We start from the raw sequence: 72,089 nt of genomic DNA, 5'->3' as shown, positions 1-72,089 counted from the left end.
CAAAGGGAGGAATGAAATGAGAGTCTCTATACAAATGTTTGGGCAGTCAGATCCATCTGTTTGAAGATATCTATCAAGAACCCAAGTGAATGGAGGCTAGGGAGAGACACCCAAAAGTTCTTGTTGCCCACAGAGTTTACTCTATTCTGTCTTAATATTAAACCTTTATAACTTTAATACATGTCACTGTGAGGGTTCAACCTAACATGGATTTACATTTTCTGTAGGGTCAGATACTGAAGTCAGAGACTCCACTGCCTCTGTCTTGTAGAGTTTTCTCATGGTGTGAAGGGAAACTGGAAGTCATGGCAATTCGGTGATTCAGTGAAATGATTTGATAGTTGCTGACGCTCTATGCAGTACCTATTCTGGAGCAGGGTTGGCACAGAGAGGTCTTGCTCCAGCTTGAACTGCTTGATGAAGGCCTGCTCAGTGGGTCACTGCTCTCAGATCCCAACATACGACAGTAGGACAGTAAAACTGAGACATCATCTATGTTTGGAATTTAATCTCACTTTGTTTTTATTTTAGGGACCCTCTGTCTAACCGTTTTAAGATAGCCTCACTTGGGAGATTGCATAAGGCCTAGGGGATTAGTGCAGCTTGTCACCATTATTAGAAAAAATGTAAAATCTGGTGGGCCAACTGAAGCTGATTATCTGTCTGAAGTTCATTATTAATAATGGTTTTGGACAGAAGATGTATTTCTGTTCCATTTGTGTGAGTGCACTGGATGTTTCCCAGCCTTTCCTTTAATGACATCCTGACTAATGTAAGTGTTATCCACGGCTGTTTGTAACCTGCTTAAGGAACCTGGATGATCAAATCCCTTGCAAGATTTTTCCTGAAACTTCACAGTTTAGATGCTAGGAATGCTGACTTAAGTTTAGGCTCCTAATATCAGTGGCCATGCTGGCTTATTCTAGCAACCAGATTTACTTCTGACAATACTATGGAGAGCTTCAGTTACAGAATGGTTTTCTGGGGATCACAAGAGCACTGCTATGTGCCATGTTGTTGAGTAAAAACTGAATGATGGAGAGCATGGACTCCCAAGTTCATGAGTTTTTGTGCTCTTCTCATTTAATTACATTTAATATCCACAACCTGGAGTGGAATATAATGAAACCCTATCTGACAGGTTTGGCATTCCATAGTGGCAGAGTAGCTGGACCTCCAGTTGCTGAATTATTCAGGAGTGAGAGTAACCCTATATAATAAAAGCCTAATATGCAAATTGTCCCCTTGACTGAGAGTTCAACCAGGAGTTCTATCGGGTGGGGGGGGGGGGTTTGGCCCACCACCTGCCCTCGGCATCTCCCCCTGGCTGGCCCTACCCCGATTGGGCTCTCCCCCCCCTCATTGGGGGGCAGGGTGGGTCAGCCAACCACGGGAAGGAAGGCCACAGCCAGCGGCCACTAGGGACCCTACCCATGCACCAATTTCGTGCACTGAGCCTCTAGTTCTCTAAATAAAAAAGTACTTACTCAATTATTTTATTTCTCCTGTTCTTTATATTCCTTGTTTTCCTGTTATATATTTGTCCATTATCTTACCGTGAATCCTACCAGTGCCCTCTGGCTGCCTACCATGGATACTTCTCTCCTGTCACCTGTGGGTGCTCACCATTTGACTTGCTCTTCATTTACAAAACAGGCCTAGTGGTTCTTTTCTCAAGTGCTTGTGGTCTTGTGTAGGAATGTCCTGACTGTATGGTGTATAAATGTTCATTTTAAAGCTTTTTACACAAATGCATACAACATACCACCATGTTTGAGTGACACATATAGTACCATCTTAGCAGAGGTGCAGACTCAAAACCCATTGGTTTGAGTCCTGCTGGGTTGGTGTACCAGATGTGCACACATGAATAATTTACATGGGAGAGGACCTCGTAAGGCAGGCAAATTGGGTTAGTCCTGTATCTGTGCTATGGACTGAGCTGTGTCCTCAAAAATCCATATGTTGAAGACCTAACCCCAAATGTGATGGTATTAGTATGGTATTAGGAGTAGTTAGGTCAGGAAGATATAGCCCTCATAATGGGATTAGTGCCCTTAGAGAAGAGTTAAGAAAGGATATCTCTCTCTGCAGGTGAGGATCCAGTGAGAAGGCAGGAAGAGGGATCTCACCAGGCACTCGGACATCCCCCAAGGGGATGCTGGCACCCTGATCTTGGGCTTTACAGCCTCCAGATCTAAGAGAAATGAATGTCTGTTGTTTAAGCCACCCAGCCTATGGCATTTTGTTAAAGCAGCCCGAAGTGAATCAGATGGTATGGTTCCAGAAAACATTTGTCTAGTACATAGTGTCATCCTTACCCTGACTCATGTTTCCCAGTACAGAGGAATTAGCTTACATCAGGACAACTTAGGAACAATTTAAGGAGGAGCCAACATTTGTGCCATGCTAATGCAGTGTGCTGCTATGACGAAGGACTGAGCTTTCCTTTGTAAAGATGCAATTTAATGCAGCTTTCAGAATAGAGTGGGCTGTGTTCCCATGGAGTAGTTTGGACGTGGTATATATGGAACTGTGATTAGGATGCAACTGTGGCATATATATGTCTTTTGAATAAATAGTTCTGTTTGTTGTTTGGGGACACTAGAATGATTCAGATAATCTCCTACAGAAAAGATCTATGAGTATTTTTGTTCTCATCAAAATTCTTGTTTTTTAAATTTTTCTAAAAAAAATAATTTATAAAACATTTTAAAACTTTGAAGTCACTCCTCACCCCTACCTCTTTTCTTGAATTGCATTTCTCTGTGTAAATATTTTCAAGGAGTTGTAGTGCTTGAATGTTTTTTTCTCTATTAAGAAAAGTACTTATTCACTCAATTATTTTATTTCTCCTGTTCTTTATACTCCTTGTTTTCCTGTTATATATTTGTCCATTATCTCCCTTTTTTTTCTATCTCATATTTTTTAGTTCTATCATACCTAGAGTTAGTACAAGAACAAATTAGAAACAAACAAACAAAAAAAGAAAGCACCATTTTCACAGTGGGTTTTCCTGCATAGGGAGTTCTATTGTGTCACTGAGCCTGTTAAAGGGAAATGTGCTCTGGAGATATTAAAAATGAGAAATGAGAACATTTCCCCCCACCTTTTCTTTGCCATTTACATTGATCAATTTACCTCTGATTATCTGCTCTGTGTGATAATGTTGGCAGATAAAACCTATTATTTTAGAGTTTGAAAGCACATGTCTTCTAATACCACAGATGGGTATACATGTTCATTAGGTATCTGAGAAAATCTTTCAATTCTCCAAACAAAATGTCTTTATGTATAACTACCATGCCCATTTTAGACCACACAGTTCATAATGTACATGTTGGCCAGGTGTTTTTGTTTTTAAGTCACGTCAAGTCCTTCTTGGAAATAGAGAGGTCAGTAAAATAAATCACCAAATAAACAAAGAGATGTGGACAGTGTTTCAGATTAACACAGTGCTGCCACCGAAGATGGGGAGTCATGGGTCAGGGTGTGGAACACCTCTCGTCTTTCAGGTTAGCAGTCAGAGGACAGCCAGTCCTGGACACCTGGTGCTCCGAATGCCAGCTGATCCTCTGTGTGACCAGGAACAAGGAGAGTGACCAAGGAAAGCAGTGAATACTGAGAGTCAAGCTGATGTTTGTCCCAAACATGCTGCTGATTGGTAGAGCAGCAGTGCAGCCAGCCCTCCACATGATTCGAAACCCTGCAATCTGGTCCCTTTTGCTATGTCACTGGCTTCCATCGGCAGCACACTTCATTTTAAATTGGCAAAGGAGGATTTACCCAGCCTTTGAATGTATAGCCTCTGCATGAAACCATTTCCCCCTAATTTGCAATTCTAATGTGCTGACTATATTTGACTACTTATGATGGATTTCATGGTCTATGTTTATATATAGAAAATACTGAGAGAAAGACAGTGAATTTTGGCTGAGGTGTATGATTCGTGTGCTAGGGTTATTGTAGCAGAACCACAAACTGCGTGGCTTACCCAGAAACTTGCCTCATAGTTCCGGAGGCTAAAAATTCAAGATCAAGGTGGAGGGAAGGATCTGTGCCAGCCTCTCCTGGCATCTGGTAGTTCCTTGACTTGTGGCAGCACAACTGCAGCCTTCACGTGGCATTCTCTCTGTGTGCATGTCCGTGTCCACATTCCCCTTTATAAGGACATTAGTCATGTTGGTTTAGTGGCCCACCCCACTGTGACTCATCTTAACTACTTACATCTGCAACAACCTTATCCTCTCTAATAAAATGGTAATATACAAATTAGCCATCACTCCGTTACATAAGCCACGCCCACCAGCCAAGCCACGCCCACCAGCCAATCAGGGTGAGTATGCAAATTAACCCCAATCCAAGATGGCTACAGCCACAGAGAGCAAGGTTTCCTAGGTAACAGAGGAAGCCAAGCTTTCCATAGCCGTTGCAGGCCTAAGCCTCCACTCAAGCTACAAAGTTTCAATTATAGAAGGTAAACAAATTCAAACAAATGGCGGCAGAATGGAGCTTGAGAGAGCAGGCCAGGGTTGCCGGCAGCAACAGGGGAAGCAAAGCTTTCCGCACACCCTGGCCGGGCTCACCTGCTTAAGGCTACAAAGTTTCAATTGTAGAAGGTGAATTAACTGCCACAGAAATGGCTGCCAGAGCCCCAGGCTTGGCTCGCTCCAGGCTACAAAGTTTCAATTGTAGAAGGAAAATAAATTCCAGATACCAGGGCCTCCCCTTGGGTTGCCAGGGGGCGTGGCCAGCCTGCAAACCACCACAGGCCCCTCGCTCAGGCCGCCCCACGCCCCAAGGGAACCCCCACCCTTATCTGTGACACCCTTCAGGGCAAACCAGCTGGCCCCCACCCGTGCACCAGGCCTCTATCCTATCTAATAAAAGAGTAATATACAGATTGATCATCACTGCAATACACAATATAGCTGCCCCCATGTGGTCAAAGATCCTGTCCCCATGTGGACACAAGATGGCCACCACAAGATGGCCAGCAGGAGAGGGCAGTTGGGAGGCATCCGGCCTGCAAGGGAGGGCAGTTGAGAGGGATCAAGCCTGCAAGGGAGGGCAGTTGAGAGGGACCAGGCTTGCAAGGGAGGGCAGTTGGAGGTGATCAACCCTGCAGGAGAGGGCAGTTAGGGGTGACCAGGCCGACAGAGGAGGGAAGTTGGGGAAAACAGGCTGGCAGCAGAGTGGTTAGGGAGTGATCAGGCTGGCAGGCAGAAGCGGTTAGGGGCAATCAGGAAGGGAGGCAGGCAAGCAGTTGGGAGCCAGCAGTCTTGGATTGTGAGAGGGATGTCCGACTGCCCGTTTAGGCCCGATCCCACCAGGATCAGGCCTAAACGGGCAGTCGGACATCCCTTGAGGGGTCCCAGATTGGAGAGGGTACAGGCTGGGCTGAGGGACAACCCCCCGCCGTGCACGAATTTCGTGCACCGGGCTTCTAGTTTCCAAATAAGGTCACATTCTGAGGTACTTGGAATGAGGATTTCAACATATCAATTTGGGGAGGGGGCACAGTTCAGCCTCTAAAGGTGTGATTGACATGAAGATAATCAACTATGGAAGGTTAGCACCAGTAGGATCCTGGAAGATTATTGGATGCAACCCTCTTATTTTCCACATGAGGTCAGTGGGCAATAAAGGGCATATTACATATTTTAAAAATTAAATTAGGTAAAGGTTCCTCAAAATGTTCCATAATAAAGCTTTTCTTTCTTTTCTTTCTTTTTTTTTTTTTTCATGTTTCTCTCCCAATACAATTGTGGTCCTTCTCCTTTTCTTTCTCTTTCTCTGAATCTCCCACACCATCCCTGCTCCAGCTCCTCTTCCTCACTATGGGCAATCTTCCTTATTAGCTATTCTCACCAGCAGATTGCCCAACTCTGCACTCTGTACCAGCCGCCTTCAGCAACGTGGCCCATTCTGTCTCCTGATTTGTATCAACTGACATTTGAGATGTCCCTAATCACCATATGTTTTTATCAGGCCATGCACTTATAAGATCCTGGCATTGGTAGACTGAACATTTTCTGGTTCTATTATTAAAAGGAACTCTGATAGGCGCAGGAAACTTTTCTGAGATACAAGTTTTAATCACTTGAGTTTTGAAGAGTAGTTGTGTGAATGTATGGGGGTCGGGCTGTGGAGTGAGGTGGTAAGAGTAGCTGAGTTAATGAGTGGCTAGCTGACCATTCCTTACCCCAAAGTCAAACTAGCTGCCATTTTCCACTTTGATGATGTAAGCCTTTTGTTGGGAATGTATGTGTAATCATATCAGAAAGCTCCCAGGGACATCATACTCTATTGGCCTTGTCTCTATAAGAAGGTTATATGCTCCTTCTTGATGGGAGGAACCATCTTTTTTCCTTCTAATGCCCAGCATGCTGCGGGGGCAGGGCATGATTGTTAACTTATTGTGTTGGATAGTGAAGCCAGAGATTGTCTTAATATAGATAAGGTCAGTAGACAAACAATGTGTTATCTCATTGTACTAGACTCAGCACATATTTTGAGAGTAAACATACATTTACAATGATTATCCAATGAGATTTGCCATTTTAACTTTGAACAGTATATGAAGTATACTTTTAAATATTGTACAAATTGAAAGAACATATTAACCTTTAGGAAAAGTTAAAAGTACATTTTAATATTTCTCTAGAATGAATGAAAACATTTTTAATGGATTAAATGAAACAGGAGTATGTAATATAAAATTATACAGATCTCACATCAGAAGACAGAATATATTAAATATCTTAATAGGAAAATCAATATGTAAACATATGACTTTCCCCCTACTATTAATTAGAATGGCTTAGACATTGTACTTTTTATCTAGAGTACAGAAATGTCTTGATGCTTTATATCAATACCCAAATGTATTATCTTGTACTCCTGCAGTTAATTAAATGAACAGCTTTAGTCAACATTACTCATGAAACTTCAGGTAATTATGTTATTAAATAATATTATATCCACAATTTATGTTAAATATAAGATATATTTGGATTTTTGCAATGGTTATCATTCAGAATTAAAAATGTACTGTAATCCTTTCTGCAAGCTTTTAAAGAAATTGTGGGGTAAACCTGCCACCTGCTGGTTAATATTTGTTACTTCATTTTACATTTCAAATAAAGGACATTTTCCACCACAGCATAGGAATGTAATACAGTTTGAAGCAATTGTACATACAGACTTTTGAGATTTCCTAGGTTGTTATGAAGTATTGAAGCTCAATGTTCTAATAATTGTCATAACTACAAGCCTTTCATATTTATCCTTGCCTCTTGATGACCATCAATAACAAATCTATGGCTATATATTTCTGAGTTTCTGCTGTAGCGTATAAGTTTGATTTAGGCTTTTACTCTCGAGTAATTGTGTGCCAAGAACATATCTGTAGGCGAGAGGTGGCTGAGTGCTGCTAAACCTCCTGCAGAATTGTACTCCTCGGCCTCTTCTTTTTCTGAACGAACTGCACAAACACACTGGGAATGCTGCTGTGTCCCCATCTAGGACCCCAGCCTGCACTGTCCCTCACTCCTCTGGCTGGCTCCAAGCACAGCCTTGTGGTCACCCATTACTCAGGCCACCCAAGAACCTCAGCTTCCTCATTTGTAAAATAGGGGTAATAATTCTGCTTCCAGTTGTTTTGAGCATTAAATTAGGAAATGCATGAATAGCACTTAGCTTCATTATTATTATTAGCCTTAGAAGACTTTACTTTTTTTGTCAATCACTGGTAGTTAGAAGATTTACCAAGATATGACTATGACTTTCCATCTCATTTATATTGCCTAATCCATTTAAAAAAACATTTTTATTGATTTCAGAGAGGAATGGAGAGGGAGAGAGAAAAATGGAAATGTTGATGATTGGCTGCCTCCTGCATGCCCCTTACTGTGGATGGAGCCCTCAATCCGGGCATGTGCCCTGACCAGGAATCGAACCCGGGACCTCTTTGTCTATGGGACAATACTCAATCCACAGAGCCACACCAGCCAGGTGCCTAATTCATTTTTTTATCCTTGTTTTCTTCCCTTTTGTACTTTGAAGTCCCCCTTCCTTGCCAAACAGACGTTCCAATCCCAGGGACTAGAAATTTAGCGCATCAACACAACAAGACAGAAATCATCTGGAGGCTGGAGAGAAATGCTCCCCCGGGTCCTCCGAAACTTGTCTAGCTTCACTCATCTGTTAATTACTGTGTGCTCATTAAACCTAACTTTGTGTTTGCTAGAAAGAGGGGATAATCATCATGACTTCAGTAGAGAAGAGCAAGTACGGTAATTAGTTCAATAAATATTAATTAAGTGCCAACCATATGCAGTTGCTGGGAGAGGTGCTGGGAATACAAGATGAGGAAAAGAGCCCCTCTGTAGAAGCAGTTCCCCCAAATCTCCCAACTCTTTTCATCCCCACAAGGGGACGTTCCTGGCTATTACATAATGTCACATTTGGATGTCCCAAGATTTCTTTTTTACCTTTTTAGGTCTTACAACTTTCAAGTGCCTGAAATTTCTCATATTAGCCCTCTTTTCTCAATAGAGTTGACAGCTGGATAGGTCTCTGGCTCTCCTGAATAAATGGTGTTCATGGTGTAAGTTAAGCATTTGGCATGTACATTCCTGTGTGTGTGTGTGTGTGTGTGTGTGTGTGTGTGTGTGTTAGTCTTCACCCAAGGATATTTTTCCATTGGTTTTTACAGAGAGTGGAAGGGAGGGAGAGAGACTGAGAGAGAAACATTGATGTGAGAGAGACACATCGATTGGTTGCCTCCCACAAGAACCCCAATCAAGGCTGGGGATGGAGCCTGTAACTGAGGTATGTGCCCTTGACCGTAATCAAACTCAGGACCCTTCAGTTCGTGGGCCAATGCTCTGTCCACTGAGCCAAACCAGCTAGTGCATTCCTCTTTTTAAATGTAGTATTTAGCAAGTTCTTGCTACATGGAAAGTGGTCCATAAACATTTGTTTACTTATCTTACATAATAAAAAGGTAATATTTAAATTACCATCACTCCGCTACGCCCATGATTGGGCCAGCGGGTGACACAGGGGGCGGGACTCGGGGTGGCTGGGGTGGTGATTGGGCCGGCAGGACGCTGAGCTGGCGACGCGAGCTCAGCGTCTGCGCCATGGCTGTGCTGCGGCACAGACAGGCCTCTGGGGCAGCGAGCCGAGCCGGCGTTTTGGAGGTTTGGAGGCGGCGGGCGGCGCGGCTCCCCGGGGAGGAGTCTGGCGGCAGTTGGGCCGCAGGAGCACGTGGCGGCGGCCCCAGCCTTCCTGGGCGGGAGGCAAAGGCAAGACCCTGGCCTGGGCTCTGGCCGCAGGAGGACCACGCCCCCGCCCCGCCTCGCCCTAGGGGCCCAGGGACTTCGGAGCTGCCGACCAGCTGACAGACAGCTTACACGTGCATGATTAAATCATGCACTGGGCTTCTAGTTAAAAATAATTTTCACGTTGTCATTTAATTTCAAAATGTTCAATAATTGATGCTCAGTAATTGAAGTTGGGGAACAGCAGCCTAGATGTTCATTTGGTTTTCTTAGGAAGGCTGAGCAAGGGAACAGAGACTCATACCCGATAACTTTCTATTTTTATTTCTTAAGACCTGAATCCTTGGAACTCAAGACTCAGCCTCAGGCCAGCACAGGCCAGTGGTTGAAGCATTAAGAGAGGGATGTTGCTAATAATTTTTACTTATTTATTATAGAAGGATTGCATGTTCATTTCAGCTAATCAATAAAAAATAAAAAAATATGGGCGATAAAACCTTACTTGTAACCTCACAACTCAGAGCTATTGCTTGTTCATGTTTTCATGTGTACCACTACGCTTTTGGCAGTGCACACAGCTGAGGGCAATTCTTTTCCTCCCATTCTTCCTCTCTCTCTCTTAATGTTTTTTTCATTGATTTTAAAGAGAGAGGAAGGGAGAGAAAGAGAGGAGGGAAACACCGATGTACCCTCACCGGGAATCAAATCTGCAACCTTTTGGGCACAGAAGGACCCTCAACCAACTGAGCAACACGGGCCAGGGCTATCCCATTGTCTCTTAAACCCACTCCAACCAGCGTTACAAATGCCCTCTATTTCACACAACTTCTTTTGTCTAGGTCACCAATGACCTCCACTTTGCATGACCCAATGGGCCAATTCTTGGCCCTTGGCTAATTCACCAACCAGCAGCACGTGGCATAGTTGGTGATTCTCTCCTGAGTACTGCATTGGCCTGGCTTTCTGCCTCATTGGTTCCTCCTCAGCCGACTTGGTCTCTCCTTTCCTGTACTGGGCTGTCTGTGTTGGTTTGCTCCAGGGTCAGATCTTGAACTTCCCTCTACATTTGGTGATCATTCAGGCTCAAGGTTTAAACATCCATATTTGCTGGCAACTCCCAAATCTCATCTCCAACCCTGGCCTCTTTCCCAAACTCCCAATGGACATTCTCAACTGCTGACTCCACATCTCCATTTGGATACTTTATAAATCAGGAAATCAGAAGACCCACTATGCATCTGAGTATGAATGGTTTGGATAAAGGGGTCTGGAAGTTGAAACAATGGTGAGAAGGCTGGGGGAGGGGCAGGCAAAAGAATTGTCAAAGACTCATAAACACAGACAACAGAATGGGGGCAGGTAGAAGAGGGTAGGGGGGGATAAATAGTGTTGAAAGGAAACTTGACTTGGGGTGGTGAGCACACAATACCATATACAGATGCTGTATTATAGAACTGTACACCTGAAACCTGTATAATTTTTTTAACCAATGTCACCCCAATAAATTCAATAAAAATTAACAACAAAAAAAAGAATTGTCAAAGAATTGTCACTTCTGCTTCAGCCTGCAGTAAGCACCGCAGGATCCCCCCACCAACACTCTCAGGCAGTAGCAAAGCTGTGAAGCCGCTGGAATAACATGCACCCACCACTATGCCTGATGTGGGCAATTTTCAAAGAGCTCACTCAGAAGCCACGTGGAACTCATTCCTGCTTTAACAACTTCCAGAGGACAGGGGCTTCAAATCTCAGGCCTCTCATCCTGCGGACTTTGATGGGGAAGGGGGTTCTGGGAAATGTAGTCCCATCTCTTAGCAGATACCTGTGGGCAGGTAAATGAAAGATTAATAAAAACAAGTTTTCCAACCTGCTATTCCAGTTCAGGGTTTTGTGTGATTGGAACCTCTGAGCAACTTAGGGTGCAAAGCAGGACCCACGCAGAACACCCTTCCATTGCAGGGTGCACTCCCATCCACACTCAGACAGTGACAATGAAGCCATACCAGTCACTGACATGTGCCACTTGGGGATGTGGGAAGAAACCAGAGACCCTGGAGAAGATCCATGCAGACAAGGGGAGACTGTGCAAACTCCACAGACAGTGGCCTCAGGCCAGCAGGAATCGATTTTTTTCATCAATGTAATAACAAAATGTGAGGGAACAAACAGCGTTATTTGAGGACCTGCTGTGCTTTAGAAGAGAGTGCTACTGGTAATGAGTTGAAAACAAACTGTCACAGATGTCTAGACTTCTCAGAAATAACACGTCCAAAGCTAAACTCCAATTCTTCTGCAATCAGCCTCGTCCTCTGCCTTCATCTTTGTTATTGTCAACTCTATTCCCCAGTTGCTTAGCCCAAAGCTTTGTTTTTGATTCCTTTTTCTTTCTTGTCTCACATTCAATCCATTAGGATATCCTGTTGGCTCTATTTTTAAAATTATGGACACTAACCTCTCCTAACCACCTATTCTGCCCTCTCTTTGGTCTGAGCCACCATTCTCTCAGGTGACCTCTCTCTTCGGGTCAAAATCATGATGGCTCCCCACCCCTCATAGAGTGAAAGCCTTACACTGGCAATAAGACACTCTCCAGCTACCCCACTCTCTTCTAACGCACTCTCTCTTGCTTGCTCTGCAGCAGCCACACTAAACAGGTGAGGCTCAAACCTGCTTGGGGTTGCTGCTTACACAAATACCTGCTTGGCTAACTCCCTCTCTTGAGTCTTTGCTTACCTTCTCAAAGGATTAGGCTAACTTCCCTACCTAAAACTGCAACCTGCCATGGTGCCTGCCACAAGACATGTGCAGACCATGTTATAGTGAGGTACTTTTAATACTGTTGATAAATTGACTTCTTGAATGAGGTCCCAAATAGATCTGTTTATATTCCATCTTTTGAGACACAGCTCACCTCGCCTGATGTGTGAAATTTGAAATAAATTAACATTATAAATGTATATAAAAACAACAACAAAATCCCCCTGCAGCATGCCTCACCCTAACACTCCCAAAACCTTCTTCTGCCACCCATGGTCCCTTTTACCTTCTCACATACTGTATAATGTATTTACTTATGTTTATTACCTGTGGTCAATCTCCCATGCTGGGATGTAAGCTCCATGATAACAGGATCTTTATTTTTTAAAAATTTTTATTGATTTCAGAGAGGAAGGGAGAGGGAGAGAGAGATAGAAACATCAATGATGAGAGAGAATCATTGATCGGCTGCCTCCTGCACACTCCCTACTGGGGATCAAGCCTGCAACCTGGGAATGTACCCTGACCAGGAATCAACCAGTGACCTCTTGGTTCCTGGGTCAATGCTCAATCACTGAGCCATACCAGGCCAGGCGATAACAAGGATCTTTATTCATTGATGTATCACAAACACATAGACCTGGGCTGGAAATATGGGCAATCAATAAATATTGGTTAAATACATGGATATATCTTTTTGTTAAGCACAAAAGGATCATATATAAACTGTTTTAGAAAAAATTTTGCATAATACTTCTTGAATATTTTCCCATGCCAATAGACACACAACCCAAATATTTTTTTCTAATTGCATTGTATGCCACTGAATAGTAATTTTTTTTATTAGTTTAATGTTTAATTTATGTTTTAACTAGAGGCCCAGTGCACGACATTCGTGCACTGGGGGGGGGGGGGGTGGGGGGAAGGGTGGTCCCTCAGCCTGGCCTGCGCTCTCTTTGTTTTTAAAAAAATATATTTTATTGATTTTTTACAGAGAGGAAGGGAGAGGGACAGAGAGTTAGAAACATCGATGAGAGAGAAACATCGATCAGCTGCCTCCTGCACACTCCCTACTGGGTGTGTGCCTGCAACCAAGGTACATGCCCTTGACGGGAATTGAACCTGGGACCTTTGAGTCCGCAGGCCGAGACTCTATCCACTGAGCCAAACCAGTTAGGGCCCAGCCTGCACTCTCTTGCAGTCTGGAACCCCTCGAGGGATGTCCACCTGCCGCTCCTGGCTAAGCTGGCAGACGGACATCCCCCAAGGGGTCCTTGGCGCTGCCGCAGAGGCAGGAGAGGCTCCCATCATCGCCAGTGCGCTCGCCAGCAGTGAGCCCAGATTCTGGCTGAGCAGTGCTCCCCCTCTGGGAGCACACTGACCACTAGGGGGCAGCTCCTGTGTTGAGCGTCTGCCCCCTGGTGGTCAGTACACATCATAGTGATCGATCAGTCGTTCCACTGTTTGGTCAATTTGCATATTAGGGTTTTATTATGTAGGATGGTAACATCTTCTTTAATAGCTCTATTGAGATGTTATTAACATACCATAAAATTTACCCATTTACTTATTTTGATTTTTAATGTTTGTATTACTTCCCCCACCCCTTCTAACCATTTAGAGTGAACAATCCAATAGCAACAAACATTTTTGGAGAGCCTAATACCTGCCAAGCACTGTGACAGACTTTTTGAGGGTATAACTGTAAAGAAAATGGAGGCAATTCCGTCTTCACAAAGATTATGGTCTGGGAGGAGAAGGAAACAGGCAGACATTAACTAATAATTGCACAATTAATTACTTGTTATTGTGGTAAATGCTCCAAAAAGATAGGGTGCTATCTGAGCAACTCACAGAAGGCCCTTACCTTGTCTTGGGGCCCAGGGCGGGGTTCCTTCAGAAAGCGGAATTTAAACTGAGCCCTATCGGGTGAGTAGGAATTAGCAGGTGAAGGAAGTAGGGCCAGGTAGGGGCACTAGAAGGAAGGTTGTTGTGGCTGAACATCTAGAAGGTTTCATTCTTTCACTAATATACGCTGTGGTGGAAGTCCTTAAATTATTTCCTTAAGATAACTTCTTGGAACTAAAGTCGCCAGGTCAAGTGTGTGCAGGTCTGCCCGCCCTTCTCCTTTCTTAACTTTCTTACATTGCTGGAAGGGTGGTAGTTAGGTGTCTGGGGAATTACAGGTGCCCTGCTACTTTGTTGCCTTCTTCCTGAGATGGTTCCGGTGGGATTCAAGGAGCCTTGGAAAGAAGACCCTGTGGCAAGTCTTTGGGGGCTGAGGCTGGAGGACGGTTGCCCTGCCACGAGCAGGAGGGCAGCCAGAGGTCTGCACATTCACCTCGGGTTCCAATATCCCTGAAGTGTAGTCAGAAATAGTTTTCTTTTCTCTTCGTTTCTGCCTTACGTGGAAAATTAGTAAGGGCTCTGTTAGGTTCTAATTTCGATTGTTTTTCCAAAGGCTCTAATGAACACACTATTACAGTGTCTGGGCAAAGGCACCATTGAAATACGAAGTGTTGCTGAAATTATGACCCTATTTCAGGTTAGTATTTACATTTTTCAATTTCAATTGTAAATTACAAGTTAAAAAAAGAATAAGACTGTTTACAAAAAGTACATGATATAAAATGGGGATTAAACAATTTGAGAGCAGGAATAGGAAGGAAAAGCAATTTAGCCAGAGAAGGAAGTTCTTGACCTCAGGAAACTTAAAATCTTCATAAATACGTATTACGAGTTAAAATGAGATGTTTAGCCAATATTTGATTTTCATGGAGATTTTTAGATTCTCTAAAATTTTTAATTAAACTCACTTTTGATAAAGTTAATAATGGCTAGCCACTGAAGATTTAGTTAGCATTTAAAAAGGAACTTAAAGATACACTCTGCTGTAAAAGTATTCTAGGGAAGCATTAAAGACTTTCTCTTTTTTTAAAAATAAATCTTTATTGTTCAGATTATTACAATTGTTTCTCCTTTTTCCCCCCCATATCTCCCCATCACCCGGTTCCCTCCCCCCGTTGTCCTTATCCATAGGTGTATGATTTTTGTCCAGTCTCTTCCCATAACCCCCCCCCCCACAGACACCCCTTTCCCCCTGAGAATTATCAATCCACTCCCATTCTAAGCCTCTGATTCTATTATGTTCACCAGTTTATTCTGTTCATCAGATTTTTAATTCATTTGGTTTTTAAATTCCCTTGTTGATAGATATGTATTTGTTGTTCATAATTTTTATCTTTACTTTTTTCTTCTTTTTCCTCTTTTTAAAGAATACCTTTCAGCATTTCATATAATACTGGTTTGGTGGTGATGAACTCCTTTAGCTTTTTCTTATCTGTGAAGCTCTTTATCTGCCCTTCAATTCTGAATGATAACTTTGCTGGGTAGAGTAGTCTTGGTTGTAGGTTCTTGCTATTCATCACTTTGAATATTTCTTGCCATTCCCGTCTGGCCTGCATAGTTTCTGTTGAGAAATCAGCTGGCAGTTGTATGGGTGCTCCCTTGTAGGTAACTAACTGTTTTTCTTTTGCTGCTTGTAACATTCTCTCTTTGTCTTTTGCCCTTGGCATTTTAATTATGATGTGTCTTGGTGTGGTCCTCTTTGGATTCCTCTTGTTTGGGGTTCTGTGCGCTTCCTGAACTTGTAAGTCTATTTCTTTCACCAGGTGGGGGAAGTTTTCTGTCATTATTTCTTCAAATAGGTTTTCAGTATCTTGCTCTCTCTCTTCTGGCACCCCCAAAATTTGGATATTGGTATGCTTAAAGCTATCCTGGAGGCTCCTTATGCTATCCTCACACTTTTGGATTCTTCTTTCTTTCTGCCTCTCTGGTTGGGTGTTTTTTCCTTCCTCATATTCCAGATCTTTGGTTTGACTCTTCGGGTGCGGTGGTCTACTCTGTATATTCTTTATTTCAGACAGTGTATGCATAATTTCTGACTGGTCCTTTTCCATTTTTTTGGAATTCTCATTTAGGTCCTTGAAGGTCTCTTCAAGTTTCTCAGCGGTTTTTAGAAGATTCTCGAGTAACCTTATAAATATTGTTCTGAACACCGTGTCGTCCATTAGTTTGCTTTCATCTATCTCTCCTACTTGTGACATACTTCGATGTCTCCACATTTTGGCTGCCTCCCTGTGTTGATGGAGTGGCTTTGTGTGGTCGGACACCTATAGGGGCCGGTAGCTCAGCTTCCCCAATCACCCTAGGTGGTCGCTCTTGGTACTCCCCTTTGTGGGCTGAGTGGAAAGTCTTGGTGTAGTTAAAAGCCCTGATTGCTGTTGGTACACTGGGAGGAATTTACCTCCAGGCCAATTGGCTGTGAGGGCCTGCTGTGTCTATAACGGAAGAATTGCTGTGCTGGAGACACAGTAGGGCTTTGGTGCTCACTGAGTCTGCCTCTTGAATGTGTCCCTTATGAGAGTGGTTGAAATCTGGTATCGTCCACATCGACAGAAAAGTCACTCTCACTCTCCGAACGATGGCCGAGAGTCCCGTAGGCGTCTGGGTCCCCCGCGTGTCCCCAGAAACTGGAGTTCAGAGTGGTTGGGATTGTTGGTATCACTGGTGGAAATTGATCTCCAAGACAGTTGGCTGTGAGGATCAGCAGTGTCTCCGCTGGGAGAGCTTCTGTGCTCAGCTTGGATGGGGCGGAGTCTCAGGGTGGCGCAGACAAGCTTTGGTTTCCCATCTGCTCCGCCCTAAGAGGGGCGGTTTTTCCGTGCCCGAATTAATGGCTGCGCGCCTCTGAAAGAAGGCAGCTTTTGAGCCTCTCCCGCTGCCTAACAGACCCGTTTCTCCCCAGCTGGGGCTGGATTTCAGTGCAGACCAGAGGTTTTGTTTTTCTCCCGAACGAGAAATCCAGTCACTGGGAGGGCTGTGCTCAGCTTGGATGGGGTGGAGTCTCAGAGTGGCACAGACAAACTTGGTTCCCGCCGCCCTAAGAGGGCCGGTTTCTCCGTGCCCTAATCAATGGCTGCGTGCCTCTGAGAAAAGGCAGCTTTCGAGCCTTGCCCGCTGCCAAACAGACCAGTTTCTCCCCGACCGCAGCTGGATTTCAGTGCAGTCGGGAGGTTTTGTTTTTCTCCCAAACGAGAAAGCTAGCCACGTCTGCTGCCCTCCCTCTCCGCGTGCTGCGAGCAAGCCTGCCGCGTATTCAGCCGCCCGCCCTTTCTGCGCTCACGGATCTCCGCACCTCCACAGCTCCTGAGGCTCAGCGTCCCCCTCTCTTTTTTTCTCTAGTTGTAGGTTTTCCACTCTGCCAGCTTTCCGGTGGTTCTGGACAGTGTGCGCTCTGTTTTCCAGTTGTAGTTTCAAAATTGTTGTGGTAGGCAACAATTAGGTGTTTACCTTATGCTGCCATCTTGGTTTTTCTCTAAAGACTTTCTTACTTGGAGGGGAGGAAATTCCCAATGTCCACAAATAAATATTCAAAGTTAAATTAAAAGAGAGCCATGCCAAGTGATAACTGTTCCGTTTTAGGCCAACTGGAAATAGCCATCTGCTTCCAGCTGCTTCAGTTAACTGGGGACCATGAATGGTGACCCATGCCTGCCATAAAGAAGCACATAGACTAACCATAGGAAATTAAACCTATGCAATTTTTGACCAGATTCAAATTGGTGATGGTTGTTGTATGGTTATGACTTCCAATTTGATTTTCCATTATGTGGCAGTTACTCCCTAGTCCTGACAGATATATTTTTTATTATTGCCTTTAAGAATCTCTGTTTATCCAAATGAAACAAGTGTGACTAGTTTGCTTAAGGCAGTGGTCGTCAAACTCATTAGTCAACAGAGCCGCAGTTTGCCGACCACTGGCTTAAGGCATTAAAAATTATTTTTAGCCTGGCCACAGTGGCTCAGTGGTTGAGCATTGATTGACCTATGAACCAGAAGGTCACGGTTCGATTCCTGGTCAGGGACATATGTCCGGGATGTGGGCTCAATCCCCAATAGTGCAAGGAGGCAGCCGATCAATGATTCTCTCTCGTCATTGATGTTTCTTTCTCTCTTTCCTTCTCCCTTACTCTCTGAAATCAATAAAGGTATATTAAAAACATTAATTTTAAATTATAAAAGTAAAGGGCCATGTTAGAGAATTTTAACATAATTACTATCTTTGTGATTTTTAGTTTCTTCCATATTTTTGGGTCATTCTTTATTATAAATGTCTAGACATGGGATTTCTGGTGGGTGGAAAAGGGTTAACTCAGCAGCTCTGGGTTATCCAAACAGTACACATTCCCTAGAAAGGCTGTTTCATGACTGGCCCTTGACTGGTTCCTGGGAATTAAGTTCTTGGAATATTCTGACTGATAAGAGTGTTTTGCATGCATGGGGTCATGAGCCATGCTATAATAGCTTTTCCAGGTGGTTATACTAACCAAGTGGTTTATGTTGAACACCTGCGTGCCCTCTGTGGGCTTGGAGCTTCAGTAACTGAGGTTAGTCATATAGGCATTATGTATATGCAACTGACCCCCAATGCTCTGGACAACCAGGCTCAAGTGAGCTTCCCTTGTTGACAAGACTTTGCACATGTTGTCAAACATCATTGCTGAAGGACACACGCACATCCTGTGACTCCACCGGGAGGCGTCTCCTAGAAGCTTGTGCCTGGTTTCCTGCAGACTTGTCTGCATGCACCTTTCCCCTTTGAGATCTTACCATATCCTTTTGCTGTAATAAACTGTGCCTGCGAAAACAACAGCTTCTGCATCCTCTGGGTCCTTTTAGGGAACCATCAAGCTTGAGGATAGTCTTGGAGACTCCTGACACACTGGCCTGCTTGGCCTTCAGTTGCCAATAAGGAGAACAGGTCTAGCCGGTTTAGGCAAAAAGTGCTTATTATCATGTATTCTGTGGTTCCCAAAATTGTTGGAATGGCTGAAAAAGTAGATGGAGATTCCAGGAACCATTTCTAGCCCCAGAATTTCATTCTTGCAGAAGCTGAAACCACCAAGAAGCTGCTTGCTATGAGCTCATGCTGCCTCAACTATGCCAGCAAGTGGATGCTTGCATCCTGCCTGGACCCCCTTTTAACTCAGTTCTGAATCCAGACACCTGAATGGAGGAATTTCAGTCATACCCAGAACTTCAAGGGAGTCTGCAAATGTAGTATTTCACTTTCACAGTGCTCAAAGGCACAAGAAGGAAATTAGAATTTATGCCTAGTCAAACCACAGTGTATCATACATTGTGTTAAAGAACATAAACATTTTAATGTTCCTTGCTACTGCCCAATTGCTTTTTTTAAAGTTTGGAAACATTTGCAATGGCAATGACAAGTGAGGCTCCAGTCTTCTAGTGCTTAGTATCAGGGGAAGGTAAGCTCGATGGACAAACATAAATATTAAGGGACAGCCTAGTTGTCACCTGTGTTCTCTGCCTTTCTCTCACTCTGTTTTTCTTAGAAGAAACGGATGCCTATAGATTGTGGTTAATACTGGGGATTACAAATCAACTTATAAATCAATTATTCCATGTTGGTGACTAACAAGGCACTCATTTATATAATACAGGCTAAGCAATTTTGGTTATTGTTGAAAACTACTGAATAAAGTAAGTGGAAGGCTAATTTTACTTTTATTAACTCTCTAACTTACACTTTCTTCTTAGGTTCTTCATCTCAATCCTCCTCCAGGCTCTGCGTCTTCACAATATCTCCTAAATAACTACTATTGGTTGTCTTAGAAAAAGGGATTTGAGCCAGCTGATTTGAGCTCCGAGGTGAGATTTTTGCTCAAGAGCTTTAACTGTAGGAAGATGTAACATCTCAATTGGATGCCAGGAAAAAAACTGTAATACTGAAGTTTATACACACAAAGGATGACATAAATTTCCCAATTCCTTAAAGGAACTTATAACTTTACAATTACTGGATCTTGGAACAATGTGATAATTTGTTACACAGCATTAAAAAAATACAGGGTATTTATGATACACTACCATAACGAGATCCTATTCTTTTGTATGTTACATGAATATGTATAAAAAATATTCAAAAGGTCCAATGATAAATGCTGACAACAATTATCTTTGCGGGGGGGGGGGGGGTTGTGAGAAAATAAGTGGCTGCTTTTACTTTATTCCTTATATTTCCTGGCTTGTTTTGAAATTTTAAAATAAGCATATATTACTTTAGTAATATGATGGGAAAAATAAACCTTTTAAAAGGTGAGAAAGAAAATAATCAAATTAATATATTGTAAATGCCTCAAGGGGTTATAATAGATTCAAATTACATAACTAATGTTTTTATAAATTGTGCAGTATTATGAAAAAGCAATGTAGTAAATTTTTCTAAGTCCTGATTTTATCCTTCTTACTTGGAATTAATAAGTCTGATGTCTTTAGGTATGTTTAGTTTCAGAATTTTATTTTAAAGAGATTTTTGTGGCATAACATAATATCTGTGGTATTCTCACTGAAGTCATTTATAATGGTCAAATTCTAACAATTTTTGCAACAAGATTTTATTACATTTTCCTAAGAGATAGAAAAAGTTTACATTACATACCATTTTGGATTTGTATTTTTACATTTTCATAATAGTTTACTGCAAATGTTAATTTCAAAGAAAATTTAAGGGATATTATAAAGCAGTTACAAAGTTCTTTACAATAAAATTCACGATAAAAATAATTTTTTTCAAGTTGAAAATTTATCAAAAGGTATACATAGATTATAAATATATTTTGGCAATATGGTGGATTTAAGGGCACTTTAAAAGTTGTCTAGTTAATGACTACAGATATGACATGTCTGATGAAAGTCAATCTGTAAGTCTTAATCAATGATCATTTCTTGCTGCTATAACATTGAAGTAATTTATTAAAAAAATCCATGAGTACTATGAAGAGTTTGATGTCCTCACAAAGATTCTTTTATAAGTTCGGCTAACCTCTGGAAGGCCTAAAATAGAAAATAGATAAGAATTAATGAAAGTAGGGTGCTATTTAGGAAAAGTTTGTCAGAATGTTAAAAATTCAAACAAAGAATATCCATCTAAGGGTGAGATAAGGCAATGAAAACCAAGTTTAACATCAATTTTATCATGGTCGGATGCCATCAATGTCATAATATATGTACATATAAGCATATCAGATTCCCAGGATTTTTATTTTGTTGTTCTTGTGGCCCTCAAGGTCACCACTTTCGATTTTCTCTACACCACATATTATTTTTTCATGCAATCTCTCACCTGCATATACTGGTACATTATATGTAGTTGAAATTGTCTAGATCTATTATATAAAAAAAATAAGCCCTTGCCGAGTGGCTCAATTAGTTGGAGCATCACCCTGTATATGTGGGTTCGATTCGGTCAGGGCACATACCTAGGTTGTGCGTTCGATCCCTGGTTGGGGCACCTACAGAGGCAGCCAATTGATGTTTTTCTCACATCAATGTTTCTCTTTCTCTCTCTATCTTTCCCTTCTTCTCTCTCTAAAAATCAATAAAAACATATCCTTGGGTGAAAATGAAACAAAAAAAATAAAACATATGAAAAGCATATTTAAGGACACGAGGAAGCAAATAAAAAGAACACACAAAGAACCAATCCATCTGCAAAGACAGGTACCAACTCATTTTGAGGTTAATGGCACCATTCAATTTATGGGTCTTCTGCTTGGATTCCCAGACATATAGTTCTGAGGAACTTGTTTCTTTGCTTCTTATTATTTTGGTTAAAGCTAGACTTTGTGATTAATTTGAGAGTATTATTCTCTTTGACTTGCTGATATTTTTTCCCTCAATGAGAGAGACTGGCCTCAATTTGCACTTTGGGCTCATGTTAATTCTATGAAGGAAGGAAAGAGATTTTTTTCATTATATATTGGTGATCAATGAACACTGTTTAGTAGGTCTGAAAACTATTCTTGAAAACAAAAAAATTAAACTCCAACTCAGTCTCTTCATTTGTCTATAGAAGTCTAGCAACAAAATAAATGTGTCTTTTTATGGTAGTTCATGACTTTTCAACTAATACTTTTTTTCCGCCCCAGAAAACCAAGACATTAAAGCATATTGTAACTCACAAAATGAACACATGCACCAAAAAACAGAATTGAGCCCTGGCCAGTGTCGCTCAATGGTTAGAGTGTTGGCCCATGCACTGAAGGGTCACAGGTTCAATTCCTGGCCAAGGGTATGTAACTGGGTTGCAGGTTCGATCCCTGGCCCCATTGGGGCACATGTGGGAGACAACAAATAGATGTATCAATGTTGCCTTCTCTCTCTCCCCCATCCTCTCTCCCTCCCTTTCTTCTCTCTCTAAAAAATCAATGGAAAAAATACCCTCAAGTGAGGATTAACAACAATAAAATAGAATTGATATCTAGTGTTACGCTGAAGAGAATACTGTACTTACTACATCCATTTGTTCTGGAGAAGCCAAAGAGAAGGATGCTCTAAAGTAAGGGCTAGGAGCTGAGCTGTCAATGTAGAAAGCATTTCCAGGAACCATTAATATCTAAGAGAGTTTATGGAAAATAAGCGACATACCATTAAAGAAAAACTGAAAGAAAATATAGGTAAATCAAATCTCAGAATGGGGAAGGACTTTTTAAAATTAAAGACAATTAAATCACAAGGAAAAAATAATTTTATGTAAAAATCCTGTATATCATACAATAAACAAAAATAAACACAGAGAAACTGGAAAAATGTTTACAATAAATATGGCAAATGCGACATCTTCTCCACATATAAAGAATGCACAGAGCCCTGGCTAGTTTGGATCAGTATTTAGAGCATCGGCCTGTGGACCAAAGGGTCATGGGTTCGATTCCCAGTCAAGGGCACATCGTACCTCAGTTGCAGGCTGGATCCCTGGCCCTGGTCAGGGTGCATGAGGAGGCAACCAATTAATGTGTCTCTCTCATGTCGATGTTTCTCTCTCTCTCTCCCTCACTTCCTCCCTCCCCTCCACTCTGCCTGAAAATCAATGGAAAAAATATCCTTTGGTGAAGATTAAAAAAAAAAAAAAAAGAAAAGAAAGAAAGCACAGAAACAGAAGAAAAACACTAGAATTCTAATTTTTATGGGCAAAGGGCAACTTACAAAAGAAATAGAAACAGTAACAACCATGAATAAATGTTTAACCTAACTAGAAAACTAAGTTCCAACAACGAGATACCATTTTTAAGTTATCAAATTTGGAAGTGACTTTTAAGCTGGAATCTGAAAGATAGGTAGGTGTTGGCCAAACAAAAAGTAGGGGAAGAATATTTTAGGGAGATGATACAAAGTGTAAAGGCCCCGAGAGGGGAAGAAAAGAACTGAAAGAAGGTAAAAAAATTAATATATAAAGCAAAGGAATAAAAATGTTGAGTAAGTGTGTCAAGATGCAGTGGCGAGAACCACTGTGGTTCTTGATGACCACTGTGGCAGACAGCTCCCTGTGGCAAAGTACATTTCCTCTGCCTCCTGGGCAACAATGTATTCTACTGGTATTCCCCAGGCTCTTTCTAATTATATGTGGACACATGATTGAATCCTAGTCAATGGGTGTGAAGTTATGTGTGCTACGTCTAGGCCTGATCCATAAAATTCTTCCCCTGTGTGATCCACCATGCTCTTTCCATTTTGTAGCCATGTGGACTCTATGTGTTGGAGACTGAAGAGCAAGGAGATGGAAGGAACCAGGGTCTCTGATACACTGCTTGGAGTACAGTTGCCTAAAGATCAGTTACTTGAAAATTTTATGTGAGTCAGAAATAAACATCAATTATGTTAAATCTTTAAGATTGTTATGTAGTACAATCATGATATTCGAAAGTATTAGTAACTGCTTGTTGTTACATGGTACAAGTCTGGGCACTGTCTGCTAAGGTAAGAGGAGTAGAGAATGGAATGATTAGGGCAGTGATGGCGAACCTATGACACGCGTGTCAGCACTGACACGTGTAGCCATTTCTGATGACACGCGGTGCTGAGGCGGCCACATGCCGAGGATGAAACATTTGCTGCTCCTGAGGATGAAACATTTGCGAAACAATGTTTTTTCCTCAAAGTGACACACTACCCGAGTTATACTCAGTTTTTTGGCGAAGTTTGACACACCAAGCTCAAAAAGGTTGCCCATCACTGGATTAGGGGCACTCTGGGGAAGAGATTTCAAGGCAGAAGATAGGTTTTTGTGTCCTTATTAACAATAAAATGAAAATAATTTTTCCCAATTTAGCCGAAAAGTTTTGGGATGTGCTAGAAGCAAATTGCTGTAAGAGAAGGAGGGAGTGGTAAAAGTCTCTCTGCAAGATGACCAAAGTCTGAGCTAAGGCAGTGGTGATAAAGTTGGAGATTATTTAGAAAAATAAAGGTACAGGCAACAGGATATATGGAATAAATGAAGAGGCCTGAAAAAAAGTGCAATAAAATATGAAGTCAATATTCTTAGCATGTAGGATACATACAAATAGCCACTTATCAAATGTTCTTAAAGATAATGGCATTGATAGAAAACCAAAGAGAATATAAAATTGATTTGTTATACTAAAATGTATTTTTTAAAAATAAACCAGTTAAATATTTATTAAGTACCTACTGTGTGCTGTTACTAGGATTAGAACAATGCATAAAACATGAGTCTTTCCCTCCAGTAAGACAGTTAGAATGAATGAGTGGGGCTAGCCCAGAAATCCAGCCAGTTGCCAGGTCTAACCTTTAGACTGCTTCATCTCTTATGCACCAGCAGGGCACTTTGCCACCATCAACACAATCTGTTCTTTTGTATCATTTATCCTATTGCTTCACGACAAAAAATGATACTAGAAATAGGTCTTAGTGTTTACAAAAGACTGATAAACATGGTCAGGGAATTAATTAATGGAGAAAGGATAATTTATTTGGTAAATTGGAAAGTTACACAGAAAAATACTTGGATTTCTGAGATTACTCATTGCCCCTGAATGAAATCTAAATAGCCTTATGATTTAAGTACAAAGGGAGAATTAAAAAACATAGAAGAAATCATCATGGGCTAATTTGAAGTAAAATCAGAGGACAGAAACTTTTCTGTGTAATTTAACCATGTAAAATAATTGTACTAGTGTAGCCAAAATATCAGCTATATACAGGCTCTTCAAGGAAATATACCACAAATGGTCATAAAATCTGGGTGGTGAAATTAAGCTATTTAAAATTTTTTCATTATATTTTTCTAAGTTTGCTACCGTGTATATAGTTTACTTTCATAATTGGGGGGGGGCCCTCTATTTTAAATACTAATGGCTAATACCTATTGAGCATTTACTAGTCTAAGTGCTTTATATATATTTACTAAATTATCATAACAACCTTATGAGGGAGAAAGTCTCATTATTACTAAAACTCAGGGAGGGTAACTTACCCAAAGCCACACATCCAGTCAAGGGTGGAACTGGGATTCAAACCCAAGGAGTTTGGCTCCAGGGCCTGTGCTCTTAGCCATTAAACCAACCAGTAGCTGAGCTCAATGACTATATTTCCATTAATTTTGACCAGAATAATAATTATGTAACCCCAGAATCTATTATGATTTTAATAATGAGATATCTGATATTAAAATATTATGAGTTGGGGTGGTAGGCAATGATAAACATCTCCATTTTTATTTAAGTAAGAAATTACATTAAAGAAACAGTATAACTATTTCTGCCTTTTTACCTCTTTCTTAATGGCTTTTTCTTCAACCAGTTTTTTTACATCAGAAATGCCCTTAATTTTAAACCATACAAACATCCCAGCAGTAGGAGCATGCCATTCTGCCAAACCTATAAATAGAAGAAGGTAATAAATATCTGCTGAAGCTATATTTGATATCACATATCATTTAATGACATAATTGCAATGACTATAAACTAGTATTTCCATAAAAGTTCCTTCAGTGGTAGCATTTAAAAAATATAATTTTATGAGTCCTGAAGATTGATGGTCTGAGTTTTATTTCAAAAAGTGAGTAAGCCCTGGTCAGGTAGCTCAGTTGGTTAGAGCGTCATCCAGATGCTCCGGGGTTGCAGGTTTGAGCCCCTGACTGGGCACAACCAATACTCAGCCAGTGAGTGCATAAATAAGAGGACCAAAAAATTGATGTTTCTCGCTCTCTCTCTCTCTCAAAAAAAAAAAAAAAAAAGTGAGTGAGAAAGGGGGTGAAGGCAGGGAGGGAGAATCGTGTGTACCTATTTACAATTTTAGTCAGACTTAGGGTGGCACAAGAAGTCTAGTGTCTATGTCTACTTCCTTTAGTTAGAACCATACCTGAGCCAAATATGACTCTTTCAATTTTAGAAGAGGATTCTTCAGCTCTTTCTAGATTCTTCCAGTGTTTCAATAAATGCTATTATTTATGTAATAGTTTATAAGTCCCATGGATTAAAGTTTTTATCAGAACGTAATTAATTATGAAAAGAAGTACTTAAAATCAGGAATTCCAGTTGCATTTGTAGGCTTTATGCTTCATTGAGTATTAGGATAGAGAAACCAAGAAGGAAGGATAATTATTTTGACTTTAATTATTATCTTTTTGTTGTTGTTAATTAAAACCTTTTCTTCAGCTCTACTGTACAAAATGGTAGAATAGTACTCTTTATCAAAAAATAATTATATTTTTATCAATACTTCATAGGAAATAAAGTATGACAGTATTAAGGAATTGATATATTTTGCTTACTATTATTCATACCAGAGGTATTTTTCACGATATAATTAAAGCCATGAAATTCATTTTACTTTCTTATTTTTAATAGAAAATTAAACCCACCCTGCAATCAAATTAGCAATAGAGAGTATTAGATAAATGAGGTTAGTGATTAAAAGGCAAATCATTTGTAATGAGAAATCCTCTGTAGACTGTATTAGTATTTTGTCTTTAGATAATCTAGTTAGAAAAAGAGTATGTTGTTTGTTTCACAATTCCTCTTATATTTAGAGGAAAATTTTGAAATAACTCTAAACATTTTTGAGTATAGATGTTATTTAGCTTGAACTAACTTATTGCTGGTTGATTATTAGACTAATTGGTCTTTTTTTTAAAGGACAAATTCTTTGCAGCAGATAGGTAGAAATGGGTCAGGGTTTGCAAACTGTTCCTTCTGAGATTGTTTATAGGGTAATATTTTCTCTAACAAGAATACTCCTGGACTCTTGTTTCTTTCCCCGGGATTATTAACAATACCATGCAGTGTTTATCACCCACTTATATAGGTACTGCTGTTTATCGAAGGACGGGGGTATATGTTCTACTCACCACTTAACCACTTGTCTGCAGCTGTCAGTAATGCATCCTTTTGCTTCCTGTAGTAATCAATAACCCTAGATGAAGAAAACAGTGAAAAACATGTGTTTAGTACATTGACTGCAGAAACTAAGAGGCTCTATAAGAATCCACTTTCTATCTTGATGAAAATGAATGCCACATAAGGAAATAGAGCATATTTATTTGACTTGTCTGGTGGTAAACTTTTTACCACTATGTTTTTCCCTTTATTGTGGAATAATTAAAAATTATAAGGAAGAGTCCATTTCTATGTGAAAAATGGGACCTGAAATACCGTACCTCTCTATGTGAGCCAGGAAGCCCTCTTCTCCCCACTGGTGCAGAAGCTGTGATACCATGAGCTGAAAGAGGTAGGACAATAACAGGTGTCATGCTTCATCCTCTACAATGTGTTTTCTGCCAGTCACTCTTGAGTATAGGTAAACCACCATAAGAAAACAGAACAAGCTGGCCCAAGCTTTAGTCAGTCAGTGATTTAGAATAAATGTTAATAACAAAGACGAGGATAATAAAATGACAAATATTTATATAGAACTTGCTGTGCCAGAAACTATTGTAATGCATTAAAATATTTTAGCGAACTTAATCTTGTAATAACCTCATTAGGCAGGTTATTATTTCTATTTTACTGATGGGAAAATGAGGCACAAGGGTTGTTAACTTTCCTGAGGTCACAACAGCTCATCACAGAGCCTGGATTCGAGTCAGAGGACCCAGCTCCAGATCCATGCCATTAATTACCACACTGCACTTCCTCTCTAAATATAAAAAACACATGGTAATTGTAATATATAAAATTACATAATATATTTGGAGATTTTCTATCTAAAATGGAAGTTCTAAATATCATGAATGGATAATGAAGTTTTGTTAGTAACAAATACCAAATACCAAAGAGAGAGAGAGAGAGAGAGAGAGAGAGAGAGAGAGAGAGAGAGATTCCCAAACATGATAAAGTACTTTATGGAATGTAAAATATCAAACAAACATCCTATTCTACATAAATTCTTCTATGCAATTAGGTAGCAATTCTATCCTTAACATCTAATTCTATGGTTGCATTAGGAATGGAGCCAATAATTAATCAAAGCTTGTGAGGAAATTTACACATTCTCTAAAATTAACTTTTTAAAAACTAAAGTACATACCAACCAGTGTCTTTAGGACAGGTTAGCACATGTACAGTGAAGGCAATGAGTCATTAGACAGGTTTGCAATTCTTGTTCTCATTATAAATTTTAATACAAAGAAGCCCAAATTATATTATTGCATCAAGCCCAGTTCCATTAAAATCTGTGAAGTTCAACAGATTTTATGGAGTTCCTAGGCTGGATGTGAGGGACAGCAGAGGAATAAGATAGCCCAACTCTCATGGAGTTTAGTCTATGCCACAAAATAACACCAGATTAATTTGATTCTCATCCTATATAATAATAGACAAATATGCAAATTGACCATACCTCCAACACACCCAAAAGCCACACCCACAAACCATGCCCACCATCCAATCAGAGCGAGTATGCAAATTAACCCAAACCAAGATGGCTACAGCCACAGAGAGCAAGGTTTCCTAGGTAACAGAGGAAGCCAAGCTTTCCTCTGGCCCTTGCCAGGCCTAAGCCTCCACTCAAGCTACAAAGTTTCAATTATAGAAGGTAAACAAATTCAAACAAATGGCGGCAGAATGGAGCTTGAGAGAGCAGGCCAGGGTTGCCGCCAGCAACAGGGGAAGCAAAGCTTTCTGCACACCCTGGCTGGGCCCACCCGCTTAAGGCAACAAAGTTTCAATTATAACCCCAACTCAAATGGCTGCCGGCCTCCGAGGGAGCCCCAGGCTTGGCTCCGCTCCAGGCTACAAAGTTTCAATTGTAGAAGGAAAATAAATTCCAGATACCAGGGCCTCTGCTTGGGTTGCCAGGGGGTGTGGCCGGCCTGCAAACCACCACAGGCCCCTCGCTCAGGCCGCCCCACACCCCAAGAGAACCCCCACCTGATCCGGGATGCCCTTCAGGGCAAACCAGCTGGCCCCCACCCCTGTACCAGGCCTCTATCCTATCTAATAAAAGAGTAATATGCAGATTGATCATCACTGCAACACACAATATAGCTGCCCCCATGTGGTCAAAGATCCTGCCCCCATGTGGACACAATATGGCCACCACAAGATGGCCAGCAGGAGAGGGCAGTTGGGAGGCACCCGGCCTGCAAGGGATGGCAGTTGAGAGGGACCAAGCCTGCAAGGGAGGGCAGTTGGAGGTGATCAACCCTGCAGGAGAGGGCAGTTAGGGGTGACCAGGCCGGCAGAGGAGGTAAGTTGGGGTCAACCAGGCTGGCAGCAGAGTGGTTAGGGGGTGATCAGGCTGGCAGGCAGAAGCGGTTAGGGGCAATCAGGAAGGCAGGCAGGCAAGCAGTTGGGAGACAGCAGTCCTGGATTGTGAGAGGGATGTTCGACTGCCCGTTTAGGCCCGATCCCACCGGTGGGATTGGGCCTAAACGGGCAGTCGGACATCCCTCGAGGGGTCCCAGATTGGAGAGGGTACAGGCTGGGCTGAGGGACAACCCCCCTCCGTGCACGAATTTCGTGCACCAGGCCTCTAGTCTATAATAATAAAAGTGTAATATGCTAATTAGACCGGATGTCCTTCCAGACGTCCTTCTGTCCTGGACGAAGCTGGGGCTGCGAGGGAAGCCCGGTTCCCAGGTGCCTGCCTGTGGCCGGAGGTAAACCCAGGTCCCGGGTGCCAGAGGGAAGCCGGTGCCAGGGGAAGGAAGGCCTATTCTTGCACAAATTTTGTACATCAGGCCTCTAGTTTGTTTATAAGAGTAAATGCCTACAGTTCCAGGTTTGCTGACTCAGTACATACTGGAACTAGAGATTCAATATCCGTGATTTCCCTGTCTGGCACCTTAACTCAGTCTTACTTGTCAAGATCTATTTTCTATTCTTATCTAATTAATTTTTTTTTTTCTGTTTCCTAAATTGTCCTTACCTGTGTAAAAGTACTGGTATGCAATGTTGAGACTTGTGTGTGTAAAACAACTCTCTCTATCAAGGGTTTTGGTCCAGTTATAAACCCTATTCTCAACCTGCCCAAAAAAAGAAAAAGAGAGAAAAGGTACAATACCACTGTATTAACAATGAATCCATGTCATTTTCATGATTTCATTAGGAAGAGAGCTGTGGCCTGGGGGCAAATGAACCTAGACAATGAAAACATCCTGATAAAATTAACTGCTTCTTATTTAAAATTCAAGTGTACATTTAAAACATAATGCAAGTCTGACTAAGCATTTCTAAATGTGCTCTTTCATATATGAAACCCCAAACCTGACCAGTTCCTCTACAACTTCCGATGAATGCCCAGGTTCCTTTGACGACTGGAGATGGATAGAGAAAGAAAAGGCCTATATTCATATTAATAATTTAACTGGTGTTTTAAGGCAAGTAGAATGCAAGCATCTTAAATGAGAATTGCTTGGACAGAAAGCTACTGAGGCACAGTTTCTATCTTGGTTAGATCCAGTCTGAAGTTAGAGACACTGAGGACAGCCTTACCCAGAGGACAGAACTTTGGAGAAAGAGTCCGCTCTGATGACACGCCCATCAACGTCCATGGAAAGAAACGTTGGTGCCCAGGGCTTGACATGGAAAAGATAAACACTGTTGGTCTGAGAACTCTGTTAGTGACTATGTAATTCCTTCATGTAGAGACTGGAAAGGACATGGATTCAAATAACAGTAGCACAACCATCTTTTCCATTACCTTTATCCAAACCCTTTAAAATGGAATAAAAACAGAGATGCGTGTTCTTTTATTAGAATCTGCCTGTCTTCATGACTTTTCTGCCAAAAACGCACACACAAGGTTTTACTCATTTGCTCAAGATCCATTATTATGAATTTGCCCCAAGGGTTGAAGTCCAAGATGAATAGATTTAGAGGAAGAAAAAAATATGGGCCTTGCTGAGAACCAAGATTCTGAAATCCTATAAGGTCCCCATGATGCCCTGCTGGCCTGATTGTTGGAATAAAATACATCTGAATAAAAAAAGAAAAACTAGTTTGGATAAGATATAAGCAGAGGGGACCAGCAGCATTCAGGATTGTTTATAGAAAGAATGCTGCCTCTTAGAATTAGAAAGTTACAAAGATGAGAGCAAAGCTGAGAAATATAGTCAACATGAAATACTGATTTCAGTATTTACTTAAGAAGTAGATGCACAAGAAAAGGGGGCATGATCATGTTGAGAGTGGGATGGAGGTTGGCAGACATGATATTCATTCAGGCAATACATACAGGAAAATCAAGAGTTTTTCTTTTCTGTAGATTTAAAGAAGGAACCAAGTCCAGGTATATGTTCTCTACAGTGCTGAGAGCAACTAAAGATAGTGTTTGATTTTGAAAAATCAGGCATTGGAATCATGTGTCACTACTATGTCCATGAGGAAAGAATGATTATAGAAAATGACATACATATAGAGTGGGAAGGAAACTTAAAAACCTATTCTTTTGCAGGTACTATCCAGGACTTTCATGACAGGACTGGCAAAAGTGTCCTGCTGCCAGTAACACATTATTTATGTCCATAATGGACATCACTCATTGAGCACAACCTTTCTCTTTCAGCTTGAACATCCTTCCAAATCCTTCTCAGATATCATGCCAGTCAACTACTATCAAGAGACTGTAGTTGATACATCACATAAACAAATTGAGAGAAAAAAATCACATAGCCATATCAATTGATGCAGAAAAAGCATTGGACAAAATCTAACACCCTTTCTTGATAAAAACTCTCAGCAAAGTGGGAATAGAAGAGTCATACCTCAACATAATAAAAGCCTTATCTGACAAACCTACAGCCAACATCATACTCAATGGACAAAAACTAAAACCATTTCACCTAAGAACAGGAACAAGACAGGGATGCCCACTTTCACCACTTCCAGTGACATAGTACTGGAAGTGCTAGCCATAGCAATTAGACAACAAGAAGAAATAAAAGGTATCCAAATTGGAAAAGAAGTAAAATTGTCATTATTTGCAGATGACATGATACTGTACATAGAAAAACCCCAAAGACTCCATCAAAAATTTACTAGACTTAATAAATGAATTCGGCAATGTAGTAGGATACAAAATTAACATCAAGAAATCTATGGCATTTTTATATACCAATAGTGAACTTATGGAAAGAGAGATTTAAAAAGAATCCCATCTACCATTGTACCAAAAAAATTAAGATACCTAGGAATACACTTAACTAAGGAGGTAAAAGCCCCGTACTCAGAAAACTACAGTACACTGAAAAAAGAGGTAGAGGAAGACATAAACAGATGGAAGAGCATACCATGTTCATGGATTGGTAGAATCAACATCATTAAAATGTCCATACTACCCAAAGCAATCTATAGATTCAATGCACTCCCCATTAAAATACTAATGGCACATTTCACAGACCTAGAACAAACTCTCCAAAAATTCATCTGGACTAAAAAAAGACGCTGAATAGTTGCAACAATCTTGAGAAAGAAGAACAAAGTAGAATGGATCTCAATACCAGATATCAAGCTGTATTACAAAGCCACTGTTCTCAAAACTGCCTGGTACTTGCATAAGAACAGACACATAGACCAATGGAATAGAATAGAGAACCCAGAAATCGACCCAAACCACTATGCTCAATTAATATTTGACAAAGGAGGCAAGAGCCTACAAAGGAGTCAAGACAGTCTCTTCAATAAATGGTGTTGGGAAAATTGGACAGATACATGCAAAAAATGAAACTAGACCACCAACTTACACCATATGCAAAAATAAACTCAAAATGGACAAAGGACTTAAACGTAAGATGGGAAACCATAAAAATCGTAGAGGAATCCACAGGCAGCAAAATCTCAGACATATCCCGAAGCAATATCTTCACTGATACAGCTCCTAGGGCAATGGAAACTAAAGAGAAAATAAACAAATGGGACTACATCAAAATAAAAAGCTTCTGCACAGCAAAAATAAAAAAATAAAAAAAATCATTAACAAAACAACAAGAAAGCCCACTGCATGAGAGAACATATTTGCCAATGTTATCTCCGATAAGGTTTAATCTCCAACATGTACAGGGAACTCATACAACTTAACAAAAAGAAGATAAACAACCCAATCAAAAAATGGGCTATGGACTTAAATAGATACTTTTCGAAAGAGGACATAAGGAAGGCCAAGAGACATATGAAAATATGCTCAAAGTCACTAATCATCTGAAAGATGCAAATCAAAACGACAATGAGGTACCATCTCACACCTCAGAATGTCTATCATCAACAAATCAACAAATGACAAGTGCTGGTGAGGATTCAGAGAAAAAGGAACCCTCGTGTACTGCTGGTGGGAATGCAGACTGGTGCAGTCACTGTGGAGAACAGAATGGAACTAAAAATGGAACTCTCATTTGACCGAGTGGTCCCACTTCTAGGAATATATCCTAAGAAACTAGAAACACCAGTCAGAAAGGATATATACACCCCTATGTTCATAGCAGCACAATTTACACTAGCTAAGATTTGGAAACAGCCTAAATGCCCATCAGCAGATGAGTGGATTAAAAAACTGTTGTACATCTACACAATGGAATACTATGCTGTTGTAAAAAGGAAGGACCTCCTACCATTTGCAACAGCATGGATGGACCTGGAGAGCATTATGCTGGGTGAAATAAGCCAGTCAGAGAAAGATAAATATCACATGATCTCACTCATTTATGGAATATAATGAACAACATAAACTGATGAACAAAAACAGATCCAGAGACAGAGAAGCATCGATCAGACCGTCAAACCTCAGAGGGAAGGTAGGGGAAGGTGGGGGTGAGGGGCAGAGATCAATCAAAGGACTTGTATGCATGCATATAAGCCTAACCAATGGACACAGACACCAGGGGGTGAAGGCATGAGTGAGGGGGGGGATGTGGGGGGATAAGGACACATATGTAATGCCTTAATCAATAAAGAAAATAAAAAGAGACTACTAGTAGTTGAGGCCTAGCTGGTATCTTCAGTGGTTAGAGCATTGGTCCTAACTGAAGGGTCATGGGTTTGATTCCCAGTCAAGGGCACATACTTGGGTTGAAGGCTCGATCCCTGGCCTTTGGGGGTGCAAGTGTGGAAAGCAATTACTCAATGCATCTCTCTCATGTCGATGTTCCTCTCTCTCTTCTCCTTCCTCCCTGCCACTCCCTGTAGGAATCAATGAAGAAAATATCCTCGGATGAGGAGTAACCAGGGAGGGAGGGAGGGAGGGAGGGAGGGAGAGAGAGAGAGAGAGAGAGAGAGAGAGAGAGAGACTGTAGCTGATACCCAAGAGGAAACCCACTTTAGATCCCTGGTACGATGATTAAGGAACTATGCACTAGGATCTGGAGTTCAAGACCATTAGCCCTAACTTTCTCCAAATGTATGGTAGAGAGAGCCAGATACTATTTTTAAGGTAAGTAATTTCTGGAAAGAGCTGTAATACAAGAAATGAAAAGTACTAATCCCATAGTAAAACTAAAAGACTATAAAAGTTGAAGTGGTAGCAAATTAACAATCCTGTTTTAAAATTCCAATGTAAACGTGGATTAGCAGCCAGGTTAAACTCAAAGGCAGGGCAATAACTTACAACAATTTATCTTTTAATTGTGAAACAACTTCACATTGTTACTTACCTTGTTGAACTGGAGAAAATAGTAAGGATCATCTTCTATTATGAGAAAATCATATTTTCTTGCAAGCTAAAAAAAAGGTTAAAATAATACAATTATTTCTTAAGAGCTATCTAAAATTAAAAGTATTTTGGAATCATAATTTTTTGTACTCATTCATTCAAGAAGCTATTGAGTGCCCATTGCCTAGACAATGAAGATAAAGAGATAAAGCTCCAAAAGCTCTTGTTCTCATGGAACTTACATTCTAATGGGAAAGACAGAAGATACATAAGCCAATGGATCATGAACAGAAGAAATACTGGATGGGGGACTTAAAGGCTAGGTGGAACATTAAACAGGGTGATGAGAGAGAGAGAGAGAGAGAGAGAGAGAGAGAGAGAGAGAGAGAGAGAGAGAGAGAGAGAGAAAGAGAGAGAGAGAGAGAGAGAGAGAGAGAGAGAGAGCGAGAGCCAGTTGTGCAATTATCAAGGAAGAAGCTTATAGACTGAGGGATGAGCTAGAGCAGAGACCCTTGGGTGAGACAAAAATTTGGCATAGTAGAGAGAAGGCCAGTGGGCTGCAACAATGATGGTAAGAGCCTGAGAATAGCTGACCAGGTCACCTAGCTTTTGGATTTTATGTTAAATGCAAGGGGAAGCCACTGGAGGCCTGTAAACAGGAGGACCATGAGACTGGCTTTTCATTTACATTTCAGCAGGGGAGGGACATGAGTGGCTGCTGAGTGAAGAATGGTTAGAGGTCAAGAGTGGAGGGCAGTGGGGGTGAGGAAACATCCCAGTAGACCAGCAAGGGAAGAAGTTGGTGTCTGAGAAGATCGTGAGAGCAGTGGTAGTGGAGGGAAACGGATGGATTTGGATAAATACGTAGTCAGTAGAGTCCACAGAATGGATTGAATGTAGTGGGTGTGGGGAGGAGAGGGGGAAAAAAGAGGAATAAAAGACAATGGATCATATGGCACAGTGTATGGAGATGAAGAATGGGAGGGGTTGTGAATGAGAGGTTTGGGGTGTGGCTGGCCAAAATCAAGAGCTCTGTGTGGCTATGTTAGGTTGGAAATGCTCATTAGACATTTACATGGGATGCTGGATACAGAAGTTGGATAGAGAAGTCTGGAGTTTAGGCAGCTCCATCATAGAATGCAACTTACAGACACAGAACTGGATGAGTGTTGGAGCCAGGAGTGCATGAAAAATAAGAATACAGTAAAAGGAATTGTTTGAAATCTTTCTTATGTTTCCACTATAATGATTAAATTCTATATTACTTTAACATAGGGTTGGTACTTATTTTGAGAAACGATTTGTAGTGAAAGGCTAGGGATCATAGTCAGGTACATAAAAAAGACTTTACAGAAAGACATATTGGCTTGATACTTTAAAAAAATGTTTATGGTGAAAAGCTTAGGCATTGTTGTCAGGTCCCTAAAATAGACTATAAAAGGCATATGCCTCTTATTTTCAAAGAATTTCTTTGTAAATTGAAATGACAATGAGCAATAAAGAAAAGAGACACGTTGGAAATACAAATATAAAATAATGAAAATCAAATAGTGGGGTCAAATATTAAATAACCTCATAGAATTTAACATCAGACCAAGAATGCTATTTCTTTTTATGAAAATATCAAAGGGAAAGAAAAATCTCAGAGTTAACAAAGGATGTAGTATATTCTTTTGTTTAAATTTATTAGGATTCTTGGCATAGATGACTTCCTCTTATTAAAAATTATCTCCCTTGAAAGCAAGAGGCAAATAAGAAAGGAAACTTGCATAGTACTCTTCTAAAAGGTCAAAAAGAAACAGGAACATAGCCACATAACACATTCTTTTAAAATACCTCATAGATTTCTTTTTTGCGGTTACTTGTTAATGAGTTTCCAGTAGGATTGTCGCCATTTGGGACAGTATAAAGAAATTTGGGGGTGTTTTTCTCGGGGTTCTTTGAATCTTCTGGTTTCCATTTGGAAAGTATTTCTTTGAGGGAGTCTGGAATAATCCCATATTCATCACTGGAAACATTAATCATGTTGCAGCCCAGTGGCCGCAGCTGTTGAGCACATAGAAAAAAAAAAAAAAAGAAAGCCCAAGATTCAGATCTGATTACAAAATGTGCCATTGATTCTTCTCATAACTAAGAATGTTACCCTTGATGCCCTTGAACATATAACCTGCCGTCGGCTCTACCGCCACAGGGTTTAGGTTGTATATTCTAATTCTATTGTTGCTCTGGGATAGATTCCATTACTGTTCAAGAATATCCCCTGTCAATTTCCAGAGTAAGGATCCTACTTCCTTGCTCATGTATGTCAGGCGTGGCCATGTGTCTTGCTCTGGCCAATAAATTGTGGGCAGAAGTGATGTGTGTTCCTTCCAAGCAGAAACTTCAAAATCCAGCTTGTGGTTCTCTATTTCTCTTTTCCCGCTGCTGTAAGACTCACAGTGTTCCAGAAAGAGATTACTTCTGTCAGCCTGGGGCTTGAGAAAAAGACGGCATGGACCACAGCTCCAGTTGCCTTGCAGTGGACATGTAGTGGGGGAGAGAGTAAGTCTTTGTAGCTGTAAGCCATCGAGACATTGGGATCATTTGTTCCACAGCACAACCTAGCCTCTTCTGGTTGAATTATCATGATACATATAATTAGAACTGGTTCATAAGGTAAGTGTTTATTAATAATTTTTTTCACAGAGCACATTAATGCCATAAAGCATCTGTTATGCAAATATATAAAATAGGTATGAGCAGAGGTGATATTCAAAGTGTTTAATAAGTGGTGTAGCAATGGGTACATCAGATACATCTGAAGGCTATAAGGGATCCTAGAGGCTCCCTGCCATTCCAGCATTAATTCTGTGTAATGGGAGTTCAGGGTGTCTTAGGAGAAGAGCCAGGAAAGCCAGCGGGAGTCCAGGGTAGCAGCTTACCAAGGAGTGTGGAAGTATTTCAATATTTTGCCAATGGCTAATGCTGAACTGACAAGTAGTGGCCTTGCTTATAGACATGAGTTTATAAAAATTTATGGACTATTATTCATGGATGAAAACACACATTTAAAAAATCAAATTAAGAAATAACAATAATTGAGTGAGGTTCTCAGAAAAAGTTTTCAAAGAATAAGCTAACACTCTTTTAGGCAGTCAAATGTAGAATTGTGTACTAAGTGTGGATAATCCAGATGCTACTTATGCCAAATTTAAATGTTTTTTGATGGAAGGAGACTAGAATTTGGATGGTGAGCACACAATGCAATATACAGATGGTGTATTATAGGATTGTACACTTGAAACTTCTATGTCATTAAGCAATGTCACCCAAATAATTGTAATAAAAATAAAATAAAAGGTCTTCGCTTTCAAATGCACACATACCATGAATAACACAGATCACTATTGGTCCATGAAATAAACAGATATTGCTTATTAGCATATATCCTCATAGCTTGGCACATGGTTTCTGTCTGGGTATATGAAAATATTTTACATGTGTGTACCCATGCTGTTTATGTAGAAATGAGTTGTATATTTGTAGGCATTATGTAATCTTAAGTGTTAGGAGTTTAGAGAAATAGTTAATGATTACTGTCAAATCATTAAGAAAAAGCAATTATTTTACTTTAGTTTTTTTTTTAACTGTGGTAAAATCTATATAACAAAAATTTGACTGTTATAAAATGTTTAATTCAGTGGCATTAATTATATTTACAATGTGTGCACCCACCATCACTATCAATTTCTAAAACCTTTTCATCACCTTGAACAGAAACTCTGTACCCATTCAGCAGTAACTCCCCATTCTTCCCTCCCCCAGGCCCAGGCTACTACTAATCCACTTCTGTCTCTATGAATTTATCTATTCTAGATATTTTATACAATATTTGTCCTGTGTCTGGCTTCTTTCAGTTGGCATAATGTTTTCAAGGTTATCCATGTTGCAGCATGTGTCAGAACTTTGTTCCTTTTATAGCTGAATAATATTCCATTGTATACACATACTACGTTTTGTTTATTTATACACACGTTGACACACACTTGGGTTGCTCCCATCTTTTGGCTACTGTAGCGAATGTTTGTGTTTCTGTTTGAGTCCCAGTTTTCAATTTTTTTGGATATATACTAGAAGTGGAATTGGTAAATCACATGATGGTTGTATGTTTAAAATTTTGAGGAACTGAAAAATTGTTTTACACAGTGGCCGCACCATTTTACATTTTCACTAACAATGTACCAGGATTTCAATTTCTCCACATATTTACCAATACTTACTATATTCCATTCAAAAATAAAAGCCATCCTGGTATGAAATAGTATCTCCTTGTGGTTTTGATTTTCGTTTCTCTAATGACTAATGATGTTGAGTGTTTTTTCATGTGCTTCCTGGCCATTGGTATATCTTCTTTGGAGAAATGTCTATTCAAGTCTTTGTCTATTTTGAAATTCATTTGTCTTTTGTTGTTGAGTTATAGGAGGTCTTTATATATTCTGCATATTAAGCCTTTATCAGATATATGATTTGCAAATATTTTCTCCCATTCTTTAGGCTGTCTTTCTGCTTTATTCATAATGTCCTTTGATGCTTCAGTCTTAATTTTTTTATGAAGCCCAGTTATCTATTTATTTTTATTGTTGCTTGTGTTTTTATTGTCATATCTAAGAATTTAGTGCCAAATTCAAGGTCAAGATTTGCCCTTATGTTTTCTTCTAAGAGTTTATAGTTTTTAGCTCTTACATTTAGGTCTTCGATCCATTTTGAGTTAAAATTTTATATGGTGTGAGGTAAGGGTCCACTTTCTTTCTTTTGCATGTGGAAATCCAGTTGTTCCATTACAATTTGTTGGAGACTTCTTTTCCTATTTAATGGATTTGGTACCTTTGTCAAAATCAATTGGCCACAGATGTATGGATTTATTTCTGGGTTCTCAATTCTACTCCATTGAAATATATGTCTATCCTTACACCAGTACCATACTGTTTTGATTACTGAAATGGGCAAGTGTGAAGCCTCCAACTATGTTCTTCTTTTTCAGGATTCTTATGGCCTCTTTCAATCCCATGTGAATTTGAGGATTGGCTTTTCTATATCTACAAAAATGCTATTAGCATTTTGATAGGGATTGCATTGAATCTGTAGATCACTTTGGCAGTATTGGCATCTTAATAATATTAAGTCTTCCAACCCATAAATAGGTGATGTATTTTATTCTTTTGGATGTTATTATAAATTTAAAATGTTTTTAAATTTTCTTTTCAGATTGTTCTCTGGGAAAGGAATTTTTATAAAATCAATTATTATTATTATTTGTTAATCCTCACCTGAGGATATTTTTCCATTGATTTTTTAGAGGGAGGGAAAGGGAAGGGAAGAGGCAGAGAGAAACATTGATGTGAGAGCGACTCATAAATTGGTTTGCCTCCCACATGCACCCTGGCTAGGGATCGAGCCTACAACTGAGATATGTGCTCTTGACCGGAATCCAACCCATGACCCTTCAGTTCACAGGCTGATGCTCTACCCACCGAGCCAAAGCAGCTAGAGCTATAATATCAATTTGATTTCTACTTAGGAATGTTGAGAAAATATGCCTTTCATGAAGACTAGCTAATTGCTTTATATATTTATTTTTGTAAAGATAATATTAAATTTGAATAAAAGAGAGAATCAATGAAATATGAATCAATAGAGCATAAAGATAATCTCATTCAACTCCCCTATTTTAGGCAAGTATTACTTTTGCAACATTTGTGTTCGGTGGCAATCAAGAATAACTGAGCACCTGAAGTGATGGGAAGTCAGGTAAGGCTGTCAGGTAAGGCTCAGGGAGTCAGGTAAGGCTGATGGTTAGAAAGTTGCTATACTGAGTTGAAATTGTTTCCCTGTAGTTTCCAGCCTTTGATTCAGTTTTCCCAACTTAAGGACATGCACAAGCAAATCTAATTCTTCTGTCACATGGCTAACTTGTATGTATTTGAGGATAATTCTCATGTTTGTTGAGTCTTCTGTTTTTGGGGAAAAAAAGCCACAGTTCCTAAAACCGATCATCATACGGTATAGTTTCCAGTTCCCTATTCACTCTGACTACTCTTCTCTGACTGCTCTAGTTTGTGTAAATATCTATCCTAAAGTATTGTGCCCCAAATGAACCTAATTCTCAGCAGTGTGTTCTGACCAGTGCACAGCAGAGCCAGATGGTCAGTTCCTCTTTCTGGTTATTATAATCCCATTAATTTATCACTGGAATGGAAAGTCTTAATTATACCATATTAGATTACAGTTATAGTAAACTGACATATAACATGATTATACTTAGGCATATGGCAATTCAAGATGGTAATGAAAAAAATAAATATTTGTAAATTAAATCACATTTCAAGTGAAATATTAAGAAAACTGGACATGATTTTGTACAACCTAATTTAAGCATGTATTCATTTATTTATTTTTATTTTTTTAAAAATATGTTTTATTGATTTTTCACAGAGAGGAAGAGAGAGGGATAGAGCGCTAGAAACATCGATGATAGAGAAACATCGATCAGCTGCCTCCTGCACAACCCCTACTGGGGATGTGCCCGCAACCAAGGTACATGCCCTTGACCGGAATCGAACCCGGGACCTTTCAGTCCGCAGGCCGACGCTCTATCCACTGAGCCAAACCGGTTTCGGCAAAGCATGTATTCATTTAAATTTGGTAAGAAGAAATGTATAAAGTGGAGGGTATATTTAAATAGTTAATATAGTTTGCGTATGTCATTTATGATTCTCCTGTTTGTAGGTGAAAGACATTATTTTATTTCTCAGTGGACAGGTCATTCTAATGGTGCAATGGTTTTTTTCTCATTTATTATAAGAAAGAGAGCTGCCTTTTGTAGAAATATATACTCACAGCTTGAAGTGTTCCTGAGTAAACAGGTTCATTTAGGAGGATATTATCTCCACGATTAATGATCATTTCAAACACCTAACAAAAGAAAAATAGGTTGGCTTGCATAGTATTGTTTTCATTCTTAGAACCCCTTCCCTCCACCACCCACCCCCCATTTTAGTTTTAATTCATTAGGATTAAAGAGTAGGAGTTGGCAAATATTCTGTAAAGTGTCAAGAGAATACATACTTTGTGGGCCATAGTGTCCCTGTGGTAACTACTTTTCTCCATCTCCGTAGTGAGCAAGAGCCACAGACAATATGTAAACCAGTGAGTGTGGCTAAGCTCCAATAAAACTCTATTTACAAAATCAGATGAAGGCTGGATTTGCCTCTCAAGCCATAGTAGCCAACCTCTGTTCTAGGTTTAGATGAAAAATAACAACTGGTTTGTCTCCCAAAATTCATTTTATCCTTTTATTCCTTCTTTGAAAATGTATTAATATTTACCATAAGCCAGTCCTGTATAAGGTCTGATGATAGAATGATGAACATAATGACATAGTTTTTACCATCATAGAGGTACTAGTCCAGGAAAGCTAGACACTAATTAAATAATTACTCAAATAAATGTATATTTAAAAGTGATGAATGCTATTAAGTACAGGTGTGTAATGTTATAAGAGCTCATCATAGGAGGACTTGGGCATTGAGGAAACTCAGGGCGTTCAGAGAGGGTTTCCCTGAAGAAGTGATGAGTTGGGGTAGGGGTGACAATAGGTACATTTTGAGAAACTGAAGCAGAGTGTAAAGAGGAGAGTGGAATGAGATGAGACAAAAGTGGGCAGAAACCATACCATGCAGGCACTATGCCAAGTGAGGCCAGTAAGAATTTTAAGTAGAGTGTGGAAAGGGGGAATCACATGGTCAGATCTGCTTTTTGAGATCATTCTGGCTATAATAACAGGATCAAAGAGGAATGGAATACATGTAGAGAGTTTGGGAAGGTTTTATGATTATTTGGGACAGATATGAGTAGTCTGAACTAGGGTAATGACTGGATTTAGAGAGGAAAACTGAGAGGTATTTTGGAAGTCAAAACCAACAGAACATAATATGGACTACAGGGACACAAGGAAGAGGAGGTGTCAAGAATGACTCCTAGATCGTTGGCAATGGAACTAGATAGATGGTGGGAGTGGTGCCATTCACTGAAAAGCAGACCCAAAAAGTTGTCCATGTCTGAGGAGTGTGTTTTGGTTTGAGGTGTCTTCAAAACATTTTGTGATGATGTCAGGTGGACATACACAAATGGACTTGAAAGGAGCTTGGAAGTTACTAGCATATGATTGATCACATGGGTGTGAATGGAAGTACCAAGAGATGGTGAACCGATGAAGGGAAGCAGAGGTTCCAGGCCCGAGCCTTGGGGAACTCCAATAAATAATAGCTGTGTAGAGGCCACTGCCACGGAGGCAGGCAGGTGGGCCGGCAGAGAGCTGTTCCATGCGGTGCTGAGAGCACTAGAGGAGGAGAGCGGTTCAAAACGATGGGGAGGTCAACAGGGTTCAAGGATATTTAGAGGTCAAGTAAGACAAGGGTTGAGAAATCTTAGGAGATTTTGCAGTCAGTATGCTGCATACTGACATCAATAGAGCCAGACAATAGATCTTTCCAGCCTAATCAAAGGGGTCTATTATGACTAAATCTTACATAAACCACAGGATAATCCTTTCTTGCCTTGTATTGTTCACAATCCCCAGTTCAAGCCTCTCCTTTCTATCGTGTTAACAACCTACATCTCTTTTTAAAAAGAGAAATATAACTTTTTTTTTATTGATTTCAGAGAGGAAGGGAGAGGGAGAGATAGAAACATCAATGATGAGAGAGAATCATTGATCGGTTGCCTCCTGCATGCCCCACACTGGGGATTGAGCATGCAACCCAAGCATGTGCCTTGACTGGGAATTGAACTCAGACCTCCAGTTCATAGGTCAATGCTGAACCACTGAGCCATGCTGGCCGGGTGATAAACACTGCCTTTATAATTATTCAAATTGTGTGCTTACATTTTTTGGGGGGACACCCTATAGACCTAAAGAAGCACAGCCAGGAGGAAGACAAGATACAAGCAGTGGTGAGCACAGATAATTTGTGTAAGCAGACATGCAAAGGCATCAAATTTCACCTGAGGAGTATCAGGATATGCCCTCTAAAGAATTTAAAAATTATATTGAAATCTCATAACTAAAATAACAGAGAACAAAATGTAACCCAAATCTTTGAGCCAGGTAAAATTAAGAAATGATCACTAATGCTTTTGGTAAGAGTTGAGACCTCCTTTAAATGGGAACCTGTTTGAATGACTCCTAGCTCTGAGTCACTGACCATATCTTCTATGTGTAAGAAAAATCAGGTTGGTGGATGTCTTTAAGTTCCCTGTTTATAATTCTAGGTAAAGACAAGAAGACTACCAGAAATTCACAAAACATGATCCTCTTGCTTGTCAGTGAGAGATGACTGTATTCATGGAAATCCTTGATTTTTAATGTGTGGTACCTTTCCTTTCAGACTTACCTTACAAAGACCTTCTTGGCTGCCAGATGTGACACATATATCCATTTGTCCTTGACTGGATGGATAATGGAGGGTGGGAGGATTATGCAATTTTACTTGTAACTGTTTTAGCCAGGACAACAGCTCTGGGATTCTAAAGCATAAAATGATTTTAAAATTTATAAAAGTAAATGTCATAATATAGGTAGAGAGGAATTAAATGGTAGCTATATATTAGGTACTTTATACACTCAATTTCAAAATCCTCAAACACTTGTTGCCAATATTAATATTCCCTATTTCAAAGATAAGGTAATAGATGTAGAGATTTAAAAATTCACATAAAGTCAGTCAGCTGATATTTGAATTTACATCTTTCTTAGTCTAAAAACCTATAATCTTTATTTTACAATAGAGCAAACACTTAATAATTGATTCTTTGTTCTACTCAGGAAAATTTCTATAAGCTACTTAGAAATTTAGGCCCCAAAAGTTCTTTGTATCATGGAAGGAAAGGCCTATGTATATATTACACATTTATCCTATACTAGAAGCCCGTTGCACAAAGTTTCGTGCAATAGACTTTTCCTTCACCTGGCTGCCGGCAACAGTTTTCCGCCAGCAGCAGTTTTCCTCTGGCCACCCGCTGATCAGAGCGCCTCCCGCCAGCGTGATCGGCTACCCCGAGAGGAACTCCGATAGGGGAGGCGCTCTGATCGGCGGGTGGCCAGAGGAAAACTGGTGCTGGCGGAAAACTGCTGCCAGCAGCCACACAATGGGCCACCCCGAGTTCCGCCCCCCGTGCCTCCAGCCGGCCCAATCGTGGGTGTAGCGGAGTGATGAAATTTGCATATTACCTTTTTATTATGTAGGATAATAAAAGGCCAATATGCAAATTAACCAAACGGAGGAATGACCGGTCACTATGATGCACACTGACCACCAGAGGGCAGACGCTCTATGCAGGAGCTGCCCCCTGGTGGTCAGTGCACTCCCACAGGGGGAGCATCACTCAGCCAGAAGCCCTGAGCCGGCTCACAGCTGGCGAGCGCAGTGGCGGTGGCGGAAGCCTCTCTGGCCTCTGCGGCAGCACTAAGGATGTCTGACTGACGGCTTACGACATCCCCCGAGGGTTCCCAGACTGCGCGAGGGTGCAGGCCAGGCTAAGGGACCCCAGTGCATGAATTTCATGCACCGGGCCTCTATCTATATAAAAGCCTAAGCGACCTAACGACCAGTCGCTATGATGCACACTGACCACCAGGGGACAGACAACACACAGGATAGGGCTCCCTCCTGTCTGGAACAGGCTGCAGGGATCAGATTCCCTCCTGTGTGGATAGGCCTCAGGGATCAGGCCAAAACTGGCTATCCAACATCCCCCGCGGGGTCCCGGATTGCGAGAGGGCACAGGCCAGGCCCAGGGATCCCTAGTAATTTATATATATAGGGTGTCCCCAAAGAGGCATACACACACTTTGAAAAATTATGAAGGCAGTGTTCATTAAAATACATTTCATTTTCAAAATTGAGCTATCAGATTTTTAAAGTATGTATACATTTTTGAGGATACTCTGTATAAAACCTATATTACATCACAATATAGTTTTCCATCACAGGAACTCTATAAATTATTAGAGGATCAGCTAAGGAAAATCTTAAGGTATGTGTGTTAGCTTGCCTTTAAGAATTAAAGACATTTGAACTGAGGGCAATGTGTTTGCATAGCTGCGAAGGGAACAAACTTCTTAGAAAATTGCCCAGCACTTAAAATTGCTGCTTCCTGGACCATCCTTTTCCTCCCTTCGTCACCTCTCTCTCTCTCTCTCTCTTTTCAGTCTCAGGTCAATGTAGTACTTTCTTCCAGAAGCCTTTGGACTCGCCCAGGCCTGTAAGGGTGAGAAGTCACCGAGGAGCATTCAATATCCTGTTGCTTTTCATTCTTCTTTGAAAACTCTTCCCCAAACCTTCCTAACTGTTGAACACTCCAGTTAAGAAAAAAGACAAGTCACTTTATCAGTGGCCTTTAGAATATTGCTCATGAAAATGAGCCAACAGAATGGTATTATTTATAGTTACCCAGCACTTTCCGAATACTGAAGGGCTCTCTTCATGATCTGTTCATCAAACTGGATGGTCTTCCCATTGTCTATGGTGATAGCAGCGGCCTTAAAAGGGAACGTGTTTGGATTTGGTGATCCAGTAGCCAAGGAGATGACAGATTTCGGTGCCCTGTTCTGTATCTCAGCTGCAATAAACATGGAAGAGAAGAAAAACTTTCACGGAAAACATTCCTAGTTCAGTATGTTGCATTACACTCAATAACACTGTCCAGTTAAACAATTTCTAGTGATAGGATGCTGATCTAAAATAGACATAAAATAACTTTGCCTGGACCTACATCACCGGTGGCGGAGCTAAGGAATGGAGGTGTCCAACTAAGAAGGCAGAGTGATCGGGGTTATCTAGATAAGCAAAGAGCCACAGTAGCCGAAAACCCTGCTCCATTTAGCCCCTACCTGTCTGTCTGGCTTCGTGGCTCACCCCTTTCTCTCCAATTGACCAGGCCTTCCCCACTCTGCACGCGGCTGCACACTGTGTCTAACCCCTTCAGGTCCCGGGAAGAGCCTTTTTAGACAGCACATCCTCTCTCTTACACGGCCAAGTCCCGCAACAGCCTGTTCTCGCTGCTGCTGCTGCTGCTACTTCTCTGCCTTCAGTTCTAAACCCAGTGCATGTTTGCACACAGAGCCTGACTCACAGTGAGCTTTCACTGTTGAATGAATGCAACCAAACGGTGACTGTAGGCACCACCCACAGGGGCTCCGCGAGCCCCCGCACCTCCACCCGCACCCCGGGGGGAGGGATGCTGCCCCAGCACTCACTATAGACGCGGATGGGAGAAGGCCTTCTGGCTGCGCTCCTCGCGGTGATGAACCGTGCGTAATTCATGTCTCCGATTCCCCAGCACCAAGCACCTTCTTCAGGGGTTGCAGACTAGAACAACCGAACAGCTGCCTCAAGGGCTGCCTCTTCGATCTTGAAAAAGACACCTGGTTGACCCCCAGGCTCAGTCCCGGTCCTGGAGCGCAGGGCTGGCAGAGCGCCTCTGAAACTCCCGGGCTGGAGGCGGCGCTGCGAGCCTGGGTTCTGCTCTGGCCTGGGGCGGGAGGCAAGATTAGCAAAGTCCACCCGCCGAGGACCGGTCCACTCCCTCTCGCGATCCCGCACCCCACGTGCTGCGGCCTCAGCGGAGGCCGAGGCCGCGCCCCCTCCCGCCCCGCGCCGCAGCCTATAGCTGGCGGGCCGCGTGCACCGCCCCGCCTGGGTCATGGCCCTCGGTGCACTGGGCTGGGGGCGAGGGCGCGCTGCGAGGCGCCTGCAGACCTGGGCGAGTGCCTGAATCAATTCAAAGCGAGTAGGACTCTTGACCTTGCGGCTGGGAATCGCTGCTAGGAAGCGTCCCAGTAGGCAAACGCAACCGGCTGGCGATCCTGCGGCAGGGCTCCAAGGAGGGGGGCCCGGAAGTCCCCCGATCCTGATCCGTGAGTACCATCTGGCGGCTGCTGTGGTCCATTGCAGGCAGCGGGCTCCCTGAACTGCATTCAGCCTGGCGTTTGCTGCGCTGCGCAGCTTTTCTGCGCTGGTGGTGACCTGGCTGGTCTCTGACCACTGTTGTGTAAAATACGGTCCTTTTTAAACAAAAACAAAACACAACACAACGATAGGCACTATTCTGGGAAGTCAACGGGGAGCAGATGCTTCCCAGTGTCACCTTCTCCAAGAGCTGAGCATTTTAGAGTGAGGGTGGAATGTTGGTAACAATTTTGGAAGAATCACTCTGAGGGTCTCCTCAAGTTTTAGAGTGTCTCTCCCCCTTGGGTTTTTGACCATTCATATGGCCTTAGGCTCGATGTGTATATCCAAAGAGATTCATCTAGTTGAGCGAAGCACCTGACCCTCTTTTCTTACAGAATAATCTTCCCTACCTTCCACCTGTCACCTCGACACCCGGTTTTCTCCGTGATTTCTCCTTCCTGAACTACCAACATGGAATGCACAGGGTTTCCATGTGAGCACATGTGAAATTATTTTGAGACGATCTCTCGTATTCTTCAATGGGTATAAAAAAGTCATTTACTTTAAAAAAAAACCCAAACAAATTCAAAACTGGATTCATTCATTCAGTAAACTTTTATTGAGTGCTTCCTGGATGAGTAATGACACTGCCAAAGGCGTAAATAGATTGGTCCAGAGGAGACCTGGCTAACTGTACTTATTTAGGTCACTGCAACAGAAAGATGAGGTAACCTGCGAAATCTTTATGCCAGCAGCTGAGTAACAAGGGAATATTTTTAGTAAAGCTGCTAGAAACTCAAGAGGCAGTAGGGTTCTGGATTCAGAGATTTGAAGTAGTTTAAATCCCACTTGATGGTTTACCAGCTGGATGTCTTTGGCCAACTTACTTAATCTTGGTGTGCATCAGTTTTCTCACAGGGCTATTAGCAGTATTAAGTGAGATAATCCATATTAAACTGATTAGCATGGTGGCTGGCACATTGTAAAATCACTCAGTGAATATTAGCTGTTATTATGAGTAGTAACAATGCTTTTAGCAGAACTTAAGTATTCAGCCTCCACATGTTATTGGCTAGAGAAACTATGTGGCATCTCTTCCTTTTTTTTTTTTTATAATGATACCACTCATATTCAACTAGCCCCATCTAACAGCCTCATTTAACCATAATTACCTCCTTAAAAGCTCTATTTCCAAATATAGTCACTTAGGGGTTAGGACTTCAGCATATGACTTGGGGGACACATTAAGTCCATAACAGAAGTTAAAACATCAAACATTAATGTCACAGTTTTCGTGGGTTGGGAATTCAGGAGCAGCTTGGCTGGTGGTTTTGGCTCAGGGTGTCCCAAGATGTGGCAGTCAAGATAATGGTCAGAGCTGCAGTCATCCGAAAGCCTGGCTGGGATTGATCTATCTGCTTTTAAAGTGGTTCATTCACACAATGTATTCATTTTGTAGGGCTGCTGTAACAAAGTACCAAAAATAAAATGGGTTAGAACAATAGAAATTTATTGTCTCACAGTTCTGGAGGCTAGAAATACACAATCAAGGTCTCGGCAGGGTTGGCTCTTTCAGAGAACTGCAAGGGAGAATCTGTAATGTGCCTCTCCTAGATTTTGGTGTTTTGCTGGCAAATTTTGATGTTCCTTGGCTTATAGTTGTGGCACTCCCATCTCTGCCATCATCATCACATCATTCTCCCTCTGTGCATGTCTCTGTGTCCAATTTTCCCTTTTCTTTTTAAAATTTGTCTTTATTGTTTAAAGTATTACAAATGTTTGTTTTTTCTCCACTGACCCCCTCTACCCTGCACCCACTCCACCCACCCCTCCCAGGCCTTCACCACTGTATTGTATGTGTCCATGGGCTATGCATATATGTATATAAGTTTCCCTGTTAATCACTCCCCTCCCGGACCCATACTCCCACCTTCCCTCCGAGATTCCATGCTTCCATGTCTCTGGATCTATTTTGTTCATCAGTTTATTTTGTTCATTAGATTCCACATATGAGTGAGATCATGTGATACTTATCCTTCTCTGACTGGTTTATTTCGCTTAGTATAATAAATGAAATAAGCCAGGTCTATCCATGCTGTTGCAAATGGTAAAAGTTCTTTTTTATTACAGCTGAGTAGTATTCCATTGTGTAAATGTACCACAGCTTTTTTTTATCCACTCACCTGCTGATAGGCACTTGGGCTGTTTCCAAATCTTAGCTATTGTAAATTGTGCTGCTATGAACATAGATAGGGGTGCATATATCCTTTCTGATTGGTGTTTCTGATTTCTTGGGATATATTCCTAGAAGTGGGATCACTGGGTCAAATGGGCATTTCACTTTTAATTTTTTGAGGAAACTCCATACAGTTTTCCCCAGTGGCTGCACCAGTCTGCATTCCCACCAGCAGTGCACTAGGGTTCCCTTTTCTCCACATTCTTCTGGGGAATAAAGTTCTACCAGCAAAGGTTCCTTTTTTAATTTCAGATGAGGTACTTTTCAGTTTCATAATTTCCATCTGGTCCTTTATAAAGTTTCTATTTTTCTGTTGAGATTACCTGTCTTTTCATTCATGGAAGCATGTTTTCCTAGAACATTCTAGGCCAAGGAAAACACTTAATAGTTGGCTTAGCATAGTTATAATGGTTACTTTCAAATCATTGTCTGCTAATTCAAACATCTGGGTCATCTCAGATGTTACTTTCCTTTGTCTTCCCTGCCCCCCCCCCCCCCGCCCGCCCGATACTAAGTAATATTTTTCTGGTCCTTTATATGTTGAGTAATTTTGAATTATTGTGAATGTAATTCTGTAGAGGCTCTGAATTCTGTTATATTCCTCCAAAGAGTGTTGAGGTTTTGTTTTGTTTTAGCTGGTAGTTAACTTGGTTGGAATCAAAGTGTAATTCCTCTCTCTTGGGCAGCAGTTCCAATCTCAGCTCAGCTGTTTTACCTTTGGCTCGGCTGCTTTCAGTCTTCCCTGTGCATACATGGCTCAAGGATCAGCCAGGGACTTGAGCAGAGTTTATGTAGAGAATGTGGGATGCCCCCTCTCAGTCTCTCTCCTTTATGGGGTTTTGCCCTTTACTTTCCAGCATCTGTAGTTGCCCTGAACTTTTTATCCTTTCGTTCTTTAGACCAGAGAGACTAGAGGTTTTCTATTGGAGTTAGCTGCCTCATGAAAGGCTGATTTTAGTCTGTTCTTTGCTGGAAGTTGTAAAAATGAACATCTCTTCTCCCAAGTGTATAGATACCCTCAGGATTTTTCAGGATTTTGTTTACTTTCCAGAAACTTCAGGGTCCTCCCCACTTCTTTTCTTTTTGTTCTCTCCTCTCCTCCCCTTCCTTCCTTCCTTCCTTCCTTCCTTCCTTCCTTCCTTCCTTCCTTCCTTCCTTCCTTCCTTCCTTCTTCCCTTCCTTTTTGTATTTTTGCACAGAACTTGTATTTGTTAGCTGCAGGAGGTTTGGGTACAGTAGGAACATATTTGATTACATCCAAAGTGTAAACATATGGTTGTGGACTTTTTTAAAGGGATGGGAGACCGTATAGTGTAGTTAGTGATTATGGCTTTGATATTAGACTGCCCTGTTTCAAATCTTAGGCTTACCACTCTGTGTGTCCTTGGGCAAATTACTTAACCTCTTTATGTCTAAGTCACCTAACCTATAAAATAAGATAAAATTGTTACCTATTTCATAGGATTATTCTGAGTGTCAACTGCATATAATTTGCCTTGCAGGTCTGATATATAATAAGTGCCTAATAAATGTCATCTATTTTCATTCTTATTATTGGCAATAGTAATAATGATAAAAGGGGTAACTCAGAATATTCTGAGAAATATTACTTAAGAAAGATTTATCTCAAGGATTTATTAAAGCTTAAGGGGACTAAATCAGTTATACTAAAAATAAGTATTAAATGCTTACCAAATACAAACTGTGGACTGAGTTTACTAAGACAAATAACACAGAGCCCCTATTTTTGATGAGCAAGTATACATGTAGGTATATTCAGTGGGTGCTAAAAGTCAACAAATAATGACAGAACAATGTGAAAAGTACAATTTTCTGATAAGAGTACATACCCAAAACACAGAGATAGGAGTGATTAATTTTAAAGGAGATACTTAATTCTCATTCAACACATTTATCACAGAATCTATCCATAATCTGAGACAGATTTAAGTTTTAGACAACCAAATTTATTGTGAGTATTCTGGCCTAAAATCTATAGCAAAGAGGGGTGTGCAATATAATCTCATATACTCAGTTATCAGATCTGCAGTATGGGCATTAATTTAGAACAGAGATAGGGGTTTTGGGGCTGTTGACTTTTTTCCTGGCAAAGAGAAATATGCAGGTGGCAGCTGAAGCAAGATTTAAATTGGGAAGCAAGACATTGTTCTTTTTGTCAAGTCAAAGCCCCCAGGACAAGGATTGATTTGAAAAATACTTGTTTGACATTTCCTGTGTCCAGTGCTTTAATAGGCACTGGGAAGGGCTGAGAAGAGAGGCACACAGTGCTATCTATATCATGGCATAGTGGTGTAGTCCTAGGGTTTGAAGGGAAGGGTGATAGTCCTTCAAAAAAGTGATGTTTCCACTGAGATCTAAAGGTTGAGTAGAAAAAGGGAAAAATAGAGTGGGTGAGAGAGCACTTTATTTATTTATTTATTTATTTAAAAGGCTAAAGTATATATTTAAAATTTTTAAAAAACTGTTGAGAAAGCACCTGTGCAAAGTCAATTTTAGTCACTAAGAAAGCCACAAAAGGATCCACTACCCTGTGTATTTTTGTAATTTTTGCTTTTGTCTCTGCAAGTAATAACTCCACATTGCCATCGCATGCAACTAAGGTTAAATGGGGTAAACTGCTCTGCAGTGAGTTCTTCTACTTAGAAAGCAGTAGGTGATCATGCTGGAAGTCAGATGATCAAGGCTGCATCTCCCATCATCTCTCCAGGTAGTGATATGGGAAAGTGGGTCTCTGAGGAGTTTTAAGCCCGAGTGGGGGGTGGACAACGTATGATTCATTGCTGTCTTGTATCCATGCCTGTGGTCAGCTTCAGGTAATTGGACAGGAAGAGCCCCACTTGTCCGTTCACTTCTTCTTTCCACTAGTTGGGGTCCTCCTTGTTGAGGATGTTGATGATCTGGCCCTTCCTAAAGGCCAGCTCTTCGTCATTCTGAGTGGTGTAGTGGTACATCCCGATCACCTGGCACACTGCCAGGAATGCTGGGGGTTTAGGCGGCTCTGTTGGTGTAACTTTGCTTGTCCCGGGGCAGAAAGAGAATGTGCAAATGTTTCCTGGGTGAGTGAAATATGGTATATTCAAAAAGTGAAAGGAAGCTAGAAATTAAAGAGTTGGGTGGTAAGAGTTGAGACTAGAGAGATAGCCAGAAGTCAAATCTCACTGGTCCTTGTAGGCTCTAGTGAAAATTTTAGTTCTTATCCCAAGAGTAAGGGAAAATATTGAAGAGTTCAAGCTGGAGGATGGAAGAGATATTGTGGGAGATATAGAAGGATTGGAGAGGGAAGGTGATAAGTGCATTTTGCTTCCAACATGCAGAATGGGTTAGAGGAAGCAAAAGTAGATGAAGAAGGATCAATTAAGAGATTTCTCTCATAATCCAGATGAGAGTTTATTTTGGCTGAAAATTGGTTATGATGGTGTAAATTGAGAGGAGTAGACAGATTAGGAAGTAAAATGGATAGTACTTGGTGGATTAGAAATGGATTCAAGGGAGAAGGAAGTGACAAAATGATTTCTAGGTTTCTGGTTGGCAGAGCTAGGTGGACAGTGGTACTATTTACTGAGTTAGGGATCATGGGAAGAGGTTAGATTTGGGTGGTACTATTGCGAGTATGACAGTGCTTCTACTATTTTTACATATTAGGATATCAGGGCAAAGGATGGTGGACGTTGTAATCACAAATGTATTGAATGGATTAGGTGAGAACAGGATTTGCATTGGTTTTTCTTGCTGGTTTGGGCAAGTAATAGAAAGATGCAGTAAAGGAGAAGAGAAAATATGACCATATTTATTTCCAAGCTATCAGCTGACATTAGTGTTTGTGTGGAGTATTTGAACGAATGGAAGGAAGGAAGGGAAAAATGGAGTAAGGTCCTTCCCCGGTCAGGCTGAGAAATATTAATGTCCATTGTCCTTCTGCCTGGTCTTTAAACTCTCTAGGTTAGTGGTACCCTATGTCAGGAAGGGTTAAGACCTATGGTTCTACCTGGCACCCCCAAAGCATGCATGTGTACATGTGTAGCTTGAAGATTTGGCTTGAATGATAATGCAAGGTGGAAGTGATTAATGAGCATGCTTTAAATAGAGAGTTCCTGATTTTCAAAAGATGGTGGGCCAAAGTTAGTTCTCTGGCTGCTTGAATGAAACTTAATATTTTTATTCCCCTAGAAACAATGTTATAAATGGTGATTTAATTTTTCACACATTATTTCTGTTAACATTTATTCTGAGTCTGAAACTTGGATTTATGGGAAAAATACATCTGATCAGGTTTGGTCTAGTGTAACTTGAGGAAATCTGATTGCCTTCTGTGTCATTATTTCAAAAAGTGTTTGGTGAGCAGTTTATTCTAGGTAAATGTTAGGCACTGGGGATATACTAGCAAATATGGCAGATGCAGTCCATGCTATTGTGGAATTTATACATTACACACATAACTAAACGCGTGTTGAACAATAGAAGGTGAGTAAGAAGAGGTGAGAAAGCATGGCAAGTCTGAGGAGCCAAAAGGAGTCCTGTATAGCTGGAGTTGAAAGAGTAATGAAGAGGGTGCCGACGGTTGACTTTGGGGTGGTAGGCAGGCTAGATTCCAAAAGGGTTTGTTATCTGTGTTGAAAATATTAGTGTTTATATCCTATTTACAAAAGGTGTGTTTTATTCAAGAGAACAGCATTTGTGTTCAGATTTGTGTTTTAAAGGTCCCTCTGGCTACTGAGTAGAACATTGGTGGTTGCTTGTAACCCTTGGCATTCCTTGGTGTGTAGCTGTAGCATCCTATTTCTGCCTCTGTCTTCACATGGCCTTGAATCCTATGTGTGTCTCCTTATATGGACACCAGTCATTGGATTTAGAGCCAACCTAATTCAGGATGACCTCATCTAAACGTCATTACTTCTGCAAAGACCCTCTTTATAAATATGGTCAGATTCACAGCTTCTGTGCAGAGATGTGTTTTTTGGGGAGGAGTCACTATTTAATCCACTTCGGCCAGTAACTGGAGGAACCTAAAATAAAACAGTCTGAGAGATAAGAGGAAAACCAGAAGCTTACAGTGTGAAAGACAACAAAACTTGCTTTGTTTTGAGGAGTGAATGGTGCTGAGAGGGTAAACTTTTCTCTAACCTCAGAACTCAGGGTCACTCATCATCTCCCCCGGATGCTTTAAAAAATACTTTTATTGATTTCAGAGAGGAAGGGGAGGGAGAGAGAGAGATAAAAACATCAACGATGAGAGAGAATCATTGGTCAACTGCCTCCTGCATGCCCCCCACTGGGGATTGAGCTGCAACCTAGGCATGTGCCCTGACTGGGAATAAAACTGTGACCTCCTTGTTCATAGGTCGATGCTCAACCACTGAGCCATGCTGGCCAGGCTCACCTTGCCAAAGTTTCAAAAACCTGAGAATGTTAAGTGAGGACTTATTGTAACGATTTAATTTTGGCTTGGTTGTGTGACTTTAGCTAGTGTAAGTTAATTAAGTTTTCTTTGGAAAATTAGGGAGCCTTAATTGAGAAGAAATATTAAATATTTCATTTGAAAATGAATATAGAAATAAGTGCTAATAAAATGATGAGAGTTGTTAAAAATGATGTTTGGTATATACTGATTTGAAGGTTAGGAAATAAGTGGAATGACCCTGAGAGGGACACCTCTGTCTAAAAAGGAGGTAATAGAATGTTCATGATGAAATGTCTCCTTTAGACCAGTTTTCCCACACTACAAAAAGTCCAGAGAGGAAGTGGGGCATATGGGAGGCACCTGAATTTTGGGAGACAGACCTTGGTGTAAATCTGCAATTTAGATATGTGTCTGGGTGAATTACACTCTCCAAGTTTCAGTTTCCACACATAGAATTTCTGTAGGATAATGTCTGCTGTGCAGGGCTGCTGTAAGGATTTGAGATAATCCCGATCAGGCCTTCAGTACAGTGAATAGCACATATAAGCACTCAATATGGAATCAGCAGATATTGTTATTAATAACTATTAATAGTAGTTAAGCAATATGTCTGTGTTAGAGCCTTTTCCTTCAGAAACCTCTCTTTCTCACTGCACTCATATCAGCATTGCTGTGGAGGGAGGCATTAACTAGCCCCAGTTTATGTGGGTGGCTGTGAAAGTACAGGGCTCACTTTCCCAGAAACATGTTTAGTATGCTGTCACTGACATGTGGGATCTAAAAAAACAACAACAAGATAAATAAGCAGAACAGAAACAGACTCATGGATGCAGAGAGCATTTTGAAGGTTGCCAGATGGGAAGGGGGTAGGAAATGGGGGAAAAGGTGAAGGGATTGAGAAGTACAGATTGGAAATTACAAAATAGTCATGTGGATGTAAAGTACAGCATAGGGAATATAGTCAATAAGATTGTAATAACTATTATATGGTATCAGATAGGTTCTAGATTTATTGGGTGATTCGTATGTTATATGAATGTCTAATCAGGGGGTTGTACATCTGAACTTAATATAATGTGCGTCAACTATAATTGAACACTAAAATATAAAAAACTGAAAAAAAAAAGCAATTCTGGGTTTAATATCTTCTCAAGGTGAGCTCAAGGGAGGAAATCAAAATTTATTTTACACAAATATATTTCATCAGCCGTTTGTTGTTTTTATTAGTTTTCATAGCAGACTGGTTAGAAAGGACTACTTGGGTATCGGAGGTGGCCTAGTAAAAGGCAAAGCGTAGGGAGAGCGAGGGAAGACGGTCTGGGTTCTGGTCCTGCGGGTTTCCGTCTCGCTTCTAGATGGCAAGCTGTTTTCTCTTTTGAATGGTTTTCCCATATCTAAAGAGAGTGGATGGGCTGTGAATGCCACGGGTTAAAGACACCTCTGATGCTTGCACCAAGTTGTGTATTTGTGCTCTGTTGCAGAGCGCGGATGTGGACAGGAAGCGGTCAGACCGAGTTGCATTTACGCGTTGGAACACTAGGTGTCTCTCCGCACTTGCTTTTGCCCATAGTATTCAGCTCGGCTGGCGAGGCTGCTTCTGCAATTCCCCCTGCACTTCAACAGTCTTCTCCGAGGTTTGCGCCAGTCGCCCGCTTACCCCTCATTCTTTCCCTTCAGCTCCCTGGTCTACTGATGGAGAGGATTCCTTGATTCTCCCCATTTCACTGCTTCCTAGCCTGACATTTTTGCTCTTTTTTCCTCAGAAGTCTCTTTTCATGTAAATGCCTAGACTTCTACCCACAGTTCTTTTAACTCAATAGGTCCACGGTATCTTATATAAAGTATATTGTGTCATCGATTCAATCACAGCGCATTTACTGAGTTTGCATTTTGTGTGCATCATAGGCTCATCTTTCCCCCCACCCTCTTGTCTGAATCTTTAAATATGTGAATATGCTTTTTAAAGAAATTTAACTTATTATATTTCTTTTCAGTTACAGCTTAAATTCAGTATTTTTCTGCATTACTTTCAGATGTGCAGTAAAGTGGTTATAAAATCATGTCTTTTATAGAGTGGTTCCCTCCAATGCTTCAAGTACTCACCTGGTCCCATACATAGTTTTTTTCTTTTTAATATTTATTGTGAAAGTATTACATATGTCCCCCTTCTCCCTCCACCCCCCTATGAACCTCCCCATACACAGTTATCACGATATTATTGACTATATCCCCTATGCTGTGATCTACGTCTCTGTGACTATTCTGTAATTTCCAATTTGAACTGCTTAATCCCTTCACATTTTTCACCCAGTGAAAACACAGGTTTTGTTCTTCATGAACTTAGAAGAATCTTTGGGGAAATGGAAATTCCACAAGCCATAATAAAATATCTCTTTATTTACCAGAGTGTGTAGGTTGGACATTTTTCGATACAATATGCATCCTCTACTATAGAAAAGGAGAAATATGTTCTGTGCTGCAGTGCTTTGGGGAGTGGGAATATTACATTTTATTGTGAGGAAAGGAAAGTAACCAGAATGAGGACTTTTTTTTGTGGGAGGGATAACAAGAGTTTGGGCAGAATGGGAAGAGACCACTGAAGGGAAGGAGGAGTAAGCAGAATAGATGGGCTTGGTTAGGCAGTGCCTGGATTCAGACCCCTGAGGAGTCTGATGGTGACTGGTTACCTGGAATGGCCATGCCGTGCTTGTGTCCAAGCCTTGTGGTTCTGGGATGCCCTAGCTGGGCTGATTGTCTTAGGTAAAGGCTCATTATTGTTATTACTATTGTTATTACTAGTAAATGGAGGCATAATGACCTTAGCTGGTTTGGCTCAATGGATAGTGTCGAGCTGTGGACTGAAGGGTCCCGGGTTCAATTCTAGTCAAGGGCACATACCTTGGTTGCAGGCTTGATTCCTGGCTGGTGGAAGCCCAGTCCGGGCATGTGCAGGAGGTAACCAATTGATGTGTCTCTCTTACATCAACATTGCTTTCTCTCTGTTTCTCCCCATCCCTTCCACTCTCTGAAAATCAATGGAAAAATATCTCAGGTGAGGATTAACAATAACAACAACAACAAAAATAAATGGAGGCATTATGCTACTTCATTCAAGTCCCCTACAGCTAATATCAACAACTAAGATGTTAATTGGATAGTGGTAGCAACATCTCCCTGCCTACACATGTAGATATTTTTAGCAAATTATCTCAAATCTGTTAAGTGGGGAACCAGTGTTATGCCCCATACCTTGAGCATGACACATATTTTGGCAACTTGTACAGGTGATTCTCTCTGCAATGACTCCTGGACTTCCATTGGGATGGGCAGTGACAGGAGCTTCTATTTGGGCCAGAGCATCCAGAGTATCACATATAAAGTTGTGTGCTAGGCATTGTGGAATAAATGGAAATATGAATTAAGACTTGGTCCTTCCGTCTGGTTCATATTTATGGGGCAGAAGAAATACTGTGGGTCCATGGTGAAACGTCAGGTCAGGAAGTGAATGCATTGGGTGAAATATTTGCCTATTTGAGACAGGTCTCCTCACTTCTCAGGTAGGGCTCCACTGTGTTTTAAACATTTTTGACCCAAGTTCATTGGTATATGTGTGAAACAAAAAGGTCACTTTCTAAATTTCTTTAAAAAGTCAAATATCCTCTGTAAAGTCTTTTGTTGATATGTGACATTACACAGAGGGAGAATTATAGTCTGAATCATAATACTGCTAGCTTGATGAGTTTCTGGTTGAATACCTGCATCCAGGAGGTGTCAAATCTGATGACAGCTTTCCGCAGGTGTCATGGCTTATCCTGGCCCTTATTTGGTTTGATACATTCATCAGGGATTTAAATAAACGTGTGGAGGACACACTCATCAAATCTGTGAGTGATGCAGTGTTAAGAGGCTTAATAAAAAACCAAAATGACAGAATCAGATGAAAGAGGCCTTCACATGGTAGAGAGATGAACCAAACTTTAAAAATAGTTTGATAGGGGAAAATAACAAGCACTATATAATTGTGTGGGGTTTTTTTGCTTTAGTATTATTGAGTCTCATCATTAAAAGCATAACAAACAAACAAAAAACCCCACAAGCAAAGCATATCAGAGTATATTAGTTCAAAACATACTAATATATATATATCTATATATATATATCTCCTATATAATAAAAGACTAATATGCAAATTGTCCCCTTGACCAAGAGTTCGACCAGCAGGCAGGCCGGCCAACCGCTCATATCCCCTCCCCCTGGCCAGGCTGGCCGGACCCCACTCATGCACGAATTTATGCACCAGGCAGGTGCATGAATATATATATATATACACACTGAGTGGCCAGATTATTATGCGTTTAGAGATTATAATAATCTGGCCACTCAGTGTGTGTGTGTGTGTGTGTGTGTGTGTGTGTGTGTGTGTATATATATATATATAGATATATATATATATATATATATATATATAGATAGATAGATATAGACACAACTATATGGTTAAAACTCATATTCTATTATACATTTTACAGTGGGACATAGCTAAATAGATCAGACACGGATTCACCTTGATCACAGCAAGATCATTAAAATAGCAATAGCCTTAATCTTGGACGACTGTCTCATTTTGTCCTCTTTGGGAACTAAATTTTTGACAATGACAGCCTCAAAGTCAGTCAGCTTATATACTCTGGAAACAGCTGGGGAGAGAAGATTCCATGAGTAAGAATAGTTTCAACTTTCACTGTTCCAGTCAAGGGTAGCTTATCTACATTGTGCATATTGGCTGCAAGCATCAGTCTAGTCATTCACAAGGATAGTCACACACTTTTTTGACATCACAGACAAAACCACCCCATCTATCTCGTTGACTTTCTTTCTCTCTCTGTGAATCAAAGTACATTCCGCATTGAATCTGTTTATCTGCAATTAGGTAGCACTTTTGGAACCACTTGCATGAGGAGAAGTGATGATACGTTCCTCTACTTTGCAACATTTTCTTGAATCCACTGCAGACTGTAGATTCTGCATATAAACTGTCTGCAGGAATAATATAATAAAAAAACCCAAAACTCTGTCTGAAAAGTGTGTCTTCTCCTTTGTTACTGAAGTTGTATTGGTTACAAGTTTTGCAGAAATTGAAGCATGGCTCCTGGTTTTTCTTTTTGCTTTGTTTTTTATCTTGTTGGGTAGATGGAAACATCCCTTTGGATGATGATGCAATTTTGCAAGTGTTAGTTATGACGATAGGTTCCACCGAGTTATCCTAATTTATTCACAGTCACACCCTATGATATAGACAGCTTTCTCTCTTACACTGTCACTACTCTGTAGTTGGGTGTCCTGATTGCTGAACTTGGTGATCACCTTGCTCAGACCCAGGCCCACCTCTTCCCCAGTTTCTGGGACAGGTCTGGGGATAAGCTGCTGCTGAACATTATTACAATGTTGGGCATGGTGGAGGCTTGGGTGAGTTGGTGGGGGTGCAAGCTAGCTAATGGAAGTCACTTATTTTGAGAATAAGCATTTTATGATTTTCAAAAAACTCCCCACAAGACCCAAAAAAACAATTAATGTTCAAGAACAAGATGAAAGAAGTTCAGCAGTAGTATTTCTGAAAATGTTTTAGAGGCTATAACTAAGAATATTTTCAAAATGAATTAACTGTGGAAAGTGGCTGCAAAAGCATCAGCATATTATACATATTAGTAGAAATGGGTTAGAGTGAGGGGGTGATAATCTATTTTCATCTTTCAAATTTTTTTTTTAGTTTTTAGCAATACAAGTTTCTTTTAAAAACAACATTATTTGTTTTTATTTGTTTTAGTAATGTGTTTTCACCACAGAAAGTCTGAAATATACCAAAAATAAATCAAGTAAAGATCATCTATAATCCAATTGATTCGAGAGAATTATGGTGAACATTTTGTTGTATGTTATTTCAGGTTTATGAACACACAGAGATAGATACATAAACATGAGTGATCTTACACATTTTTTGTAATCTTTTTCTCCTACTTGACAACATATAGTAAACATTTCAATGCCATTCAATTACTTATTCAACATACTTTTTAATTTTATCATGTATGTATATTATACCATACTATTACTTTAAAATACTATAAGTAATGAATGCTGTGATGAACATTATGATATATAAATATTTGCTCATATTTCTGATTATTTCCTTAAAGAAGGTTCTTAGAACTGTAAATTTCTTGGAAAATTTCTTAGAAGTATAAATTCTGGATAAAAAGGGGATTGATATCATTCTTGAGGTACATGGACACATGAAATATGTTCAGAAGACTGTGGCTTTATTTTATTTTATGAAGGGACTACAAACTCTTTCATTGGAGAAACTTGCAAGAGAATAATTGAAAATAGAAAGAGAAAAATGGGTGTCAAACTTCTGCACATATTTCAAGGCCTGTCATGAAGAGAAGAGGAATTATGTGCCTCTACAGTATAACATTTAGTATCAGTGGTTTGAAGTTATAGGGAGACAGTGTGATACAGAAGTACTTGTCACTGCCAGGGCCATTACAACTCGGATGAGAGTGACTCCAGGGCAAGAGTGGCCTGAACTTGGCGGCACAAGCACAAGCAGATGGCCACTTACAAGGAATGTGGTTGGGAGGTATTCAGGGGCTGAAAGTGGATTAGACTCTTCTAACCTTCGGAGTCAGTGATTTGTCCTAAGCAGAAAGTTTATTTTGTAAGAAATGAATACTTGATTAGATAATTTTTGTTGTTTGTTTTTAGAAAATAATTTACATGGGGTTTTGGAAAAATACAAATACAAATTTTAGGATATTTTTCCGTTTCTCTGAAAATTGCTTTTGTAATTTTGATAGGGATTTAAAGAATCTGTAGATGGCTTTGGGTAGTATGGACATTTGAACAATATTTATTTTGCTGATGCATGAACATGGGATATCTTTCCATTTTTGAGATTTCTTCAATTACATTTGTTTCAAGATTTTTTAAACTAATGGAAAACTCACAATGTTTCTTTGACAATTACTGTCTTCTACCTAAAGTTGTGGGTTTTTTTTTGTGTGCATTTCAAATTGATTTTCCATTTTACTCAGAGACACCTAGAAACAGTACCATTTACCTCTGTAGATAATGTATAATATACTTCCCTTTTTCATGACTTTGGCTAGTCATTTATTTCTTTTTATAGTTCTTCTTTTTCTAATTACTCCAATGTCCACCTCTTTCCACAAATGCAAACAAAGCATGTGGGTTGAGGACATTTGATGAGACCTGTATAAAAAGAAGACATCAAATGGAAATTCTCAGTGCTTAATTGTGCTTTGAGTGATATCAATGAACTCTAAGGATACATTAATTTGTAAGCTAAGAGAAAAATTAGGAAATCTATGATGGGAGACATGACCTCCATAGTGGTAGACTTCATTGCACTCAGAATCCAGATACTGAAATCCTTCATAAAGGAGGGGGACTTGAGCATAGAGAAAGTAGCATTTGGGAAGGCACAAGAGAGTGGCATTTCATATTTCTGGATTCTCACTTGCATTGCTTCAGATCAGGCTTTCAATGTATCTCATCTGGGCCCTTGTAGTATCCTCCAATGCTTTTCTTGTTTTCAGCTCCACATGCGATTCATTTCTCCTAAGCTGTTTTCAGATTGGTTATTTCTAAAACACAATTATGTACATTGTCAAATGTGTCTGCCTCCTTAGTTTTAGAATCTGTGGACTACATTTGATGATAAAATTTGTGAGCCAATCAATCCTTCTGAAATTTTATGTGGAATCATGTCCACAGATTGATGGTTGGCTATACATCATCTTCTCCCTAGGATTTACAGCTCACATGAGATCTTGGGGTCAAGACCACCTAGTTATTACTTGGAATGACAGTTTATTGCTTTGACAGAGATTTTAACAACTATTTTGTGCTGTAAATCTTTGATAAGAATGGTCCCACCTGTTTTACTACATGAACATAGTTCAGAAATTGCAGAGTAAAATGTAGTATTTGTCAGCAATTTTAGTGTTCTGTTTTTAACCATCTAGTACTTTTTGTGTTTAGTGCAATGTTAGGAATTTAGGGGATATGGGAAAACTAGATATAATATTGACTTTATTCTTGTTGGAAATGCAAAGGATACATATCCTATCTAATAATAGAGTAATATGCAAATTAGCCATCACTCCGCGACAAAAATGGCGCCCCCCATAGCCACAAGATGGCTGCGCCCAGTCACCTCAGAGCGGGGAAAGCAGGGCATGGCGGCTTCCCGATCGGGAAGCCCCAGGCCCTGCAGACAGAGCGGGGAGAGCAGGGCATGGCGGCTTCCCGATCGCGGCAGCCGGGAAGCCCCAGGCCCTGCAGACAGAGCGGGGAGAGCAGGGCATGGCGGCTTCGGGATCGCGGCAGCCGGGAAGCCCCAGGCCCTGCAGACAGAGCGGGGAGAGCAGGGCATGGCGGCTTCGGGATCGCGGCAGCCGGGAAGCCCCAGGCCCTGCAGACAGCGCGGGGAGAGCAGGGCATGGCGGCTTCCCGATGGCGGCAGCCGGGAAGCCCCAGGCCCTGCAGACTGAGCGGGGAAAGCAGGGAATGGCGGCTTCCCGATCCGGGAAGCCCCAGGCCCTGCAGACAGCGCGGGGAGAGCAGGGCATGGCGGCTTCCCGATCGCGGCAGCCGGGAAGCCCCAGGCCCTGCAGACAGAGCGGGGAAAGCAGGGAATGGCGGCTTCCCGATCTGGGAAGCCCCAGGCCCTGCAGACAGAGCAGGGAGAGCAGGGCATGGCGGCTTCCCGATCGCGGCAGCCGGGAAGCCCCAGGCCCTGCAGAGCGGGGAGAGCAGGGCATGGCGGCTTCCCGATTGCGGCAGCCTGGAAGCCCCAGGCCCTGCAGACAGAGCGGGGAGAGCAGGGCATGGCGGCTTCCCGATCGCGGCAGCCGGGAAGCCCCAGGCCCTGCAGACAGCGCGGGGAGAGCAGGGCATGGCGGCTTCCCGATCGCGGCAGCCGGGAAGCCCCAGGCCCTGCAGACAGAGCGGGGAAAGCAGGGAATGGCGGCTTCCCGATCCGGGAAGCCCCAGGCCCTGCAGACAGAGCAGGGAGAGCAGGGCATGGCGGCTTCCCGATCGCGGCAGCCGGGAAGCCCCAGGCCCTGCAGAGCGGGGAGAGCAGGGCATGGCGGCTTCCCGATCGCGGCAGCCTGGAAGCCCCAGGCCCTGCAGACAGAGCGGGGAGAGCAGGGCATGGCGGCTTCCCGATCGCGGCAGCCGGGAAGCCCCAGGCCCTGCAGACAGCGCGGGGAGAGCAGGGCATGGCGGCTTCCCGATCGCGGCAGCCGGGAAGCCCCACGCCCTGCAGACAGAGCAGGGAGAGCAGGGCATGGCGGCTTCCCGATCGCGGCAGCCGGGAAGCCCCAGGCCCTGCAGACAGAGCCCAGAGAGAAGGGCATGGCGGCTTCCTTAGCAATGCGGCAGAGGAGAAGCCCCAGGCCCTGCAGACAGAGCCCAGAGAGAAGGGCATGGCGGCTTCCTTAGCAGTGCGGCAGAGGGGAAGCCCCAGGCCCTGCAGACAGAGCGGGGAAATCAGGGCATGGCGGCTTCTGGATCACGGCAGCCGGGAAGCCCCAGGCCCTGCAGACAGAACGGGGGAATAGCAGGGCATGGCAGCTTCTTGATCGCAGCAGCCGGGAAGCCCCAGGCCCTGCAGACAGAGCAGGGAGAAGGGCATGGCGGCTTCCTGATCGCTGCCTCAGGCCCTGCAGACAGAGCCCCGAGAGGAGGGCTTGGCGGCTTCCTTAGCACTGCAGCAGAGGGGAAGCCCTAGGCCTGCAGACAGAGCCCATAGAGCAGGGCATGGTGGCTTTCTTAGAGCAGAGGTGGCAGGAACACCCCAGGTCCAGCAGACAGAGCCCAGAAAGCAGGGCTTGGGGGCTTCCTTAGCAAGATGACAGTGGGAACACCCCCAGGCCCTGCAGACAGAGCCCGGACAACAGGGCATTGGGGCTTCCTTAGTGTGTCCGTGTTGGCGAAGCCCCCAGGCCTGGCAGACAGAGCACACTGCAGGGCATTGGGGCTTCCTTTGCATGGCGCATGGCAGCAGCAGGCAGAGAGTAGACAGCAGGGCATGGGGACTTCATCTCCATGGCTACAGGGAAACCTCCAGGCCCTGCAGAGAGCAGAGAACCATGGGGAGTGGGCCTAAGCCATCAGTAGGACAACCCTGAGAGCTCCTGGATTGTAGAGGGTGCAGGTTGGGCTGAGGGACCTCCGTGCACGAATTTCGTGCACCGGGCCTCTAGTAATGAAATAAAATAAAATATCATAGTTTAATAATAACATAAAATAATGTAAATGGGAGAAATATCAGAAATCATTATAATAATAGCAACACAGAAATCTTACTGTAGGTCACAAACTGTCCTAAATACTTTACATTAATTACTTTAGTTCTCAATTTCATTTTAAAACTACCCTATGAAGTAGACAATTAAAAGTCAAATGTGAACTATAGATTCAGATGTGCTCCAACACTAATTATATTAAGTCCAGAGAAGGAAGAAATCATTTCCAGAATCGTTATAGGAGACTATTAAGATGAGATAGAATTTGAAAGTATATTTAAGGGCTGGATAGGAAGTGGGTAGACAAATGAAAGTAGGAAGCAGTCTAGATGAGAGATGTCATGGGCAAATTCCCAGAGGCAAGGATCTAAATGCATGTTAGTAGGAGAGTGTTGCAGATCATAGAGGATTTGCACAGGATGATAAAAGAAAATAAATGAAGCTGACTAGGCTGGAAATAAAATATATACATTTACAACCATGACTCCCAGGCAGTGAATTCTTACTTTTCTCCATGAGTTTGGAAAAAACAAAGAATTGGGTTCCTGAGCTTTTTCAGTTCTACCCTTAGCCTTTTTAGAGTGTCTACTGTCTTATGGAATCACTCCTCAGCAGCAGTGAGTAGGAAATTGCTTTGCTGTGTAGTCTCTGTTGACATCAGAGTAGATATGTTCAACCTTGAGATGGTGCTCAGACATTCTTGAGGACTGTTATGTGAAAACTCTCCAGATTTTGGAATCAGGATTTATGTTTCTTTAACACCTTCCTCAAGCTGTGGCAGTTCATCATGGGTTCAGCTACTTTATGTTCCCAGAGTCAGATAAGTACTCTGTGGTACACCATGCATGGGGTATAGGCTCTGAAGCTCCCTAGGAGAAACCCACAACCTAGGGATGTGCCCTGACCAGGAATTGAACCAGCACCCTTTTGGTGTACAGGACAATGCACCAACCAACTGAGCCATTGGCCAGGGCTGTTTCTAATTTTTAAAGAATGCTATCTTAGCCAGCTTGGGCTGCTGTAATAAAACACCATAGACTGGATTGCTTAAACAATAAAAATTTGTTTTCTCTCGGTTCTAGTGTCTAAAAGTCCAATTTAAGCCCTGGCCAGTGTGCTCAGTGTGGGAGGGTTTCGAGTTTGATTCCCAGTCAAGGGCACATATCTGGGTTGCAGGTTGGATTCCTGGTCCCTGGTCAGGGCACGTGTGGGAGGCAACCAATCGATGAGTCTCTCTCTCACATCGACGTCTCTCTCTCTCTCTCTCTCTCTCTCTCTCTAATTACCTCCCAAAGGCCCCTCCTCCAAATACCATCATATTGGAGACGAGGGCTACAGCATATGAATTTCAGGGAGACACAATTTAGTCCACAGACTCACTTATCTCTAAACAGGGAGTGTGAAGAAACTTTCCTCACCAGCTGGGAGGATAATTGAACTTGCTCTTCTGGCCGAGCCTGAATGTGCATCTCTGTTGCACTGTGCCCTCTGCTCATTGTATTTGGGTTGCTCTTCTGTCTCTGTCCTAGACTGTGAACTCCTTGAGGACAGAGAGTCTGACTTATTTGTAGTTTCTAGCACAGTTACAGGAAAATCATAATGTGGTTTAATGGGAGAATAAATCAGTGGTCTCAGTCTTAAACATCCTTCAATGTTTTCACCATGGTTTTGTCAGTGTCCATTTTCTTGGTTGAATTTCAATTCTTCTCGGCTTTCTCATCCTCATTTCCATGTTGCTGGCTTCTTTCTTGTTCTTTTGTTGTTGTTGTTGTTAATCCTCATCCAAGGATATTTTTTTCCCCATTGATTTTTAGAGAGTGGAATGGAGGGGGAGAGATACAGAGGAAGAAACATCGATATCAGAGAGACACATCAAATAGTTGCCTCCTGCATGGACCCTGATTGGGGATGGGGATTGATCCTGCAACCGAGGTACATGCCCTTGACCAGAATCAAACCTTGGACCCTTCAGTCTGAGGGCTGACATTCTAACCACTGAGCAAAACAGGATAGGGTCTTTCTTGGTCTTTATGTGACAAGCCACCCGGGGAATCAGGCCTTTTACACTGCTTAGCATAGTTCTTTCCCTAGCTGCTCTGGTGGATTAGCAGTTATGGGTCATTGGCACTTTATTCTTTGGTATTTCTTTTTTGTTTTCTATGACTGTGTGCATATATATCACGTAAAGGAATGGAAGAAGGACCAAGCTCCTTCTTGTCATGTATAGTCACTGAGGTGTCATTTGATTACTTTTTTCCAAATATAAGGATAATGAGTTTCTTTCAATTCAGAAATAACAGGATCTTTGATAGTTAATCTGAGAGGTTTAAAATATTTTCCATAAATGTAATTCTATAGAAATCATTTATTCAAAATCCCCACAAATTCCAAAATTGTCAAAACAATACCCACCGAACTAAAACATAATACATACACACAGCCCATAAGTGAAGTTGGCACTAATTTTATGCTTTGACATATTTGGAATTGTCATAGTTGGTAAAATTTTGAGGTTAAAAATACAGAAATCCTGGTATCTGAATAAAGACCAGGGGAAATAAAATAGAAAGCAAAGTGATGAATTATGTTAAAATCGAAAGGGCTGTGAATCCAGACATCAAATATGACCTAGTGCGAGCTATTTTATTTCCTCGAGTGTTGCAGATACATGAAGCATCTCTGATGTCTCAGGATTCAATATGAAAAGTCAGTCAAGTAGTTGGAGTTCTATTTCTTTGATGGGAAATTAGGTGAGGCTGAGAGCCCAGCGGAGCGGTTTTTGCATATTTTTGAGGTAACAATGGAAAGACTCCCCTCCTCTCCCCTTCCCTCCCCCCCTCCTCTCTCTCCTCTCCTCTTCTCTCTCCTCTCCTCTTCGCTTTCTTGTCAAACAATGTGATTGCTGAATTTTATGTTTTGACTGCTACTATGATCTTAACCAGACATCAAATAATAGCATGTTTTCAGTGACTAAATTTATTGCTTTTTCTTATCTTCAACTCAGCTTTAATTGAGAGAGCCACCCCTTTCCTTTTACATTGTCATCTTTTCAGTTTACATGTCTTATAAAATGTTAGTGATAACAAGGTCTAGGGACACATATAATTTTGTGAGAAAGCAAACTGAGAAGTAGTGTGGATGAAAGGAAAAGTACAGAAAGCAAGTGAGAAGCATCCATGTGTCACGGGCAGGCGGAATGTGTTACAGAGAAATAATGAAAATTCAGCTGTTTAAGTGAGTACGTAAAGTAGAAGGCACTGAAGAGATCTCATTTTGTATATGGAATGAAAACAGTATTTAATCATTTATCTTTAAGGCATGTAATATCCATCTAAGCTGTACAAGGGCTCAAATGTAGGTTAATTTATACTGACAATATTGCACAGCAATTTCCTCAAAAGTTTGGTTTCATTTGGTATCAGAGGTTTGTCTGCCCTTAACTAAACAGTCCTGTCTTCTTGCATTTAATGCACACTAATGTTTCAGCTGATTTCCCTATCTTTTAAAAAATTTTATTTGTATGGGGCATGATTCAAAATCTTCCATCAAAGACAGCTGTAGCCTAGTTTGTTTTTACGATCCTGTTTTGTGAAGCACACTTGATTTTTTTTTCCCATACTTCAACAGATTTAAGCATGATAGTTCCGAGGGCAGTAATAATCTGTGGACCCATGCAGATCTGTCAAGGTATCGAGAGGAAGCAATTGCTTCTTTGGTGAGAGTGATGACATTGACTGTGCCCTAAAGTCTATGAGCAGCATTCTAATGGCAACTTGACATTTATCAAAAGATTTCAGCTTTGTACCTGGCTTTGTTTGTGCTCAGCCATCTTAAAAGTTAGGCATTTTCAAAACAGCAGTACTTCTAACAAATGGCAATATTAACTATTTAACCTGACAAACTCACGACTACTGACTGGATGACACACCACAAACGACACTTTAGACTTTGTATAGATTAATGGCAGTTAGTTTTCTTAGATGCAGAGGAGACAACTCTTGGATTCTTGTAGGATTCTAATCAAACAGGAGAAACCTGGAGGTTACAATTTCAATACCATGTCAAATGCCCAGATGAAAAGGGAAAAAGTAGTTTGTTCATCGGTGCACAGCATCAGATGCTTCTTCGTGATGCCTAATTTTTTTTTCTGGTTTTAGGAAAGAATTTTCAAAGAAAAGCCAATAATTTATGCTTTTCGGCTGACTTCAACACATTCCTGCATGCTTATAAAACATACAATTACTTTAGGGAGCGGTTGGGGGCTTATCTCAGGCAATAGGCTAGATATTTGGGGATTCCCAATAAATGAGATGAGAATAGACTTGGGGAGGAACTCACATTCTAGGTGGTGAACACATGAAAAATACATGTTACATATGTATGGGAGATGGAGAGGAAGGGAAGGAAGTGCTCCCAGAGGCAGTAACCTCAAAACTTCCAAGGTGAGTAAGCAATTGTCTGGCCCACATGGGGGCCAAGATGGTAGAGCACACAGCCCAAATGCCAGCCTCCTGGGACAGTTTGTAATAAAGGCCATCTTCCTAAAGTGGAAATAGCTTAAATCGTTTCAATCACCTTTTCTTCCATTACCTTTGCTAGTTATGAGATACATAATGCACACAGATAACTTGTTTTTAACCAAGCAGCCTATTAAGAGCATTTGTGTAAGAGAGATTAGTAAGATGCACTTGCCATGAAGGCAAAGTGGATATGATGAGAGCTGTAGAGGGGTTCTAGACAATCCTAAGTGGCAATGTGAAGGATACACTTGGATAGGGGTTGTAAGGGTCTGGAATCTCAAGTAATGTAGATAAAGAGGGCAAGTGTATGAATTACAGTACTGCCAAAGGAAAGAGAGAATGAAATTTTATTATATTTCAGGTGGAAGTAACAAAATACTTATTCATTTATTATCTAAATAGTCAATCTATTAATTTAATATTTCCTTAACATGCTCTATTATTAAAGCCTTGTTCTTTGAGGAATATAAAAATGATTGCTTTTGAGGGGTTTACAGTCCAGTAGAGAAATCAGACATCATACTGTATAGTCAGTGTTCTCCAGAGAAACAGAAACAATTGGAGATATACACTGAGTGGCCAGATTATTATGCGTTCAGAGATCATAATAATCTGGCCACTCAGTGCATATCCTACACACACACACACACACACACACACACACACACACACACCCTCTTATTGGTGTGTATATATAAATCTCTTTATCTATCTATCTATCTATCTATCTATCTATCTATCTATCTATCATCATTCAATCTATCTATGTTCCTGGTCTATTTCTGTGTATTTATTGAGAGATAGACATTTATTGTAAGAATTGTCTCACATGATTGTGGGGGCTGGAAAGTCTGAAATCTGCAGGGCATGCCAACAGGCTGGAGACCCAGGAAAGACTTGGTGTTGCACGCTCCAATCAGGAGACTTCAGTCTTTTCTTTTAAGGCCTTCAACTGATTGGACAAGGCCCACCCAAATTATGGAGAGTAATCTGCTTTAATCAAAGTCTACTGATTTAAAAGTTAATTTCATCTAAAAAAATACCTTTACAGCAACATCTAGATTGAGTTTGACCTAAAACCGGTATTTCAGCCTCACCAAGTTGACGTATAAAATGAATCACCACACATACAAATAGCTAGAGAAATGTGTGTATGTGTAAGAAATTGTATTTGAGCTGAACTGTCAAGAAAGAGTTGAGGAGGAATATTTGAAATGGAAGGTGCAGCATGAAAATAAGGATGGAAATGAGAAAAAAACAGGGTATGTATGAAAAATTATAGAGTTTCCTTTGCTGGAAGAGAGCAAGGATGGGAGTGATGTGAATTAAACTTGAAAGAGGAATCATGGGATTCCATGGGATAGTTTGACTTCATTCTGCCCATAATGGGGATCCAGTGGAGTTTTTGCTCAAAGGATTGATATTCTATGAGCTACTATTGAGTTGAATCTGACAGCAAGCCCAAACCAGGGCCATGGTAGAGTTGTTTGGCTTCTGCGGGGCAGTTGTTCCTTCTTGTTGTATAACTATGAAGACTGATTCACTTGGAAGATATTTGTGAACAAGATCAAAACCT

The 72,089-nt window shown here is 41.1% G+C and overlaps 1 protein-coding gene across 3 annotated transcripts; it reads right to left on the bottom strand.

Moving 5' to 3' along the window:
- Positions 1 to 20,456: 20,456 nt before the first annotated feature.
- Positions 20,457 to 47,934, bottom strand: AADAT (aminoadipate aminotransferase). Of its 3 annotated transcripts, none has more exons than XM_079773111.1 (14): positions 47,855 to 47,934; positions 47,308 to 47,582; positions 46,502 to 46,670; positions 44,444 to 44,576; positions 41,889 to 41,963; positions 36,849 to 37,058; positions 35,014 to 35,079; positions 30,866 to 30,948; positions 30,300 to 30,396; positions 27,589 to 27,650; positions 27,280 to 27,344; positions 25,701 to 25,807; positions 22,426 to 22,527; positions 20,457 to 20,966 (listed from the first exon to the last, which is right to left on the bottom strand). In XM_079773111.1, exons 2-14 carry the CDS (start codon positions 47,372 to 47,374, stop codon positions 20,925 to 20,927), a joined length of 1,278 nt encoding a protein of 425 aa, XP_079629237.1. In that variant the 5' UTR covers positions 47,375 to 47,582; positions 47,855 to 47,934; the 3' UTR covers positions 20,457 to 20,924. The 3 variants fall into 3 exon arrangements, with proteins under 3 accessions (XP_079629237.1, XP_079629238.1, XP_079629239.1); XM_079773112.1 differs by having other exon boundaries at positions 47,810 to 47,931; XM_079773113.1 differs by having other exon boundaries at positions 47,308 to 47,419; positions 47,810 to 47,890.
- Positions 47,935 to 72,089: the final 24,155 nt, after the last annotated feature.

Source organism: Cnephaeus nilssonii (assembly GCF_951640355.1).
Source record: "Cnephaeus nilssonii genome assembly, chromosome: 5".
NCBI lineage: Eukaryota > Metazoa > Chordata > Mammalia > Chiroptera > Vespertilionidae > Cnephaeus > Cnephaeus nilssonii.
Note: the sequence above shows the minus strand (reverse complement) of the source record. Positions and strands in the feature narration are given on the sequence as shown.

What these genes read in the sequence shown, in the direction of transcription:
- AADAT (XM_079773111.1), bottom strand. Translation starts at nt 47,374, where the DNA reads ATGAATTACGCACGGTTCATCACCGCGAGGAGCGCAGCCAGAAGGCCT. An exon ending in TTCTCCCATCCGCGTCTATA is followed by an intron (nt 46,671 to 47,307) that starts GTGAGTGCTGGG and finishes TGTTTATTGCAG; the next exon opens with CTGAGATACAGAACAGGGCA. An exon ending in ATTTTCTCCAGTTCAACAAG is followed by an intron (nt 30,949 to 35,013) that starts GTAAGTAACAAT and finishes TTCCATGTCAAG; the next exon opens with CCCTGGGCACCAACGTTTCT.